Here is a 72,089-nt window from a genome sequence, read left to right as displayed (position 1 = left end):
TAAATACTATATGGCATGATTATAAATATGGTAAGGCTTATTATACGAACTGTAAAAATCGTAAGAATCCATGTTATTTTTATTTAATTAAAAACATTTTATCAACAACTGAGGACATTCATAGACTTTGGCGTTCTATGGATGAATAAATGTATAAATTAATCAATGAGTAGCTGATGTTTTCAGAATTATGTAACTGCCAACTTGATACTAATAAATCCATTCTGACAACAGCTCTTAGGAAGTGTACATATTTCGAATTTCCTTTCGCCTTTCATTTCTTGAATTTTATAAACTTGAATTTCCCGCTGAAGATGTACGCTATTAAGATTCCGAAAAATTTCATTAGTTGTTCAATATCACCTTAGCTGAGCTACAAATCGAACTTGTGTAATTAAAGGGGAGGGGACAAGTAACATCATAAAGATTAAAAAATGTATAAGGCACACAACAATAAGCCTACTACAAATGACAACAATACCAGAACAAAGCCTACCATAGAAGACATCCACTGAATTGATTCATACGTGGTAATATGGGAACTCGAAATTTTTTCTCTAAACTTTAGAAATATACGTCAAAGGACTATAAAGAATAATCTCTATAACCAACTGATTCTCAGTCGTCGAAACTATTTAACAAGTTGTCGCACCAGAGATGTATGTTCATTCTGGGCACGGCCGTGTTCTGTGGCATTATAAAAATTTAACTTTGCTTTATCGTCGCGGATAATGTGTCACTTTTGGTTCTTATAAAAAAGAACGTTTTGTTATTTAGGCCCACGCAGTAGTAAACATATCGGTTTTGTGAATTCAATGTGTTTGATCGGAGGTTTGTCCGAGTGAATTAAATTTTGACACTGAATTTCTGCAGCCGTCATATTTCGTTGGTCTTTTGTAGAAAATCTTCTTTGCCGTTTCGAACTAAGTGCAATAAGTTTGATTTACGTTCAAATTTACACAAAGATGGATGAAATGAAAATTTATAGTATCTAAAAATTTGTCTGCAAGGACTTCCAACTGTGGAAACATCAGTAGGTACGGTAATTATTTTTCATGCTGAAAGTGTTATTGATATCGTGGAGGGGAAACCGATGCGAAATGAAGCTTATGAGAGTCAAACAGCGTGGGACGACTTAAAAATGAAGGCGACGTTCATTCTATCTACTGCGATGGAATTTGACCAAGTTCAATGTTTCATGGCGTGCACATATCTAACTGAAAAATGGGCCAGACTAAAGACTACTCGCGTCCGGCCATCCTGATTTAGGTTTTCCGTGATTTCCCTAAATCGCTCCAGGCAAATGCCGGGATGGTTCCTTTGAAAGGGCACGGCCGACTTCCTTCCCCATCCTTCCCTAATCCGATGAGACTGATGACCACGCAGTCTGGTCTCCTTCCCCAAAACAACCCCCAACCCAACCAAAGACTACTCATGATCAGCGATCAGCAGTTAATAAAATAAAATGAAGCAGAAACTTTTTTTATTACAGAATGTCGCCAACAGACACTCTCGCACAACACATAAGCCAAGTTGAATATTAGGTATAAGTGTTAGCTGATATTAGTGAATCAGTTAAGGCGGCTACGCATGTAACAGCATGCCTGACAAGCATAAATGCACAAGCATGCTTGGGCAAGTATGCTTCAGTATGTGTTGGATAAATTTGTGCAAGAAGCTTCATGCTTGATCGAATGCCGATTATGCTTGCTTGTGCAAGATTAAGTGCGTGTATAAAGAAATGGGAGGCTTGTGCAAGCATTCGTCAGTGATTTGATTTGATTTGATTTTTATTTGGTCGTGATGTACTGAGGTTGAATGGTAATTTAGGACAAGTCAAAGAATCCAGTATTACATGGAGAATGATAGAGGAAAAACAGCAATACTGTGAGACAGTGTGCATAGTGTATATGCCACGAATTGTAAGATGGAAATGATATTTTCGTTTTTTAGCCATTTTTCACTCCATATACCACATTCCCTCTTTTGTCTTTTTCCCATCAATAGCAAAAACGCTGACCAAACCAGTGCATTGCCGTCTGAGCTAGAAATTTTGTGGTAACCAACCCGACGCTTGTACAAGCCTTCGTGATCTGTCTGGAGGTGCTAGCGATTTGAGCATGCTTGCACAAACACTCTTGCCTATGCAAGCTTCTCGAACATCCAGGTATGTGTGGGGCCGCTTTCACAGAAATTGATAAAATGGCTAAAATTTTGGATAGTCAGCCAGGAAAATTTGGAAATTTTTGGTATGCTTCAGACTGATGTGCTGAAGGTTTGTTATCACTTCTTCCTGAGGTACTAAAGTTCTATTTTGCGCTCACCCGGCGTAGAATTCTCCCAGCGTAGGTGAGCGGATGTGACGGCAGGTCAGCACAGGTGAACAGCAGCTGCTGCCGGCGGCGTCGGATGTAGGCTGGTTTCCACATCTGCGTCGCCGCAACGCGTGTGAGAGCTGTATACTCCCGACACCATATCTTCTTAGTCGCATAGTTCTACGCGTAGCTCTTCTTAGTCTAATACGTCGAGATCTTCTCTCCGATTTTTCACGTTGTGGCTTTCTTACCTCTTATCCCTTATTTGCATTTACAAACTTCCTCCCGCGGATACTCTGGTATAATCCACTTTCTCTTTATGGTTATGCTCGGTTGCTACAGCAACCCTTGACAGCTTTTTCTCTCGTTTTCGTCTCAAAATTCCTGTATTCTTGGGTCCTTTCACACTGATCGCCTCGTTCCAACGGTTTTGTGACGGCTTTTTTAATAGACCTTCTCTTCTAAAACTGTGCTCTTTCGGCAACACCGTCGGGATATTTGGACTCCATGCGCAATAACAAATTCGCACTTTCAATGTAAACATTAGAGTTCGCGTAAGTAACTCGTATTGTCTCACATTAGAAACAGATTTATGCCTATTTAGAAAAGAGTTGGCTTTAAAGCCATGTCTCTACTACAAACATGTCGTAAAATATGTCTTACCTCCAGCAAGTCCAAAATAAAAGTTTTTTCACAATTCAGAATCTCAATTGTTCTTTTGTAACTAACAATAGTCGCAGTTACAAACAGCACAGAATAACACAGAAGTTCTTTGGTTCTTCCGTGTGATTTCACTACTACTTCCATGGTTCGCCCGACAAGTACTTGTCGGTGCCGCCGTGTCGACCTTACGTTCACGACTGATTCCACACCAGCACACACAGACAGGTGATGCGCAGTAGACAGGGCTCCTTTCTCCCACTCACATCTAAAATATCGTGTGTTCGAGACGGTGGGAGGCCAAGTGGTTCAAGAATTTAGCGGAAATTCTCGAAAAACTACGATTGCTGATCACCATGCAGTGCAAATTCAGCTGGAGGCTAATGAGATGCCCTTTGTCACTAAAAAGAAACTATATGTAACCAAAAGAATTATGTATAATGACAACATCACTAGACTGAACGACATGGTGGCACATATACCACGGTTTGAGAATTACAGCTGTTCATATGATAGCTTTGCTGCTGACTTCTGCTACTGTTTTGATGCCACATGCCCAGTTGTACCCACAAAGTTAAACAAACTAATAATATAAACAAAAGTATCTGGATAAATAATGATATCATAGAAACAAGGAAAAAACTAAAATTATTGTATAGAGCAATGTGTTGAGTAATAGACAAAATCTGAAGCTGAAGGAGGCCTTCCAAATTTGTTAAGAATATTATAAAGATTTACTAATACAGACGAGGAGCAACTATATTGCAAAAAAAGCCCCTGGCTTCACACAATGTTTCTATTGGCATCTGGGGAGTGATAAACAATTTCAGAACAGGCAGAGACAAATCCTGTATGGATTTTATTATTGACCACAGTGCGACAGTTGTAAAAGATCAATTTGAAATTGCTGGTATGTTAAATGAATATTTTTCTTCATAAGGGGAAGCTATTAGTGACAAATATGATAACCTGCGGTAAAATTTTAAAGACAATCCCTCTGAGCATAGCATATATCTAGCCCCCACAAATAACCAAGCCATAATTAAAATCATTAGCTCTTTAAAATCTTCCAGATCCACAGTGTATGATCGCCTCAGTATTAATATATTAAAACAGAGTAGGAAAGATGTCTGTGTGCCTCTGTCTGCAGCAGTAAATATCATAATCGAATAAGGCACCTTCTCAGACAGACTAAAAATAGCCCAGGTAACAGCAAGCTTCAAAAATGGTGATAAACTCAAAATTCAAAACTACAGACCAATCTCAAGACATCCTGTCTTTTCCAAAATATTTGAAAAGTCATACATAACAGAATTATAAACTTTCTCCAGACTTACAACCTAATGTTTGAAAATCGAAAGGGATTCTTGAAATGAAAATCAACTCGCACAGCAGTTGCTCAGTTACTTGAAGAGATAATAAGTGGCACCCAGAACAAGCAACATGTTGCAGCTATATACCTCGACCTTGAGAAAACTTTTGACTGTGTGAATGCCACTATCCTTTTTGGATATACTATGGAAATCTTACATAAGTAACCGAAAACAGTTTGCACTGCTTTAAACTACTAGGGTTGTCTTCATCATAATGAAATTATTAAGAATTCTATACATAATGCATAGAAATTTAAGTATCACAATAAAACAATCTTAACTAAGATGAAAACTGTCAATATTCACAAAGGTTACTTAAATAAAATTACATTACAAAAAGCAATGGACGGATTTTAGAGCAACTATGCTCAAGTCAAAATTGAAATAATACATTCCAGCCTTGTCACGTATGCCTACCTAGGAATAACATCTGACTGACTGGCCCAGAGGCTTATATACCCAGATTAGCAGCAGAATAATTACTGAAGAATTTCTTTTCTAGCGAACTGATGAAAACATCGGCTAGGATGTCTGCCAATGGGTTACATGCTGCCAGGTCATCAGGCTGACGGTATAGTTTGCCACTGAAAACAGAATAACTGTATTTTACTATTATTCTTAGCAAACGAACTAGGTCAGTGATTTCCTCGTCAGAAATATCTTTTTTAAAAAGTATGTAGGTTTTTAAATGGTGTCAATTGTAATTTGAACAAACAATGTAGTTATCTTGATCACACTGCAGATCTTTGATTTTACTGACTATATTTTGACTACTGACCACCGAAAATTATTTTGAAAAACAAAGGATTTTTTTTATTTTATCATGGAAAAACCTTGCTAACTAATGATATGCACTGTTTCTACTGTTTACAGACGCACATATCAAGGGTGACTTTTGTGTACTTTAAACTGGGAACGCAATTTTGTTGTCTGTGGCTGAAAATTCCAACCATTGCTTTTCGGAATGCAATTTTACGTAAGTAACCTTTGCACGTCATGACAACTGTCATCTTAATTAAGGTTTTTAATTGTCATTCTTAATTTTCTATGTATTATTTTATAGAATTCTGCAATAATTTCACTCTGATGAAGGCACCCGTAGTAGGTGTCAAAACCTAGGTCAATTGTACCAGAGTTATTTGCAACCGGTTGGCTGTAAAGTTCCTTTGTTTAACGGTCTATCATGTACTACGAAATAAAGAGGGGATTTGACGGCGATCCGCCGCGAACGGTAGTGGTCTAGTGCGACAGCCGTCTAGCGGTAGAATGGGTGAAACTACGGAAATTAGCAGACACATTATCCGCGCGCCAGAATAGAGAGTAGTTCTAAACCGCCGTCAATCCGCGCATGCGCAGTAGGCAGCCGTAACTCGCGCATTCGTAGAAGGGAGTATCACAGTGCTTTCTGCTTGTTTGGTTATTATTAGGCAGCTAGTGGCTAATTTCAGATTTTTATGTTGAGGATTTTTCGCGTTGGGGATATTCTGAATTTTTTTCAGTAAGCAGGTTTCTTAAATGCAGAAAAAAATTTTTTTTTGCAGTACACTCCTTTATACCAGCTGTTTGTGAAAGAATTTTTTCTGTTGATAGCTTCGTATTCTAGAAATGAAATGGAGCAAAGAGGCATTAAGTGTCTTAAATCAGGCACACAGCGAGGAAAGGTGTGTGCATGACACACTGTATTATAATAACATAATAGGAAATCGTTTCTGTCTGACTGATATGCATGTAACGTCAAACGGTGATTTTCGATTTGTATCGTAGTGCCTTAGTTTACGAAAGTTCAGGTTTGATTTGATTGCATCTCTTGCTTGATTTCAGCATGCCAGAAAAGAGAAACTGACAGTGAAAGGGAGAAAGTCCTTGCAGTTTAGCCCAGTGCGATGGACGAGGACTGCAAAACTCGGAGTAACACACACACACACACACACACACACACACACACACACACACATATATATATATATATATATATATATATATATATATATATATATATATTCTAAACTTGGAAGAATAATACAAGTTCACCTTTAAGTATTGGTCTTTTAAATTGTTGCAAATCGCAGTGCATGTATCCACAGCAACTTTTGACTTTTGAAATGGTGGGCTGTGCTATTCTTTGGCTAAAAGCCAGACTCTTAAAATATTCCCAATTCACCAGGAAACGTAATGTTACAACCAGCCTGCAACATAACAGGGCATTCACCGCTATTTTATCAGTGATCTAGGATGGTATGATCACAAAGCGTATAAACATATAATTCTTACTTTCGAGAAGATGGGATAGCCTCCCTCATGACAGTGTTACACTTTCTAATTACATCTTCTATCATGGAGAGCAGCTTCTCAAAACAGGCCATGTCCATCTTAACGGAGTTCCGAAATTCTTGCAGATCTTCGGGCCTCAGTTCTTTGATTAACAGTGAATATATTCCCCTGTCTTCGTCCCTTCTATTCAGCCAGGGTCGAACCCAACAACGGCTGACTTTTCGTTTTCATCGCCGTTCTGCTCTAATCAGAATATTTACTATCAATGGCAGGGCAACAGCTCCAAAAAAAGTGGATCCTCCATGTGCAATATGCTGTATAAATGTAAATTTCTATATACATGCACGTGTGTAACGAAGAGTTGTAATATAAAACTGTCGAGTCTGTAATTCAGAACAGTACAGCGAAAAACAAAGGCTTCTGGTGAGTATGTTATGAACCAGCTGTAACGTCATGACGTTCTTTCGACTTTGACATGACATGTAGCGTGTTGTTGTGGGCTTCAGTCCTGAGACTGGTTTGATGCAGCTCTCCATGCTACTCTATCCTGTGCAAGCTTCATCATCTCCCAGTACCTACTGCAACCTACATCCTTCTGAATTTGCTTAGTGTATTCATCTCTTGGTCTCCCTCTACGATTTTTACCCTCCACACTGCTCTCCAATACTAAATAGGTGATCCCTTGATCCCTCAACAAATGTCCTACCAACCGATCCCTTCTTCTAGTGAAGTTGTGCCACAAACTTCTCTTCTCCTCAATACTATTCAATACTTCCTCATTAGTTATGTGATCTACACATCTAATCTTCAGCATTCTTCTGTAGCACCACATTTCGAAAGCTTCTATTCTCTTCTTGTCCAAACTATTTATCGTCCATGTTTCACTTCCATACATGGCAACACTCCATACAAATACTTTCAGAAATGACTTCCTGACACTTAAATCTATACTCGATGTTAAAAAATTTCTCTTCTTCAGAAACGCTTTCCTTGCCATTGCCAGTCTACATTTTGTATTCTCTCTACTTCGACCATCATCAGTTATTTTACTCCCCAAATCGCAAAACTCCTTTACTACTTTAAGTGTCTCATTTCCTAATCTAATTCCCTCAGCATCACCCGTCTTAATTCGACTACATTCCATTATCCTCGTTTTGCTTTTGTTGATGTTCATCTTATACCGTCCTTTCAAGACACTGTCCATTCCACTGAACTGCTCTTTCAAGTCCTTTGCTGTCTCTGACAGAATTACAATGTCATCGGCGAACCTCGAAGTTTTTATTTCTTCTCCATGGATTTTAATACCTACTCCGAATTTTTCTTTTTTTTCCTTTACTGCTTGGTAAATATACAGATTGAACAACATTGGGGAGAGGCTACAACCCTGTCTCACTCCCTTCCCAACCACTGCTTCCCTTTCATGCCTCTCGACTCTTATAACTGCCATCTGCTTTCTGTACAAATTGTATTTTACCCCTGCCACCTTTAGAATTTGAAAGAGAGTATTCCAGTCAACATTGTCAAAAGCTTTCTCTAAGTCTACAAATGCTAGAAACTTAGGATTGCCTTTCCTTAATCTTTCTTCTAAGATAAGTCGTAAGATCAGTATTGCTTCACGTGTTCCAACATTTCTACGGAATTCAAACTGATCTTCCCTGAGGTCGGCTTCTACCAGTTTTTCCATTCGTCTGTAAATAATTCGTGTTAGTATTTTGCAGCTGTTACTTATTAAACTGATAGTTCGGTAATTTTCACATCTGTCAACACCTGCTTTCTGTGGGATTGGAATTATTATATTCTTCTTGAAGTCTGAGGGTATTTCGCCTGTCTTGTACATCTTGCTCACCAGATGGTAGAGTTTTGTCAGGACTGGCTCTCCCAAGGCCATCAGTAGTTCTAATGGAATGTTGTCTACTCCCGGGGCCTTTTTTCGACTCAGGTCTTTCAGTGCTCTGTCAAACTCTTCACGCAGTATCGTATCTCCCATTTCATCTTCATCTACATCCTCTTCCATTTCCATAATATTGTCCTCAAGTACATCGCCCTTGTATAGACTCTCTATATACTCCTTCCACCTTTCTGCTTTCCCCTCTCTGCTTAGAAGTGGGTTTCCATCTGAGCTCTTGATATTCATACAAGTGGCTCTCTTTTCTCCAAAGGTCTCTTTAATTTTCCTGTAGGCAGTATCTATCTTACCCCTAGTGAGATAAGCCTCTACATCCTTACATTTGTCCTCTAACCATCCCTGCTTAGCCATTTTGCACTTCCTGTCGATCTCAATTTTGAGACGTTTGTATTCCTTTTTGCCTGCTTCATTTACTGCATTTTTATATTTTCTCCTTTCATCAATTAAATTCAGTATTTCTTCCATCACCCAAGGATTTCTACCAGCCCTCATCTTTTTACCTATTTGATCCTCTGCTGCCTTCACTACTTCATCCCTCAGAGCTACCCATTTGTCTTCTAGTGTATTTCTTTCCCCCATTCCTGTCAATCGTTCTCTTATGCTCTCCCTGAAACTCTTGTACAACCTCTGGTTCTTTCAGTTGATCCAGGTCCCATCTCCTTAAATTCCCACCTTTTTGCAGTTTCTTCAATTTTAATCTGCAGTTCATAACCAATAGATTGTCGTCAGAATCCACATCTGCCCCTGGAAACGTCTTACAATTTAAAACCTAGTTCCTAAATCTCTGTCTTACCATTATATAATCTATCTGAAACCTGTCAGTATCTCCAGGCTTCTTCCATGTATACAACCTTCTTTCATGATTCTTGAACCAAGTGTTAGCTATGATTAAGTTCTGCTCTGTGCAGAATTATACCAGGCTGCTTCCTCTTTCATTTCTTCCCCCAATCCACATTCACCTACTACGTTTCCTTCTCTCCCTTTTCCTACTGCCGAATTCCAGTCACCCATGACTATTTTCGTCTCCCTTCACAATCTGAATAATTTCTTTTATTTCATCATACATTTCTTCAATTTCTTCATCATCTGCAGAGCTAGTTGGCATATAAACTTGTACTACTGTAGTAGGTGTGGGCTTCGTGTCTGTCTTGGCCACAATAATGCGTTCACTATGCTGTTTGTAGTAGCTTACCCGCATTCCTATTCCTACTCCTGCATTACCCCTATTTGATTTTGTATTTATAACCCTGTATTCACCTGACCAAAAGTCTTGTTCCTCCTGCCACCGAACTTCACTAATTCTCACTATATCTAACTTTAACCTATCCATTTCCCTTTTTAAATTTTCTAACCTACCTGCCCGATTAAGGAATCTGACATTCCACGCTCCGATCCGTAGAACACCAGTTTTCTTTCTCCTGATAATGACATCCTCTTGAGTACTCCCCGACCGGAGATCCGAATGGGGGACAATTTTACGTCCGGAATATTTTACCCAAGAGGACGCCATCATCATTTAACCATACAGTAAAGCTGCATGCCCTCGGGAAAAATTACGGACGTAGTTTCCCCTTGCTTTCAGCCGTTCGCAGTACAAGCACAGCAAGGACGTTTTGGTTAGTGTTACAAGGCCAGATCAGTCAATCATCCAGACTGTTGCCCTTACAACTACTGAAAAGGCTGCTGCCCCTCTTCAGCAACCACACGTTTGTCTGGCCTCTCAACAGATACCCCTCCATTGTGGTTGCACCTACTATCTGTATGTAGCGTGGCTGCTCAGGAATTCCTCTGATCTTCGGTGTTCCAAAACGTGGCAGGACGTTCCGGGAAGCGTCAAACCACCGTTTTTCTACCCTCGGACTATCTTGTTCGCTGACGTTATATTACATGGAGGTAAGAATAGAGGGAGACGCTGTGACGTCACAGCTGTGAAGCTATGTGAAGCCGAGGGTAGCCATCTCAATCCGACCAAAACATTGCTGCTGTAAGCTTGTGTGCATAGGCTTGTCGCTCGCTTTTGGAAGGATTTTGCGCTATTATGGTGACTTGTGTGGTGTTCGGATGTACGAATCGTTCTGATTGTGATGCGAAATAGAAAGGAATAACATTTCATGTGTAAGTTGTCTCGTTAAGTGTGATTTTACAACTTTATTGTGAATGAACGTGTGCTACATCGGCACTTGTACCATAGCGTGTTTTTCTCCTGTATGATTTTAGATTTTCTAAAAATGAAAGTCGAAAAGCTCTGTGGGAGAATGCCGTGAGGAGGAAGAATTGGCGTGCGTCTAAATGGAGCACTATATGTTCTCAGCATTTCCGAGAAGAGGACATAGACCGAACCTCCCTTTCAACAGTAAGGCTCCGAGAAAACGCTTTACTATAAGTTTTCTCTACACACCCAAAACATTTGCATAAGGTATGTTAATTCAAAGAATTAAATTCTTAGTTTTCAAGTTCACCCTCAGACTTCAAGAAGAATATAATAATTCCAATCCCACAGAAAGCAGGAGTTGACAGATGTGAAAATTACCGAACTATCAGTTTAATAAGTAACAGCTGCAAAATACTAACACGAATTATTTACAGACGAATGGAAAAACTGGTAGAAGCTGACCTCAGGGAAGATCAGTTTGAATTCCGTAGAAATGTTGGAACACGTGAAGCAATACTGATCTTACGACTTATCTTAGAAGAAAGATTAAGGAAAGGCAAACCTACGTTTCAGTATAATACATACGTATCGTCGATAATCGAAGTGTTGAGTAACTCACTTTGTCTTCATCATGTACCAAATTAAAAGCTAACACTACATTAACTGGCGTAAAGTATTGGCCTAAACAGGACACTGTGTAGATTTGCCATTCTATGTACCGTATTTCAGTAAATATTGGTGGTAATGAACCATGTTTCCCAGTAGTGTAACGTAACTGAAATGTCCCAGTACGTATTACAAACAAGAGGTATTTATGGGGCTTTGGAGGGAGGGTATAGCTAACTTAGTTTTAGTCTCTATTATTTAGTTTGTGATACACGTTTATTACTGAATTAACAAAATTGTATCGTTTACATTGAAGGCTAGCTATTCGTAATATTACATTAAGAACTATTTTTAATGAGAAGAAACGCGGAATTTCGCCTTTACGAGATTTTATTTTAAACAAAAACTTTGAAACAACCAATCTGATGACGTTACATGCGTATATGGTGCAATTAGCGACTGTAATACACGCAGCGCTATAGCACACTGGCAATGTTTTGGTCAGAGTGTCATGGCAGCGAGCCACGCCCCCATGGCTTCAAAACGTAGTACGGCTGGGATACGTAGTGCCATTTCCCCTTATTCTTACCTCCATGTTATATTCGATCGATCTAACATCTTTGATTTTGTCTGATGATTCAGTACTAACATCTCTGTAACTGGGTGTGTTTGGTCTCCGCCATTTGTCAAGGAAGTGTTTACTTTTGTTTTGTTGCAAAACCATAGCAACTGTTAAGTAAAACTGGCGGTGTAGATGTGTGAAGCGGTTAGTTGTTGGCTAGGTCTGTAGGTGTTGATTGACTGCGTAAGAACTTTTTTTTCGGTTGTGACTATTAAAATGGATTTACGGCTGTTTACGATTTGGGTCGGTTTCTTCTCTGTTGGTAAGTTTAATCTTTGTTTCTAGTTAATGCAACCTCTTATAAGCAATTTGCTGTGGCAGTCAACGAATAAAAATTTCGCGGGTTTAGGACACAATAAAATATTTTCATGCACCTGGAGATTTTTAGTTTTTATAGCTTTCATGCCCATGTATGAGTTTTGTACTCTGAGCCGTTCATATTTTGCATAACTATTTGTATTAGTACACTTTTTGCGACGAAGAATTTAGGTAAATAGTTGCAGACAACACTGTGATTACCAACATATCTAAATTTTTTTCGATAGTCGCGCATGGTAATGAATTTCGAATATTGATTGCTGTGTGATAACAGAATCAGCTGTAATTTACACTATTAACAATTGATATCATGAGTGCTGAACCATTTTCAAATATTTTCCCTTCTCTAACTTGTACGACACTTTGTAAAATTAGATACTAGCATGTGAACAATCGTATGGGAAACGACATGGATATCAAGCTGATGGAAAGGTTATCTAATGTTGGATATCAGATTAAACTTCAAGCAACACATTTTCCAACTTTGAAATCTATGGTAATATCAACGTACAGATAATTTTAAAGCTGGGGCAGTCACAGCTAAGGTACTTATACATAACCGATTGACAATTCATACAGTACAACAGTGTTTCAATAGAGGTATTAAAACTAATTATAATAAAAGCTGAATGAAAAGTCCAGTAGTCTGCTTGAATCGATTAGAGACTCACACTTCCATAAATGCTATGTCACAAGGTACAGGGAGCCACAGAGTGACAGTTGGCATAGCCAAGCAAAGTTCTAAGACCACTTCATTCGATAAAATATGTGTCAATAATGAATGTCTAGTCTGTGAGCTTCTGGACGCTAATCACTGCACACACTACAATAGCACACAGGACATCTCGTGCTTTCATCGTCTGCTGCTATGATTATTATTGTTATGTTTGTGACAATCACTCATATGCATGTCGGCTTTTGGACTCTATATTTTTCTGGATAACGTTTACAAAGGGCGTTGTTTGATGCTTGACATAGGCCTACAGAGCTTATGTTAATTGGTAAAGTGATGACAGTTCATGATTTCAGCAGACTGGACATTCATCAGTTTTGTATCAGACTGACATAGGTGAAAGGAGTAACATATTAATTAACAGAGAGGAAGTTAGTCAAAGAACTTTTATTGCAGATGATATAATTGCAAACTAATGAAAATTTTTGAAGGAAATAATAACTTCATACAGACCATGTTCAATCAGAATCAGACAAAACTCATCATAAATACCTTCACGAGGAAGTGTTAAGAAGTAGTAAAAATTCAGAATAGAAAACAGTTAAAAAACAATAAATTTGAAGGGAAGAAAGGGGTTGAGTAGACATCATATTTCAGCATATGTGTTAGGAAGCACAAAAGTTGATAGCACAAACAAATTGTCCAAAAGTCCAAGATACCAATATAAACATTCTGATAATTCACAAGAGGAACTGAAACATTCTTAATTATGCTTATCGGAAGTAATGCAAGATGAGACATAGAGAACTATTTGAGGCCTGGAGATGGTGCTATGTCAAAGAAATAGCTGTAGCTGAGGAGTTGTGACACATTAAGGAAAATGCAGAATTATTTGTAGAATGTTTATAACAAAAAAACTTCTCGAAAACTGAAACAATGTTGAAAGGGTTTACTTCATAAGAAAGGAGACAGATAATGTGTAAATAATAATAAAAATCCCTATTGGTCTTTTCTCCACACTGCATCAGATACAAAAAACATCAAAAAGTACATGAAGGGGGCCATTTGGTTGTGGGCAGTGAGTCATTTGCAGGCCCTGGCTTGAGTGTTAAATTCAAATGGTGGCAGGTTTGTTTGGGTGGGGAGGGTGAGGTTTCATAAATGACATTGTTTTCTTTTTATTGAGCTGTGTGTTCTTATTGTTTCTTTGTTTTTAAAGTGGTTTGTGAATTGTGTAATTGTATTACTGTTGTTTGGTCTCTTTTTTGTGTTACCTATGTGTCTCAATCCCACATTCATGGGGAAGTTGGCATCTAATACATTTGATTCTTGGTTTTGTTGAACTTACTTTTGTTTTGTAAGTTTTAATCTCTGTGTATTAGTATTAGTGTTTTAAGTTATGCAATATAGGTTAGCTGATGTTGTCAGTACCACATTTTGTTAGTTTTCACGATTGTTTCACCATGTGTATTGTTGTTGCTTCGTGGCTTTTTGTGGTATGGTCTAGGATTTTTGTAGTGGTTTGGGACTTTCTAGATGAGATATATAGCTCAACTGATGTTTTCGATACCAGTTACCATTTGGTTGCTTGTATTGTGCATTTTTTGCTTTTTTGAATTATTGTTTGTTCTTGTTTCTGTCGTGGCATGTATATTTTGCTATTGATATGATTTTGCCATTGTTATCTTAGATAGGCCTATTTGTTCTTGCTCAAAACCCCTCTTTTTCCTTCAGTAGTCCCATTAGCTTCAATATTTATTAATAAGAATTTGTGTGATTCTGTACTTGATGTCTATATGATTGTACCATGGAAACATTTAAGGTTATTGGTCACCATTTTGAAATAATAATTGTGCTGCATCTTGAGAGTTGATATGACATTAGTCAGGGCTGACACGTGATTTTGAATGACATGGTTTATTCACTAGCAGCGTGTGGATATAATCAGTGACTTCTATAAAAGATTAGCATTACTGTGGGGCTACATAGTCACTTAAAACATCCCTCAAATGTAAAACATTTTTGATTCTGATCTTAATTTCCTTTCCTCTTCCTATAACTTGATACATAAGGTCTACTGACAATCCATGTAGGATTCCAATGTAACTCATATTTTTCTTGGTTGAATTTCTTTTTACTCATTCTGTACAGGAAAAGAGAACATTAGGACTAACATCCCATCAACAGTGATGTTATTAGAAATTGTGCATAAACTCTGATTGGGGAAAGACTAGGAAGGAAGTCGGCAATCACCTTTCAAAGAAAACGTGAGCATCCACCTTAAGCAATTTAGGAAAATCACCTAAACATTAAATCTGACTGGATGGGGATTTTTGAGCCAGTGTTATCCCTGGGACATTGTGCTAACTATTCTACATGGGAGGCATTACAGTTATCAGTGTTGTAGCCATCACTCTGTTAGTGTGCAAATCTGTAAATTTGGCTCTCCTAGCCTACACACATTTGTGTACATGTGGGGAAGTTTCTGTGAGTGTTATAACATTTTTGAATAATTGTGGGGAAGTTCGTGGTCTTATTTGAGCAGCTCTTTTCTACATTGTAAACATTTGTTTAAAGGAGGATTTTGCCCCAAAATGCTATTCTATAAGGTTACAAGGGACTGGAAGAAATGGCTCTACCAGCAGAATGAACTCAATTGAAGTCTTGACAAAGATTAAGTATTCTCCAGGACATTCAATTTAATTAATGTTAATTGTTTTGTTTAAACAGTTTATGCTCAGCGGACACCTACAATATCATACATATCACAAGAACAAATCAAAGACATTGGTGGCACTGTGGAACTTGAATGCTCAGTGCAGTATGCGCAGGACTATCCTGTGCTATGGATGAAAGTGGATCGTAATAGGCAAGTTGATCCCTTACCTATATCAACTGGAAGTTCATTGATTATTCGTGACAGCCGATTTGCTTTGAGGTATGATACAGCCAGTTCAACATACACCTTGCAGGTAAGTACACAGAGAATGTGTATCACATACACTATGGAGATTATTACTATTATTTTTGTTAAAAATATTGGCTTCAGATACTAATGCACTGCATAGTATGGATAACTGCTGGTGTTCTTGGCTTCACAATTACTGTATCCTTCAGATAAACTTTAAAAACAAGTACACCAAATACAGAAATGACAATAAAATGTTAATTATAAGGAAAATGTATTGTGACTGTGACCTGCTTAAGGTTTGAGTTGCTTTATCCTTTCTGTAAATTCAGCCAGTACTGATGATGTTAAGGAATGATAGGTTTAAGGAGATAAAATATACACTTTTTAAAACCTGACTGCTGTCCACATTTGTGTTCCATAAAGAAGAAATTTATGGTGTGTGTGTGTGTGTGTGTGTGTGTGTAAGCAATATGTATACCTATGTAATGTGTGCTACTAAACGGTTAACTCGATTCATAGTGCACAGTCCGGTTACAGGTTTCCTATCAGCTTCCAGGAGCAACAAAAAATTGATTTTAAATATTTCATATAAAAAATTAAGGTGCTGTTGTAAACTACTTATTAAAAGGTATAATCTTATGTTGTAGGTCAGCTCAGTAAGACAAGTGTTACACTTATGGGCTTTGTACATAACTTGAGGCTGCGTAACTCAGTGCGCCAGTTACCTAGGCTATATTCATCCAGTATTTGAGAATGAGAGCGCTTAGCAATTTTAAATAAATTTTATACATAATTTCAAACCTTTACAAAACTTTTTTTCTGGCATTGCCCTTCCCAGAAGACTTGAAAGGAAGAAGAGTTTATCACTTGCTACATTTACACTGTTCATGCAGTAAAACATCAGCATCTTGGATGATGATTTAATTTATTACTAAATTTACTTGCAACACATTTTTCAGACATTATCCATGTATACCAGTTATTGCGCATGCAAAATTATATCATTGTATGATGTGCAGGCGGTGTGACAACATAAGCATTGAGATAAGGAAGAAAATCAGCTTTTGCTTGAAACAGAGCACAAGTTGCCCAAACTATATTCGTTGGTGTTTTGACAGTGAGAGCACTTAGTGACTTCCAGCAAACTTAAACATGGTTTCAAACCATTTCTAAACTTTTTCTCAGTTACATGGTCAATGTCAAATATTCAATACATTGACTTATTTGTAAAATATTTAGCTGTTTAAAACAAATTTTCTTTTCACTAGTTTTTCTTAGTGCGTGCCACAAATTGGCACAGTTACAGGAAATAAAAATGAGCAGTTTGTAATTGTGCATGATTTTCAGATAAAGGACATTCAAGAGACTGATGCTGGTTTTTACCAGTGCCAAGTGATCATTGGTTTGAACAACAAAATAACAGCAGAAGTAGATCTTCAAGTCCGCCGTCCACCTGTAATTTCAGACAACTCTACGCGCTCATTAGTTGTAAGTGAGGGACAGGCTGTAAGACTTGAATGTTATGCTGGAGGCTATCCTGCACCCCGTGTTTCTTGGCGTCGTGAGAATAATGCTATCCTTCCTACTGGAGGCTCTATATATAGGTAAGAGAAATTGAAATTTCTGGTATTATTGTTATGTTCTACATATTTTTTGCCAATACTCGTATGTCAATCACGTATTTCAAGAACACATGGGGAAACGTACAGTAGTGAGTACAGAAACTAGATATGATGAGATGTAGATCAAATGTGACGAAACCTGATTTTAAAAGTATCATTGTACAATATGTGCAGTGACACGTATGTACTATAGTTTGGTTGGCACCAACTGTCGTCCTTATATTACACATGCAGGATGTCAGTAAGCTTTTTTATTGCCTCACTTACTGGATAAAAGTAAAACTGTGTCTCATAAAGTTATTTCTTCTTGTAATGTCATGACTCAGAGGTAATAACTGATACATTATAGGCTTGGCCAGAAAGTAATTGAAGATTGCATCGAAGTGTGGAAAAAACTGTTGGCTGCTGACAAAGGGACAGAACTGTGGTGGAACTGCTTCCTTTGAAAGGTGCTAGAAGCAATGAGAGTTTGTGTGGAAGGATGCATAAACTATTTGAGTGATGAACTGACAATACAGTAACACACAATAAAATTTCTGTTCTGTTTGGTGTTTGTGTTTTGATTCAATACTTTTGGGTCTCAACTTTTTGGTCATGGTCCCAGTCACACATTATTGCATCATAATCACACTCAAGTCCATATCCAAAGGCAGAGTCATCAGTGAAATTCAACACTCAGCATTGAAATCACATTTATTATGAACATCAGAGCAGACCTGACCAGGACAGAGAGTGCAGCTATTTATAGAAACATCAAATATTCCAGAGTATACAAGCATAAGATATTTCAAGAACCTTCTAGAAAAGATAAATACTAAGTAACAAATAATTGCTGGTGGTCAGGTTTGAAATGGTGAAACACAGCACGCTGCCAGCAACACCGACAACTACGCCACACTGCACACTACATATCTTGTGGCATTGCTCCTCTCCTGTAGAAACAGTAGTCTGCCTTTTCAGAAGTTCTCATTGGAATTTATTGTAGCACCCTGGATCTAGATCTCCTCAGTGGTCCTCTGTATGGTGACACTGTCATGTGAATGCATTCTGGTCGTGTCGTTACATTCTTTTCACTATGATGATATCTCCCATCGTTGACGTGCGCCTCTGGCTGTAGTAGATCTTCATCCAGAAGACATGAGCAGTGACTCTGCTCTTTTGTCTTCCTGATGAACAGTCATATTCCTTGACTTCATATGTGTGTGTCCAACAAGCAAAGAATGATATGATATGGCCCGAGTTGCACTTTAGAAATTTTTCTGACAGTCCTACTTTCTGCACAGGTGTAAAAATCTGAACCAAGTCTCCTGGGCTATATATCACTGCCCAATATGTGGTGTTTTAGCATTCTTTCTTTCTTATGGGTGCCCAGGATCCATATGCACTCATCTTCACATAGGACCAATCGTCTGGTGTGTATATTCTTGTTCTGGCAAGAGGACCATTTTTGTGCAATGTCCGGCTTGTTGCCTAAAATTTTAAGGTGACAGTTTCAAAGTATTGTCAGGGTGGCTTTTTAAGTGATCAGCCAGCCACATATTCCTGTGAATCTATTTATTTTTCCTCTTGTCGTACTTGTGTTTTAGTTGACAGTTTTAGAACATCTGACCATTCTTAACGTTGCCATGTGTGTTAGCTAGTGTGATTATGGAGGTGATCATAGGTGAGATTGGGAAAGAGTGTGTGATTGCTTTTTATTCTCTTTATCACATTTTCTAAGTTTTAGGCACATTAGTTTCTACTAATGTTCGTAAGTCCAATTGAAATGGGAGTAGTGTACCCATCATTGTTTCTGCCTCACGACCTTGGGGCAAAAAGAACAGTGTGAAACTTATATAGTGCCTTCATTCACTGTGTTATATTTGAATGTCATGATGAGCAGTATTGTATCCTAAACTCTCTGTTCAGCATCAATATACACCGAAGGTATGTCGGCCAGTGTCTTATTGAAGCATTATTATGTGATGCCATTTGTCTATGGATGGTAGGCAGTGATCTCTTGCAAGGAGCTTTACACTCTCTGTGGTCTCTTCAGATGGCACAGCTTTGGTGACAGACTATCGTCCACTGATTCCCATTTGTTGAATTCGGGAACATCCCCAAGAGATTGGTTTGAACTCTCTGAAATAGTGCTGCTGCAAGTTGGATTGGTACCAGAGGCCCCAGAGGTAATTGGAGCACATCGTTCTATCATTGACTTTCCTTATGTAGAGTCTAACAGACCTGACCAGTTATACCTTCTTCTGACTGTGTCTAAAGTCTTCATGCATCCCATGTGACCAGATGTAATAGCGTCATGGAAATACAGGGTGTACATGAAGTCTGGGAACATTTTCAATTATTTATTGCACAAGAACTAAACATTGGACAGATGTCGTACATATCACATTTTGAAGGGAAACTCTGAAAGTTTATTTTACAAACATTCGATATGCGAACCGTGAGTGACCTGGCAGACGTCAATACGGTAATCGAATTCTTACCGTACCCGACCCAGCATGGCATCATCGACTGTGGCAGTCGTTTTCTGTATTCTCTCCTGGAGCTCTGCTACATCATTTGGTGAAACACCAGATCTTTAATGTGTCCCCTCGGAAAAGTCGCGTGGAGTGAGATCTGGTGACCGGGGAGTCCATTTCATGAAACAGCTGTCCCCTTCTGTAGCATGGCTCTGTGTTTAGGTACACATGAACTTCCGATGAAACTGGGGTGTCATTGGAGCCATTTCGAGTTCACGGGCTGCGCGACGCACCGATTTCTTTGTACTCCTTATGAATGTGTCTCGTACTGAGGTGTCCGCTTCTCTTTGCCGGGCACAAGCAACCCATCATAGCAAATTTGTTGTGCCAGTGGTAAATGGCCTTCCTTGTTGGTGGCTTCTTACTGTACTTGGTTCTCAACATCTGTTGGACAGCTGTAGCACACTTGTTTTTGTCAAACTCCAACACACAGAAAGCTTGCTCCGCACCTGAACTCGCCATGTTTGCAACTAGCACTGACTATCGGCAAATTACCTAACTACACTGTGGTGGTCAGGATTTCTCTTCAAAATGACATATATATGGTTTCTGTACAATGTTTGGTTCTTGTGCAATAAATGATTGAAAGTGTTCCCGGACTTTATGTACATCCTGTACTTGAGAGTACAGGATGAGCTGGAATGACAAGAAACCACTAGGCCAAATTTGATTGTAGTTTCTCTTGTACAATGCTTCATTCATTAAATGGAATTTTCCTTTGCTTGGCTCCTCCTGCTTCATGGCTTGTCTGGTTTTCAGTAGTGCTGGATCTTCCTTGCATTCAGCATCAATATCATTCAGTGCAGTGATGACTGAGATTTCATCCACACTGCTGTGCTCTGCCAAAGGATTCTTTGAAACACTGTTGACATCCTTGTATTTGCATCCAGTTTTGTATGTCACTGTGAGGTCATAAACTTGAAGCCTTAGTGCCCATCTTACCAGTCAGCCTAATGGATTTTTCAGCTAGCGTAGAAAATGATGGTCCTTCAGAATGGTGAATGGTTTGCCTAATAAATATAGTCAGAACTTGCCAATAGCCCAAAACATCTGCAAGGCACTCTTTCTTGGTTGTAGAGAGTTAATTTAGGACTTGAAGAGCACTCTAGAGGTCAGGGTACCACAAACCTTACTATGGCAGGGTACAGTGGAGCCATGAATGGATGCCCAGTAGCCATCCAATGTTTTGTTGTCAAAACATCATTGTTAAAACATCAATTTATTGTTCATCAACTACAGCAATTGTGATGATACTTGGAGAAGTCAGTGCATCCACAGCATAAACTGTACATGGACTGTGAGGAGGCATGGCCGTCACCGGCCAGCCTGACACGTTTTGGTGTTGTGCAGCTGGCGGGTGATGATGCCAGTGATTCTCAGAGGACGCCGACTGGAACAAAGGTGACATGGCTCGTGGCAGCAGCATTGTTTGCCCACATGAGCAGAGGTAGGCAGCAAGAAGTTTGCCTGCAAAGGCGATGGTGGCTGAATGACTACACAGCTCCAGGCTTGAATGGTATACCTCCAGAGTAGAATGCTGGCAGCAGGTGAGGTAGGGCCGAGGGTGACCCACTGTTTGGAGGGTACTAAGTCCACAGCATTGGACTCGGCATGAACAACAGGGCCACAGCTAGCAGCAGCAAAGTCCGAAAGTGGATAGTGGTTGATACGTAAAGACTTGCGGACTGTTTTTTTCCTGAAGCACCGGTTTCTGTCACATAACAATAACCAGGACCAAGGCTCAGACGTGAAGCAATCACGTTACCAATGCCTTTTCCACTGCATTGATGATGTCATGACTCTGGTTCCTATGCTATGTGGCAACTGCTCAGGACAGCATTAGCTGTGGAAAGTTTCTCAGTTTTACTGAGCTGTGGCCAGTAAATTGTTTGTACTGCAGCCAGTACTGTGGAAGCGATAGCTACCACATTTTCAGTGTCTTTCTGAATTTGCACTGGAACTGTGTCTATCCTACAACAGCCAGCTTTGGTGTAAAGTTCTGTCTAAATCCTTTATGGATTTGAGCACATTCCGAGAAATACATGTTGCTTTTGGCAAGATGTATTTCTCATTTGCTACTTTGAGCACAGTCACTTTTGTATCACAGAGTATGTGGTATTCTTTACATGATGACAATAGGCATTCAACATTACAGAAAGGGAAGCCCGTGAATCAACTAATGCACAGACATGTTGATTGTTGACAATGACATCAGTGAGATTTCCTTACATCTTGGTTATTGTCATTGATGGATTTGCATATGAGCTGGCCTCACCTCCATAGGTGGTCATCTCAAGTTTTCATGAAGTAGGTGGCTAGACGAGTGGCCAATATGTCTTTTCAGAGACTGGGAACTGCTACAGTGTGGGAGTGAACTTGTCCAGGGTGCGGCAATGGGCTTCATCTCACAGATTGACTATAATCGTGTGCGGTTGGCTGGCGTGAATAGAACTGTTGTGACGGTTGATGTACGAGGGTGTAGTAGTCGCTGAAAACTCACCTTCTTCCTCTGGAGTAGCACACGACACATCTGGGTTGTCCACAGTGAAGACACACTGGTGTGGTGTTCTCTGCCCTCCAAATACCTCTTCTTCTATGGGGCATCATACTTTGTGTGGGAGTTGGTTGTACCTGTGTTAGTTGGGTGCTAGGTTGTTGTTTGACAGCAGTGTCATCCAAGTTGGCATAGTCCATTCTTCCTGGCCTTTCATCTGATGGCAGAGGTTGTTGCTTAAGATCGATGCACCTCTTCAGCATTCTCTGTTACCTTCTGATGTGCTGGGTCAAACGCTGATGAATGCTTGATGTTCAACGGACTTACTGCCGGCTTGGAATCCATTGGTCCACTGAAAATACACACTGCCCCGCCCATGTAGATGATGGCTTTTACATTGCCTAATTGGAGTCACACTGATGTAGGTGTTGATAATTCCCCAACTTCTCCACCAAACTGTGTCATATCATCACCACATTCATGTCCAAATCTGAAAGCGGGGTTGTCAGTGGAATGATGTAAAACCCTTAGCACTGAAATCACATTTATTATGGACAGTGACTGACAGCCAGAACAGAACAAACCTCCTGGACGGAAAGTGCAGCTATTTATAGAAACATCGAATATTCCAGAAAGGTAATATTTAGATAAACATTGAATATTCCAGAATGCTGGTATTTAGACAAACATTTAATATTCCAGAATATACAGACATAAGATATTTCAAGAACCTTCCAGAAATAATGAGTGCTAAACAACTGATAATTGCTGGTGGTTGGGTTTCAACTGGCGACTTGCAGCACCCCAGCCAGCGTGCTAACCACTATGCCACAGTGCATCTCAGCTTACAACTATATTGTTAGTACATTGTAGTTTTGGAACAGTTGCCAAGTTGAGATGTCTAAACCCAAACTGATTTCAAAACCCCTAATTACCTGGGTCACCTCTTTATTACCTTTTCTTTCATCTAGCTTCTCCTAATTTGCTCATGAAGAAAATTGTTGTTTGACGGTCAGGTTCTGGCTTTATCAAGATTTTCTGATGTCTAGTTTTTCACAAAGTACAGACATATTATGTCTTCCAGTGTTAATCTGTTACCCTTGTATCTATACATTTTTCTCAAGATAATCTAATGTTCTCTGGTCTGCATTATAAAATCCCATTCAATTAGTGTGGCGTATGAAATGTTCAAACCAGGAACTTACACGTAAATTTTGTTACATACATGTACTGGTCCTTGCATATATAAATGTGTTTGTACTGAACCCATTTACATACTGCTTTGCTGATAATCCTTATTAATCATAGAGAAGGTGCATTATTTAACATTTAACACTAGCAATCGCATGGTGTATTATGTACCCATTCATGATAAGTGACTATTTGTTGGTACTGCGTTGTTATTTATAGCAATGCAGCGTTAAATCTTCCAGTGATTACACATAACATTTAAGCTTATGCTTAACAATAGTTTCATATTGTTATAAATGCCATTTTGTTACATTGGAATAATTTACTTGCAAAGTAATCGTCTTCGATCTCTGGTGAATGCTTACTGCATTTCTCACAGAGAATGTTTAAAAATGACTTATGCAAACAAAATCATTACAAGAACTACATCATATTGTTGTGGAGCTAACTTGTCTTTCCTTAAATTCCACATCTGGCTTTTTTCTTCATTAACTGCTCTTGTATATGTGTCGCTTGAACTTTGCAATAATGCAGATACATGCTAACTACGTTCTTTAGAAAAACTCGATGTGGATGTTTCTCATTATCTTAAACACCATCTGTGTATTCTTATTAGCTTATATTAGCTACATTCAGTAATGCATAACATATAGCCTCTGTCACTGAATATTTATTGGACTTTTGTGAAACAGTATCAGCCCCGTCCCCTTCCCCGTTGTTTTATTGTAATCGGGTATAATGTGAAGTATATTTGTTCGCTTAATGTGAAGTATATTTGTTCGCTCATCTATCGTTCCTTCATAGTACGTTGTGAAAATTAGTACATCATATTTTTTACGTTCAAGTGCATATGATACCATAGTAATGTCTTTCTGGTATCCAAAAACTGGTAAACTTATTTCTCTAAATGATTTTGTTTCATAGTGGAGAGAGCACCAGCAGATACCTAATACACCAGTTATCTATTGCCACATTTCTATATGTGCCTTTTATCAGCTTGGTTATTCTACACACAATATCAAATGGCTTATTAGAAGCACAAAAGGGTCGTTTGGCAGTTTGCCACACTAATCTTTCAACAAACCAATGTAAAATTGCATCACACAGAGCAAATATTTTGATGCCATATTTAGCTGGTGTGTTGGGAATTTATTGTATGAAGCTGCTGAGCTTTGTGCACCAATTTTGTCACCCATGTGTAAAAAGTAATTATTGGAAAATATGCTACACTTAAACTGTGTTTCACAATGCTCCCATTCTCTGTAACAGAAATAGTGTCATCTCCTATGGCTTCTTTCCCCTGTCTCTCTTTTAACAAAATTCCATATTGATTTTATTTTGTTATTTGATGTGTCAATTTCAGACAAGATGTACATATTCTTGGATTTTTTATAACTTGTAACAGTAGGGCTTGTAATAAGAAAGTATTTATGGCTATTTTGTAAAAGTCATTTTTTTGTTGTGGAGAAACTCTGATACCTGCAGTGATCCAAGGTTTCTTTAATATTTCACCATTATTACATTTAATTATTTTTTTATGCAAATTACTTACAAAAATTGGATTCAAATGGATTAAAAAAATATGTTGTTTTGTAAAATTCACCGTAGTCTAACTTTTTTAAGCTTTCTCTAAAACCTTCAGTAGTTTTGTCATTAATGAGCCACACAGTTTTTTTAGTGTGTTTCTGTACAGTACATGGAGCTAAGTTATATAGTGTGATTAACTGTGTATCATATCTGACAATCTGTTTACAACTGGGTAGATATGTCTCTTCTTAACTTCTTCTTGTTTAGTCAATACATTATCTCTAAGGGTACTGCTATCTTGAACAACTCTAGTAGGAAAATTATGACTGATACCAAATTGTAAGTGGCTAAAAGCACCTCTAGATTTCTCTTCCTGTCCGATTACTTCAAGAAACATACATTAAAATCACCACAAATTTATAATCCCTTTCCTGTCTGATAGAAAGTACAGTAACTCATCAAAATTTTTCATTATAATTTTCAAATTACCCAGTGGAGACCCATATACTGTAACAATCACAAATCTTACCCTTCCCAATAGTACTCACAGGCACATGCTTCTACGTCCTGATCTGTACAGAATTTATTTATTTCCACATTTCTATATTTAGATCCTGCTTCTCCTTTGTCCATGTTGGTTCTACATGAATATGCAACTAAGGTGCATGATGCTGTATGTCACTCAAAAGACTGAACTTTCTCCTCTGTTGGTGTATCTTAGTAATTCAAGCACTGATGTGCAGTTGGAGAGAATAATGATCGGTTCATCCAGCTGACTCTTGGTGTATGGAAGTGCTCATTGTATGACAATAATCTCTGCTGTCATTGTTATTTCTTTAGACAGTATGAATTTCTTATGCTGTGACAACTGCTGTCGATATAAGCATAATCACATCCCTCTTTGTTCTTCAAAGATTACCTCTTTGTCTTTCTACAGTTGGAGGGGTGCTGAATCATTTGTGTGTTTCATAGTCAGACTGCATGTCTAATACAGCTTCTGCTTCTAAAATATTGGATTGCTAACTTGAGACATAGTGATAAAGTTATTTTTATATGTAAGCTAGTTATCGCACGTTCCACAAGAGGAGTAGTATTTTTGTTGAGGCAGTATCTGTATGTGGAACAGAAGCTAATTAAGCAATGAATATCTTGCACTATCTGATCTTCTACATGCTGCAACCATTTTAGCAAAAATTTGCATTTAATTATTTGCAGTGTAGGTGTAAAAGTGGCTCATTTACTTCAGTTAAGACTAGTTCCTAACAGCTTGAAGTCAATAGAAACCAAATTATTTACCCCATGCATATGTTTATGACCTGTGAAAGCATGTTAATGTCTTACTGTAATAGAGTTAACTGAAGGCTTTTATTAATAGAGGTAAATTGCCTAGGTATTAAAAGATAGTTTTTATTCTTCACCACTATATTTCTTAACTACATGAATGATGCCACTTTCTTGTACATTGGTCTAAAATTGTTTTATCACTGTAATCAATTACATCTGTTCTCTGTCTGCAGTCATAAATTAAAAGAAATTTAACATATTTTGTACAATGTTTCAGGTCAACTGTGAAGTTGTCAGTAGTTGCTATTAGCAAATATTTTCAGAAATAATTCCTCTGTACAATTTCTATTACAGAGGGAATGTCTTGAAGATTTCCAGGATTGGGAAAGAAGATAGAGGTACTTATTATTGTGTGGCAGAAAATGGCGTTGGCAAAGGAGCACGGCGCAACATAGCTGTTGAAGTGGAGTTTCCACCTGTGATAACAGTACCAAGACCTCGTCTTGGGCAGGCTTTGCAGTATGACATGGACTTGGAATGCCATGTTGAGGCTTACCCACCCCCTGCCATTACATGGTTGAAAGATGAAACTGTCCTTTCGAACAACCAGCATTACAGGTTCGTACAGTTCACGTCATCTACTGTGTGTGTTTGTTTGTTTGTTTGTTTTACAGTCTGGTGATCTTGTAACAGTAAAACAGCAAACCAAGTTCTCTACGATTGTGTCCAGTGTGCCAGTTCCCTCATGCACAACCAGTGCTGATTTACTGAGTATGGCACTGACTTTACCCTTACTTGTCAATTCAATACCTGTGCAGACTACGGTAGCTGAAGAAAAGAAAATCTCTTAATAAACCTTTAATCAAATAAATACAAAGCCACACAATCTTTACGAGACATATTGGCATTTTGTTCTTGGCAGTCCATCACGTAGTGAATGAGGGAAATGTTAAATGAACTAGATCTGCCCAAGGATCAAGGGGAAATCAGCCAGTACTGTGTGATGAGGAATACAAGCAATCAGAAGTACAGTGAAATTGACAGTGAGAGATTAGCAACAGGCATTGGAAAAACCGATAAATTTTAAGTTACAGACTGCAGCAGTGATCAGAGAGTACTGAAGCGTATACGTTGCAAAATTGAACAAAGTTGGTGGAAAACACATGAAGCAACATAAATAATATAAAAAGATAATAAATAATGTAAAAAGCTTCAGCTGTTACTGAGATTGTGAGAAAAAAAGAGGTCACAATAAGGTTACATAGTTTGAGGGAGAGAAGTATGCAATGAAGAAAATAGACCTTAATAGTCATGGCAGCTGCATTTAAAGGAGCTAATGTCAATAATCCATCACATTTGCTTTATATAATTAATTTACGTGAATTTTGGCGACAACATATGCATTTATTCTCACAAAAATATAAATCCTTAATAATTCCATAATTCACATGAATTTTGATGTGGTTGTTGTAGAAAAAGCTTATAACTGCAATACTCACTGTACAGGAGATAACTGCTGCCAGTGATGTATCATATTGCTGTTTGTAAGAACAATCATTCATACTAGTTATTATGATAGCAAACAGATGCTGGCTCTTATTGAATGACACACGTTTGACTAAAATCATTATAGGTTAGGCCAGATCGTTGTGAAACACACACAGACGCTTAAAATGCCGACATTTCAAGCGACTTTACAGTGGACCTCTTCAGAGAATTGATAAAGGCCTTTGTAAACCTATGGACATATTTATTGTTGAAGATTATACTGCAGAAATTACTCCACAAGTCATGAACATGTAGCAAACTCTTGTGATGTATGAAGTTGATGACAAATCATGTAACAGACATATTCTGAAACTGTTGAAAGCGTGTCAGGTTCCTGGGAATCAGAGTTGCTTAGAGGGAAGTATTATTTATATTAGGAATGAGCATCTGGGCAGTCAGCCAGGAAAAAGTTGTGTGTCACAACTAGTACCTAAAAACATTAGTATTGTAAGACTCACCAATGTAATTAATAATGGCTTGATATCTCAGATGATGGAGGATGTTACAGTTAAGCGCTCCATACTCTTTACAGTTTTGCTGCAAATGGAAGACTGTCCATATGCTCTTAGCACCAAGTAATTGTTCATGGTCAGGTTATTATGTACCTATCATCAGAATCCTTGAATTATGCGACAAGGAATTGCAGACTGATTTCTTGTTTTGAACTTTATGTCAACATGTGATGTAGTAGGCTGATGAGGGAATGAAATTGAAAAGTACTTTCTTTTCGTGTTCTAGTGATATTTCCTAGCAGCCATATTCTAGTTTGGCAAGAAACAAAATATGAGCACCTATGGCTGGCACTGTCAGATAGCTGAAGTTCAACATCCAGATAGTATAGAGATCACTGATTATGCTAAATTTCAGGTGTTTACCTCAACTCCTTACCCCGACTGGTTTGATGTGATGTGCTATGAATTCCTTTCTTATGCCAACCTCTTCATCTCAGAATAGCCTAGTGTCCTCAATTATTTGTCCCCCCCCCAGGTACCGATTTTCTGTTACTATAGAGTTCTTTTAACTGGGAACACTCTTTGCCTAGGCTACTCTGCTTTTATGTTCTTTTTGCTTTGTCTGTCGTTATTTTGATATCCAAGGTAATGGAATTCATTCCATAGTTTGTGCTCAATAGACTGTTTTTTCCAGCAATTCTTCTCAGTTTCATTAAGCTTAGCAACATCAGGGATTCGTATTATCAATATCGCTTCACCCTGTATCTTAATCCGACTCGAGCACTTTCTTGACCTTTGTCTTATTTTTTTCCCTCTTGGTTCTAGTACATATAGTTTATTACCCATCTTTTACAAATGCTTATGTCCATTTTATGAGGATTTCAATCATCCAATTTTACATTGTTGAACACATTTGATAGTTCAACATATCGTGTGAATATGGTGTTATTTTTCTCAAGTCTTGCTTTCATTACCAAGGGCAATATCAGAAATGCCTCTGTGGTGCCTTTACCTTTCCTAAAGCCAATTGGTTTCCCACCTAACGGATTCTGTTTTCTTTTCCATTCCTCTCTTTATTATTTTTTGTCAGCTACTGGGATGCATGAGCTGTTATTCTCATTGCATGATAGTTCTCAACACTTAGCTGCTCTTGGTATCTTTGGAATTATGTTGAAGATATTTTCCTGAAGTCTGATGGTTTGTTTCCAAACTCATAGATTGTAAAAACCAACCTGAATAGTCACTTGGTTGCCACATCCCCCAGTGATTTTATAAATGCCAAAGGATTGTCATCTGTGCCTTTCACCTTACATGGCCACAGGTCTTCCAGAGTTCTCTTAAATTGTGACTCTAGTAGTATATCCTCCCCTATCATTGATACTGACTCCCATTTCCTCTTCTGTCACATCTTCAGCTCCCTCGTAGGGGCTGTCAATGTACTCTCTCCATCTACCCGCACTCCCCTCTGCGGTACATATGTTAAAGGTAGAAGAGCTGCTGGAGTGTCCTTTTTTACCTATTTGGTTGTCATTTATGCATGCCTTAGCTATCAAATGATTCTCCTTTGTAATGGCCACTTCTAAGATGTCTAGAAATATGGTGCTCATCATAGTCCAGTTTTAGTTATATATAGTTCTACAACTCGAGTCCCTCTTTCCTTTTGCCCTATTCAACTCCACCCTCATATACACTGAGATGTCACTGTAGTTGAGACAGTAGACTTACTTTTGGAAGGAGTGGATTTCAGATACCCACCCAAGCATCCAGGTATGTATTTTCTGTGTTTTCACAAATGCTTTAAGGTTAATACAGGGATGGTTTCTTTGAAAAGGACATGGCCTATTTCCTTTTTACATTCTTGTCCAAGGAGCTAGAGTGGGATGCACTCAGCCTTGTGAGGCCAACTTAGGAGCTACTTAAGCAAGCAGTAGCCACTTTGAGGGTTGGAGAACTGATAATTGGTGGGAGAGCAGTGCTCTGATAAAATATGTTCCAGTACCACATCCAAATAATACACATATCTTTGTCCATTAGAAGCTTGAGGTTTATTTCTGATGCCTTTGTCATCAATAAGCTGTTAACTGGAATCTTCCTTTATGCAGCCCTGGCTTTTGCATGCAGCTCCATCCTCCCCTCCCCTGTCAAACATTTAAATTCTTACATGTGTACTATGTGCAGTATATTTTCATGTGCTACAGCATTGACAGCAAACTAAGAAACCAACAGATCATGAGGTCATGTGGTTATCCCTTGATATTGCTTTATTTGTGTGAACCTCTTCTGTTTCCCTTTTTTACAGCATCTCACATTTTGCAACAGCTGATGAATTTACTGACACAACACTTCGTGTGATAACAATTGAGAAACGGCAGTATGGCAAGTACCAATGCAAGGCAGCCAACAAACTGGGTGAAGCTCGGGAAGAAGTGGAGTTGTTTGGTGAGTCTTCTATGACCTTCAGTAGTAATATTAGTTAAACAGTACGTGCATGTGTTCTTGTTGGAATCTGCCAGAAACCTTGTGTAGTACAAGAAAGTTTTTGCGGTATCACATACATTTTAAATGCATGTTTCAGTATAGGCTGCTTGTTGCTTATTTATGGGCTAAACTTTATTTTTGTTGATGATGGCAGAAGCTGTTATTACTTTAAAAAACGTTACAAATTGTATTTCACATCTTTGCGAAGCATTTTGTTGGTATGCAGCAAGACTATGCATATGTGGTGCATGTATTACTGTGAAACAGAGACATGCTATCTTGCTGTTTACTTAAGACCAAGACCTTACAAAATGTGGTCTTCAGTACTATTGATTGCCTGCAGAGATTACATTCCATCTACAGTTTTGAGGGAGGCATAAAGTTATGAATATATGATAGACTGAAGTGTAAGTTAGTATCAGAGTTCATAATTCCTGTCATTGACCCCCTTATTAATTAGACATTGAAAATGACAGTCATTCTTTCTTTGTGACTTTCATGACTTTTGTTTTTTACTGGACACTGTCAGATTACTCCTAATTTGTGAAGAATGGATAGATAATACAGGGCTATTACAAATGATTGAAGCGATTTCATAAATTCACTGTAGCTCCATTCATTGACATATGGTCACGACACACTACAGATACGTAGAAAAACTCATAAAGTTTTGTTCGGCTGAAGCCACACTTCAGGTTTCTGCCGCCAGAGCGCTCGAGAGCGCAGTGAGACAAAATGGCGACAGGAGCCGAGAAAGCGTATGTCATGCTTGAAATGCACTCACATCAGTCAGTCATAACAGTGCAACGACACTTCAGGACGAAATTCAACAAAGATCCACCAACTGCTAACTCCATTCAGTGATGGTATGCGCAGTTTAAAGCTTCTGGATGCCTCCGTAAGGGGAAATCAACGGGTCGGCCTGCAGTGAACGAAGAAACGGTTGAACGCGTGCGGGCAAGTTTCACGCGTAGCCCGCGGAAGTCGATGAATAAAGCAAGCAGGGAGCTAAACGTACCACAGCCGACGGTTTGAAAAATCTTACGGAAAAGGCTAAAGCAGAAGCCTTACCGTTTACAATTGCTACAAGCCCTGCCACCCGATGACAAAGTCAAACGCTTTGAATTTTCGGCGCGGTTGCAACAGCTCATGGGAGAGGATGCGTTCAGTGTGAAACTTGTTTTTAGTGATGAAGCAACATTTTTTCTTAATGGTGAAGTGAACAGACACAATGTGCAAATCTGGGCGGTAGAGAATCCTCACGCATTCGTGCAGCAAATTCGCAGTTCACCAAAAGTTAACGTGTTTTGTGCAATCTCACGGTTTAGAGTTTACAGCCCCTTTTTCTTCTGCGAAAAAACTTTACAGGACACGTGTATCTGGACATGCTGGAAAATTGGCTCATGCCACAACTGGAGACCGACAGCGCCGACTTCATCTTTCAACAGGATGGTGCTCCACCGCACTTCCATCATGATGTTCGGCATTTCTTAAACAGGAGATTGGAAAACCTATGGATCGGTCGTGGTGGATTTCTTTCTGTGCGATTATGTGAAAGATTCAGTGTTTAAACCTCCTCTACCAAGAAACGTGCCAGAACTGCGAGCTCGCATCAACGATGCTTTCGAACTCATTGATGGGGACATGCTGCGCCGAGTGTGGGAGGAACTTGATTATCGGCTTGATGTCTGCCGAATCACTAAAGGGGCACATATCGAACATGTGTGAATGCCTAAAAAAAACTTTTTGAGTTTTTGTATGTGTGTGCAAAGCATTGTGAAAATATCTCAAATAATAAAGTTATTGTAGAGCTGTGAAATCGCTTCAATCATTTGTAATAACCCTGTATGCATATTTGTGGGTGTAGGGGTTTCGCAAGATATCTAGAACAGATATTTTACAATGTTGCAGCGAAACCAGTACTTCCTACATTATTGATGTGTAGTGGATCTGTTGGTAATGTGCAACACAGTATGCTGGATCTTTCCTTGTTTTTGGATAAATAACATATTGTATGTCACGTATCACTATACAGAAAGTGACTGTGGGAGTGTTTTATGAGAAAGATTTAAGCAAGCTGAACAAAGTTAAAATGAGTGTAAGGAGAGCAATGCAAGAAGTGTTGAATGGATTTGATGGCATGAAATTGACAGATGCAGAAGTAATTTCAAGTGTATCTTAGAGGTGGTCCCATAGGGCCGTTACCGTTTGCAATAGGTAAAAATGATCTAGTAGATAATGCTAGAAGCTCCGTGATGTGCTTTTTGTGAACAATGCTGTTGCCTCCAGGAAGGTTACACCACCAGAAGACTGTAGTAGGCCGCAGGAAGACCTGCAGTGGATTGACAATTGGTGCATTGACTGCCAGTTGACATTGAACATTAATAAATGTAACATATTGCATATAGATAGATGAAGAGAACTGTTACTGCTGGATTACACTGTTGGTGATAAATCACTGGAAACAGTAATAAATGTAAAATATGTAGGAGTAACCATCTATAGTGATATACAGTGGACAGAATGAGAATCATTGGAAGTGCTTTTAAAGAAATGCAATTTATCCATAATCACAGTAGGAAAATTCTGATAGACTATAAATACTTCTGGAATAAAAAGACCACTTACTGAAAGGTGCACACAAAAACCAAAAGAACTTACTAGCTTTCGTAATGAGACCTTCTTGAGCTAGAGCACGCTCGAGCAAGTGCATGCCCGCCCCCACCCACCTCCTCCATGCACACTCACGACCATGTGCGTCTGTGCCCCTACATGGTACTGGCTGCCAGGATTGCAGCTTGGCAGGTGGGCTTCAGTGGAGGGTTTATTTCCGGGGGGGGGGGGGGGGGTTGTGTGGCATAGATGGAGAGGCAGAAGAGGGTTTGGGGAGGGGTATCTAGTGGCTTGGAGGCAGTTGGTTTGTTGTTTAGAAATATGAGGGTTGGCAGGTCCACGGACTATGCATGTGCTGCACAGTTGTTGGAGCTGGTGGGGAGTGGCACACCATGAAGGTAATGTGGAGTTGTGAATTGGGAGTATGTGATACGGCAGAAGAAGGGGTAACTGCTATGTGATAATTCATCCACGAACGGTGTAGCTTGCAAAACACTGATGACAGGTTTTTTGAGTATTGCTCACCAGTCTGAGACCCTCACCAGCATTTTCTGACGAGATGAAGTTCTGATTAATTTTGTTGATTATCTGTGTGTGGCAAATTTCTTTGTGAATTTAGCATTTACTGTCATTAACTAATTCATGGTGAGCTGATTATTGAAATAAAATATGTCAAACAACCTGATGTTAGATTGAACGATGTAAGATTCTTCTGCGGTTAATACACAGTCACAGTTGAGAAATATAGAATTTTATTGTTGAAGTGATGCATGACATATCATAATAGCTTAGTTTCATCAGCTGTATATATGTTGTTGTGTGTACATGTGCAAAAAGATATATATGTTTAGTAGTAGTTACTGATATTGACATTATTTAATAAAAATTAAGTGTAAGGCCAGGCCTGGTTCCAAGATTTGTGCTCCTGGTGTGCTCACTTACATGAAAAGTGCATCATTGTGTGTCCAGCACTCTTGTACTTGTCCCACCCTCTGGAAATGTATTTTAAATAATACGATGAAGGTTGCTGGGGAAACAGGAAAGCAGCAAAAGATGCGTCTACAGCACGATGGTATTATTTGTATGAGGTGAATGTTGCAGTTCATTTTATGACTAGGATAATATTAATTGAATTAGTTTTCTGTTTTTTATCTTTCTGCTAATGCAGCTAATTCATCTCGTAATTGAAGGAATATACATTTGGTAACGGTAATACAATGAACAGGACATTGAAATATATTTAACATTTTGACAGGGCATTCAAGGCTATTTCTCTTATGTTACCATTTTATTAAAGTCGAGTACATTGTGGAATTTGACAAACAGACCCTTGAGTTAGGTGTTATAATGCCAGTCTATCAGCTGAAACTGGTGTTAATTGGTTACATCAGCGGCCAAAAACGAGTGTGATTTCACATATAGGGTAGAGTCAGTCTTAAGCTGAGTAAAGTTTTTAACCGCTTTGAAAACTTGTTTTCCATAGTTCTAATTTTTAATTGAAAGCATAAATATTCTTTGTTACATCTGTGATAAGAAGGCCCTGTTACGTTGATAGGTGGATGGAATTCTAATAACTGGTGGTTTTGGCAGTAAAACCGAAGTGAGCAATCCACTGAGGACTGCAGACACACTTGACCTCTTTTTCTGTTCATCTCTAGGAATGTTGCAATTTTGTCAGAAGAGACACTGATGAACCAACATTATCACCACTGCTCACCATGAGACTGAATGCCACCTGGTGGCATTACAGGCATGTGATGCAGGAAGGACATCATATAATCACAGCAAAAATGATTAGGGTATCATTCTAGTGATGATATGGGCCACAAACATGGAAATCCACTGATATAAACATCTTTGACAAGGGGCACACTGTTATGATTTGGCACCTTGGATAGAGCACCTCAGAAATAGTGAAAATAGTTGGCTGTTTGTGTGTTGCTGTTGTGAGCATTTTTGGAAAGTATTTGAAGGATGGTGAAACCATTAATATGAAACAAGATGCCTGTACCTCTTTATAGAATGAGGGCATCAGAGGCTTGTCTGCTCTGTGATGCAGGTTAGGGGCGATCTGTGGTAGATCTGATAGCAGAATACAACGTCAGTGCAGGCAGAAGAATTTCGAAGCATGCCGTCCAGTGAAAGTTGTTGAACATGAGTGTGTAACAGGCAACCTCTTTGTCTTTCATTTTTGATCCAACACCACAATCAGTCATGATTGCAATGGGCATGAGATCATAAAGATTGGTTTGTGCATCAAGAGGGTCATTTTAGCCTGATCAGACGAATCACATTTGTTGTGACACAAGGTCGACGGTCGTGTTGAGACACACCATCATCTAGGTAAACAGTTGCTTGAACATGCACTGTGCTAACCAAGCAGGCCAGTAGGGGGCTGTATTCTGTTAAGTGTCACATTCACCTGTGCTCCAAAGGGCATTTAGTTGTAATCAGAGGTACATTGACAGCTGTGGACTACATTAACATTGACCTCTAGCAGCCCTTCATACTTGATAATTTCCTCATTGGCTATGGCATCATCCAGTAGGATAACTGTGTGTGCCAGAGAGCCAGAACATTGCATGTCAATGTCTGATATGAACCCAGTGGAACACATTTGGAGTGTTATTGGGCACTAGCTCTGCAACCACAAGCCACAGGCCTGAAATTTATTGCGACTATGTTACTTGTGTGCATATACATATTGTTCCACATACATCCAGAAACTTAACAAGGACTTGTCAAAACTATGCTATGCAGTGTCTGTTGCATTGTGTTCCACAGGTGGACCAACATGGTATTAAACAGGTAGTCAATTTGTTTCAGCTCATCAGTGTAAGAGCATCATGTGATCTTTGTGGCTGGTGTCGTATTGTGTTCAAGCAGTGATCTTTTAAAAACATAATCACTTGACTTTCAAATAATTTGATAAGTGGAACAGCTCTTATTGTACAATGAACAGTGTGACTTCTCCACTTCTGGATAGTTGCGTAAATGAACAACATAGTATATGTATTGTAGAATGTAAATCTTGTTTAAGAACTCATTTCAGCAAACTTGTGTGCATGTGGCTAGGCAGGGAAATCTATTTGGCAGGCTGACATTGTGGTTGTATTGCTCTAGCAGTGTCTGTCTGCAAAATTCCTTTTTTCCCACACTCTACTGTCCCCCACCCTCTACACTAGATTGGAGTGTTAGCAGAGTTCATTTGTCCATGGAGCACTGTTTGGGCAGGTGTGATTCAAGAGTTTTGCATCTCCCATGTTGAGGGAAAGCCAAATTATTATTGTGTTCTATACAAAATATTATTTAAAATTGTTTTTTGGTGTTCATTTGTGGTGAAGTAGTACTTGTTTTGTTTATTATATTGCCTTCAGTGATTAGAATGCTTGCACTGCATCTGACAAATAGTTTTTGAATATTAAACTGCTTTTCTTGTGTTTCTTGAGAGAACGACATCTATAGATACAGCAGTATTTTATGCTATTTATGTCTTGCGGAATGTGCAGTTTGCTTGTTATGTTTACCAAAAACTGGCACATGCTGCCATGTTTTGTTTGCAGAAACCATTATCCCTGTTTGTCCCCCTGCCTGTGGTCAAGCATATGGAGGAGATGCAGCAGAAATATCAACTAGCATGGCTCTCATTCTCATCTCAACTATTATAGTTGCATTGCATCGGTAGGTTTTATTGATGTGTTTATTTTTTACATTCAGTAGTAAGGAAGCATACTTCTTATGCTGTAGCATGTTTATGTATTGATCGAGTGCGTAAGTATTGAGTACTTAATAATACCTATTACAATATACCAGATTTCCTGAATGGATTCTATCTGTAAATCGTAGTTGTTATTTTATCTACACCAAAACAGAACAACATTCATTAATGTCATTTATACAGTTAATTTAATGCATTAGGATAGCAGACAGTAATTGCAAGGAATCATATTTTTCCAATATAATCTGATCATACAAAATAGGTTTTATAATGGAACACAGTTTTCAGAGAATTCTGTTGCAATAGAAAAATGTAATGTTGCATCATCATGCTTTTTAAAAACAAACAATCTGTCCTATGTGGGCAGTACATAAGTGATTGTAGGCATTATGAAAAAGTCTCGATATATTTCCTCAAAACTATGTTTTTATGTGTTATTGTAGTTGTCTAATATTTGATGTGATAAGTGTAATGTATGGAGAGAAATGTAGCTCTATCACCTCTGCCACTAATGAAATAGCTTTGTGTGTTATAAAGCAAAATTGTAAAAACTTATTTTGCATTAGTTTTATGTAAAGCTTTCAAGTATTTTGAAAGTGATAGTGAATTATCATAACTACTGTGGCAGTTAAAATGCTTGTGAACTGTTACTAATGATGCATTTATTCTTGTTTGCAGAAACCTCAACACCAAACATTAATTTTCGTTTTGTTGTGTGGCCAAATGAAGGCAGCTATATTCTTTTGGATCTTATACTGTTAGTCTTTCTGTGGATGGCAGTGCTTTGCAGATTATCTGACATATAAATATAAGTTGTGGGCATTGATCACACAGAGGCCAAAGGAGTTTCTGCTCATAACATTCCACATGAAATGAATAACATATAAAAACAAGACTTTAGAGGAACTATTTATTTTCGTATGGTAGATATGTTCTATAAGTGTCTCCATTATAAAATAAGATTCTAAATTTGTTTTGGGACATGTCACAATTACTGTATTTCTTTAATGTTTTGTTTGGTATCTGTACCAAGCAGACAATTGACTTTTTTCTGAAATTATGTTGATTGTGTCATTTTGAAAGTATTATGGAATATTGTGTGACTTGATTGCTTTACTTAGGCACAACATGTGTAGTGGTACAAAAATGTTTCTTTGATGTGCTATGTGGTAGAATTGTGAGAGTGAGATTTTCTTTGAGAACATTACATTCCTTTTGAAATGCAGCTGCTGCTGCAGCTTTTAATTTTTTTATATCTAATGGGCAGCTAAGTTTTTACTTAATAGCATTACTCATGGCATGTAAAGTTTTTGCATTATTGCCTTTTGTGATGATTCATTACTGTGTATGAGATTCGTAACTTTTGTACTAATGTAAATATTAGCTAATCATACTCTTCCTTATAAAATTTTTGTTTACAAGAGTCCAGTCCATTGTGCAGGCTGCAGTAAAGATTGTAAACATATATTTTAGTCAAATGTAACCCTTTGAATTCTGTAGAAAGGTGGTTCTAAAGCTTATAACTTCATAAAAAGTTAAATCATCAAACAGGTGGAATAGAAAGCTGTGGGTATTGCATAACACAGTAAATGGTATTACCCATTTTTGTAAGTTTAATTTAATTAAGTCTTTCTTAAGATCTGGGCAGTAATAAGACTGATATGGAAGCTGTTTTGAAAACAAAGTAATAAACTCAAAATATTAAAACCAACCATGTTTTTAATCTTTGGCATTTGCAGATATATGTTTGTGTGTTGGAGATATGTCTTTGCTACAGTTAAATATGTTGTATTCTAAACTTTCTCGTACTTTTAGTTTCTCAAATCACAACTTTTTGGTATACCAATTTTACTATATTACCCAGTATTTCTTGCTATCACATACACACAGTTTAAGCCTTTAATACTAGCTGCTGTTTTGTCATTTAGATTGAATAGCTAATAAACAGATCGTAAAATATTCATAATCATGTACCCACTGATATTCATCCGATTAGCATTTGCACGTTTGTTGTGTGGTTGACCTGCACCATGATATGCTTACATATTTCTTGTGTGGGTATTTTCATTTTGTAATGGTTCTTTGTAGTACGTCTGCAATATTTATGTAGTAACAACAGTATATGCGTGTTTCCCTTGTATTTATATTTAATTTGTTTGTGTACATATCATTTTTGTAACTTGCTTACAAGTTGGTTGTGGCTATTGTAAACTTTGGCTTTCATTCATAAATTGATTTAATTTTGGTCATAAATTCCATATTGTACAGTTATTACAAGTACCTGCAGCCAAAAATCATTAGGTATTGTATAATTTCAGAGGCAGACGATTGTAAAAGCAAACATTCCAATATGTAAAAGTAACACTGGAATAAATTTTATATGCGTTTTCAGTTTTTCTGTATTAAAACATTAGATAGCTCAAAATATTAAAGTAGGATTTTTAAAAGTAAAGATGTGTCTTATTAGATTCCAAATGAGACACTTTTGATTATATTCAGAGAACAACCTTCCTTACTCTTCATTTGTCTAGCAGAACTACACCATAAGAACATTCACACCACGCACATAAAAGTGGTACAGTTGCTATGTTTCACTTCAAAATCAGTAATAAATCAGCCTAGTGCTTGTGAATGTGAGCAGGTTCTCAGATTGTGAGGACATTTGGTAACTTACTATGACAAAATGTATTTTTTAACATGAAACAGTATGGTAAAGTTTTGAGATACAGCATCAATTTCTGTGGACTACAGATAACACTAATTACATAATGTTGCTGGAAAAGAAATTCTCAAAAAATAAATGTTTCACAAAAAGCAGCAACACTTATATTTTATGCCCACAAGAACAACATATAGTAACCAACACATAAACTGCTTACATTACAAGATGTGTGTTTTGGAGCTTTACCTACCGTTTCTACACGTGAGCTGTTAACTCTGATGATATCTGTAGAATGCATTGACTTTACAATTATTTGAATTGCAGAGATGTTTCAGCAATATGTATTCATAGTATGGTATTGTATGTGTAAGGGTTACAGTTATTGTCAAAATTTTAGGTTTTCCAATAAAAATAGTTTTAAAGCAGGTACATTTGGCTGCATATGAACTTTATTTCTGTTCTCTAGACGTCAGCCAGAACAAATCTCTAGATTTTGTACTTAACCAAGAGCATTGGCCGCAAAACTGTCAAATATACATGTAAAGAATCTTTTACATTTTTGTAAACTTTCAAAAAAATTCAAACTGTTGTACTGATGTGCGCTGTCTGCTACAGAGGTTTTTATTTTATTATTTGCTGCATATTGACCTGTGTTTCATGTGTTAATTTTTGCATCAGAGACAAAGGAGATAAAATATGCAATATGTTTATGTGGATCATAACATTTTCCGGATAAGACTGTGGATGTCACAAGGAGGAAAATTATTGCTGTTAAGTTTGCTTGATAATTGTAGTTTGCTACAAAATGTTTTATGGGATAACTGTGAAGAGGAGAGTAAATACGCAGTCGTAAATACAGACTCTTCTAACCCCTCCCCTCTATCTTTTATAGATACATGAAAATAAGAGAAAATGATTAAAATGTAAATTAGTACATGAAAAAACGAGATATTTTCCTCCTCCTCCTCCTCCTCCTTCTTCTTCTTCTTCTTCTTCTTCTCAGGTGATCTCTTGAAGCCATATAGAAAAGCACTGCAGCTTGTTTATCAAAATTAAATGTTGTTTGTAGCTAGGATTTTCTTCTTTCAAAATATAAGAAAATATGCATTTGTAATGAAGTACAATATGTATTACATAAGTATTAACATGCAAATTGAAAATTTGCCTTGTTGCTCATTGAGTACTGTGATTGCCAAAAAATAATATTGGCAGCTGATTGCCATCTTTTTTTTACAGTTGTTACTGCCTCAAAGGCATATGATATCCAGTTTATATTTTCATAATGCCAATAACTAGATCTGTCATTATTTTTGTACTTTTATACAGAAATTTCAACAGGCTTTGTTATATTGATCGAAAGAATTTCCTTGAAATGAAATGTAGTTTTTTTGTTGAAATGTGAAATAAAGAGCACAATTTTGTCATTAAAAAGACGTAGCATTTAATATTTCTCATTATTATTCAGCTACCCACAATTAATTTCATCATTGTTATTTACAAAACAGTTTCCTTGTTGCAATTGTACAGTCAGTCTCTGTAAAGCTTTCATGCTTTAGGATCCTGTGGAGGCAAATTTTTACTAATGTAGTAACAACGGATTGAAAAACTGCCAGGTATATAAAAGTATGTTGCTTCTCAATTGACAATTATTAACAACATCGTCGGGAAATTTTAAAAAATTGAACACTGTAGGCAGTCAGTTATAATTTTCAATCAGAACTCACAACTGTGAATATACAGGGTGGTCATGAAAAGTCTGAAAAGCTTTTAAGGTGTAGCAGGGTAGGAACTGCTTGAGATATAATTGCTTAGAAAAAAATTCTATACATTACGCTGTTTCAGAGTTAATTAGCATTGAAGTTAGCCAGTCAGGCTGTTGCATGCCCATATTCAAGCAGCCCACCAGAGATGGTGTTGCCAAACATGTTTTACTTTTGGTTTTGTAAGACCTAGAAAGCAGTACAAAAATTGGGCATTGGATGGAGGTAAAGACTGAGCCCGAGAAGACTCGTGTATTACCATTTACGTAATGAGAACAACTGACACTAACTTAACTGGTGGGTCACTTGAATTTGTGCCTGTGACGACCTGATTTGCTAGCTTCAATGTTAATTAACTTGGAAATGGTTTAAAAATCACATTTTTTGTTAACAGTTGTTTTCTGGCAAAACCTACCTTGCAACTCTGTTACAAGCTTTTCAGACTGTTTGCAACTGCCCTGCATAAATAAATGGAACGTACACATATATCTTAACTCTTGCTCTTACCCTCATAACAAGTACCCCCCCCCCCCCCCCCCCCCCCCCCCCCCACCACCACCACCACCACCAGCGGACTCACCACTCTTTGGTAAGCTCGTGTTAGGCTACCACGAGGCCCTAGCCTTAGCAGCACCTTTTCCCTTTCCGTACTGCTTGTCTATCCTCTCACAAATATTTTTCTCCTCCCTTGGGGACTGCATCTGGGATATTTTTGGGAATGTGTTCTGAAGTTCCAGTAGCCTGGCATCAGAACAGTCCTCCTGCTGTTTTTTTTTCTCTCCTTCACTTCGGCGTTTAGTGAGGTTCCTCTTTGTTTCTTCTTCCTCTGTATGCACCCCTGAAGGCCAGCCCACACTTCTTGACAAATAACATCTGACTGGGTAACATGTAATTCCCAGACATGGGTCGACAGGAGGGATTCGCATGTACCTCTGGTATAGGCCAGGCCCAAGGAGGGGTGGCTGCTTGGGCTGTGACCTTCTCGAATTGCCAGTTGTTCCCTCTGTCAGAAGTTCGGGAAGTGTAACCTGTGATATCAACAGTCATCTAAGATGGGTTAGCTCCCACCCTGAGGAGGCTCACCAGTTGCAAGCAGAATGCCATCTGAGACGCTGGCAGTTGTGGGATTTTCTCCCCAAGAGCCAGTCAGCAGTGCAGAATCATCTGCTAAACAAAACAGAATGAGGCTAAAGATTCCAAGAATATCCCAGATGCACCTCAAATCCTTGTGGTATCACGTACTGAGGATGGTCAGTCCTTCGCTATGGTTAATTCGTTTATTACCCAGAAAATTGTTGATGCAATATCAGGCACTGTAAAATCCTGCTCGTTTATGTAATAGCACTTTGATTTTGGAGACCAGTTGTAATTTTCAAGCCCAACAACTGCTTGCAGCTTTGCTCCTCCATGGCCATCCTGTACATGTCAAAGCCCATCAAACTGTGAATTCTTCATGTGGTGTTATTTACACCAGGCTGCTCAATGGTCTGATCGAGGGAGAAATCCAAACTTACTTCTCTGATCAGGGTGTCACTGCAGTCCATCGGGTAATGAGAAAAGTGGATTCAATGTTAGTGCCTACATGCACACACACTTTTCCTCACATTTGATAGAGCAGTGCTTCTATCAAAGATCAAAGCAGGCTATGATGTCATCACGGTGCAACCGTATATTCCAAACCTGATGTGCTGTTACCTGAGTCAACATTACAACTACACTCGAATCTTCTGTCAAAACATGGCCAAATGTGTTACTTGTGGTAGGCATGCTCAAGAGGGCAATTGCCTGCCTCCTCCTTCCCACTGTGTAAATTGCAGTGATGACTATGTGGTCTCATCCTGACAATGTCCTGTGAATCTTGATGAATGGGCCTTCCAGGAGATCTGGCTGAAGGAAAGAGTGCCTTACTGTATCGCAAGTTGTTGGCTAGTCGAACACCCTGCTTTTTACCATCTAGCACTTATTGTACCATTCTTGCTACACATTGCTTCACGGAGGACATGGCCACGCAGACTTGCGATCCCAAATTCAATACTGCAGTTGTCTAATTGCCCAGTGTCACAGTAGCATCCCCCATCTCTTTCACCACCTGTGAAACAAGCCATCAAATCTTCACCTCCAGTGGCGAAATCACCTACTACACAACCGGCAGGCCAGAAAAGACAAATACTCTTGCAAAGACATTTATGTCTCTCCAGCCAACAAACGTCTGAGTCTTCATCTCCCGACCACAAAGGCTAAGAAGTCAAACAAAGAAACTGGTCTTCTCCTTTGCTGACTCAGAGATTCTTTCCCACAGTGTTGCCACATGATACCCTCACATGGCTCACCTCTGTATCACCAGTGCTCACTGCCAACCGTTTTTCTGTCCTGGAATCAACAGGCCGAACTAGAGAAACTGCCAACATCTTTGTAGATCTCAGGATCCTTCAGTCTCTGCACCCTGTAGCAGTGAGTCTTTGGAGGCAGGCACTCGACAACCACTGAGGTGACAATCTTTCATTCTTTCCCGCCTTCCCCCTTTCCCTGTCATGACTCGACTTCAGTAGAACATTTGTGGCATTTGATCTAACAAGGAGGAATTATGACTGCTCTTGGAATTGCAGAATTCCCTGGTTTTCTGCCTCCAGGAAACGAGTTTGCGTCCTCATGACCACTTTGATCTCTTGTATTTCTTTCTGGTCCGCTTTGACCTTCCCCCCCGAGGATCTCGTTCCACCTCACTGAATACCTAGCTGCAAGCTGTTGCAGTTCACACTTAACTTCCTCACTTCATCTTTTTTTCTTTGCAATGTTTGTTAACATCTGTCTGTCATTTGGGGTCACCAGTGCAGACTTCCTTCAGCTTATTGGTCAACTCCCTCACCCTTTTTTGCTGTTTGGTGATTTTAATGCATACCATCCCCTTTGGGGCTCTTCCACAACCTGTACAAGAGGTGGTCTCTTGGATGTCCTTCTCAGTTAACTCAACCTCATCTGCCTTGACACTGGAGCACCCATATTCCTTACAGATTCCATGCTCGCCTATACCCAGTTGTACCTCTCGTTCTGTACTGCCCAGCTTGCCTGTCATCTCAAGTGATCCTTTCTCTCGACGCGTACTCAAAGCAACCATTTGCTGTGTGCTATCCAATTGCGCACTTCTACCCCACCTAAGTGTAAACCCAATTGTCAGCCTTATAAGGCCGACCGGAGGCTTTACTCCTCCCTGCTGACCTATGAGCAGCGTTTCCACAGTTATGACGACCATGTAGAGTACCTTACAAAAATTATTCTTACCGCCACAGAATATTCCATACCACACATTTCATCTTTGCGGTGTGATATCCCGGTGCCATGGTGGTCTGAGACGCGCTGTGATGGAATTCGCACACGGAGATGTGGTCTCTGCACTTGCAACCGTCACCCTGTGAGCTTTTAACAGCTCCACCATCCCTTCCGTCATGTGGGCCAACATCCAACGGCTCTCTGGAATCAAAGTCGCCTGACCATAGCAGATGATGTCAGTGTGGATCCCATTGTTATTTACAACACCTTTAGGCTGCTATTTTGTGGAGATTTTGAGCTTCATTCACTATCAACCTGCTTTCCTCTGCCAAAAATGAGTGGAGGAGACTCGAGTGATAACCTTCTTGTTTCAGAATTGTGAATGCTACAATGCACCTTTACTATGAGGGAACAAGAGCGTGCTCTGATTTCATTCTGATCTTCCACCCCAGGGTCAGACAATGTTCACATTCAGATGTTGCAGCACTTTTCTCTTGCGGGCAAGCACTTTCTTCTTCATACGTACAATCACATCTGGACAGATAGTAGGTTTCCCAGACAGTGGCATGAAGCCACTATCATATCTATACCTAAGCCCAATAAGGAAAACACATTCCTTCCAGCTACTGCTCCATTTCTCTCACCAGCTGTGTTTACAAGGTGATGGAATGTATGATTCATGCCTGGCTGATATGGTGGCTCGAGTCTCGCAATTTATTAACCACTGCTAAATTTGAATTTCGCTCATACCACTCTGCAGTTGACCATCTCGTCACTTTGTCAGCCCGTGTTGTGAACGGTTTTCTGCAGAAATACCATACTGTGACCGTGTTTTTTGATTTGGAGAAAGCTTATGATGCCTGCTGGAGGACTGGTATCCTCTGTACACTCTACACCTGGGGCTTCCAAGTCTGCCTGCCCTGTTTCCTTTAGAAATTTTTAAAAGGTTGAGTTTTCAAGGTATGTGTGGGTTCTGGTGTCTCGGACACCTTTAGCCGGGAAAACTGAGTGCCTCTTGGCTCCATCCACCCTATTATGTCCTATCTCCTGCTGGACATCTCTGGCTCCCTTTTTGTTGACAATTTTGCAATCCGTTGCAGTTCTCCATGGACTTGTCTCCTTGAGCAGTGTCTTCAGTGATGTCTTGATCATCTTTACTTGTGGAGCTTCGATACTGGCTTTCACTTTTCCACTGACAAAACCATTTGTATGAATTTATGGTGAGGCAATCGGTTTCTTCCACTGTCTTTACATCTTTGGCTTGTTGCTCTTCCATTCACTGAAACTATGATATTCGTGGGGCTCACGTTTGATATCAAACTTCATTCGTCCTCCCACTTGATGTATCTGGCCGCACGCTTACTGAGGCCCTCAATGGCCTACGCAGGTCTCCTAAGGCCTGTGGAGTGGATCGGACACTCTCCTCCATTTGTACCGATCACTTGTCCATTTGAAACTAGACTGTCGGTATTTCATTTATGCATCTGCATGTCCGTCCATCTTATGCCATCTGAATACAATCCACCATCATAAAATCTGTTTTACACTAGCCCAGTTAAGAGTCTATGTGGAAGCTGCTGAACTACTGCTGTCATACCAGCATGATGTTCATCTCGGCAGATACGCATGCCTTTTGTCTGCCATGTCTGGTCACCCATCCTATGCCTCCTCCTTCGATGACTCATTTGACTGCCCGTGTGGGGTGTGTTCCTCTTCTCTGTTACCTCCTGGAGTTCGCTTTCGACTAATGCTCTGGCAGGGTAACTTCACACTACTTGCCACTTTCTCATTGGGTGTGGTCCCTTCACCACCTTGGCTTTGTGCGGTGGCCCGTGTTCACCTCTGACTCCGTTTGCTTCTGTAGGAAACTACTTCAGATTTGATCTATCGCTGTAAGTTTCTCGACCTTCACACGGAACTAAGTGATAGTACTTTTGTGTAACTGATGACTCTTGGACTGACTGGTGTCAGGTGTGCCTTCGCCATTGGCACCGACAATTTTTGGTACACACAGCTAAGCCCTTCACCCTGTATCAAGCCACACAGTACATCCGGCGACACAGGCTTTTCAATTGTGTCATCTGCTCCGATTCTCTCAGTGCCCTTCAGAGACTCTGTGTGCTGTACACAGTCCATCCCTTAGTGCAGCGGGTCCAAGAAAGCTTCCATTTCCCCACTCTTGATGTGACCACTGTGATGTTTAAGGGGGTTTCGGGTCACATTGGTCTGATGCTGCTGCCGAGGCTGCAGTCCTTGTACCTCGGCCCGCTAGTTCTTCCACTCCTGGTGACTTCCGTGTTGCTGCCTGTCAGCAGGTGGAGTACTTTGGTCTTCCCTTCACCAGAATAAGCCCCAGGGAATTAAACCTCTCCCAGCAGCTTGGCTGACCTCCTCTTGGCCCTCTCTCTGCGAGGAGCTCATTTTAGCTAGGCTGCCTATTGGGCACTTTTGTTTTAGCCATTGCCATTTGTTAATTGGTGATCCCTCATCACTTTGTGCTCATTGTCATCAACCTCTGGTGGTTTGCCATTTCCTCATCAAATGCCCTTTTTCAGCCACTTGCATTCTAATGTATGTTTGCCATCTGAGTTATTGGCTGTTGTAGCGAACAATGTGCGGGCTATTGACCACATTTTACTTTTTATCAGTTGTAGCAAGATGGTGAAGGACATTTAATTTTTAGTTTGGGACCTCCGTTGTGTCTATGACGTATTTTGTGGATTTTCTCTGAGAGGAAGTCCTTGTTCTTAGCTCTCTTTCCGTCCATCGATTGAGCTTAACATACAGTCGCTTTTAAGTCCTTTTTTCTCTTTGTGTTCTAGTGTCCAACATGGGCGCATATAACCTTAGTTGTTTTTGCACTCTAAAATGAAACAAAAACAAACAAGTGCCACATCAATACTGCAGAAATGTACAAGAGGTAGTTGCTTCTAGAATCGGCAAATTCTTAGTCATGAAACAAAGGCAGTTAGTTAAAGTGAAATAATACGCATATGTACAGTGACAATACGTTGTTCTTCTGTGTAGAACACTGATCTGATAATGACAGTTCAAACTGGTTGTACATAAACATAAATGTGACTTTTTGAAAATAAAAATTATTTCACAAATATAAAGAATGTTACATATATTCTTAGTAATTTCTAGCTTTGCGTTTTCAATACATTTTATAAGACTAGGATACCATACAAATTTAAGAGTAGTTTCAGTTTTTGAGATTGGGAAATTGACATTAACCTAAGTCAACTCAACTCCAGGTGCTGAAATCATCATCAAACAAAGGAAAATGTGTCCCTATCCCATACATCCTCCCACTACCACCTACTAAAGACTTGTCACAGACATCTTCTACCCCATCAAAAGCATGGTCACATGCGAAAGCAGATATATGAACTACCATCTTAGCTACAACCGTTGTGCCACGTGCTATGTGGGCATGACAACTGAAAAGCTGTCTTTCCACATAATGGCCAACATCAAACTGTGCTCATGATAGCCTCACCACTTAGTTGCTGAGCACACTGGCCAAATGCTTGACTTCAGCAAGAGCTTCCCAGGATGTGCCGTCTGAATTACTCCAACAAACACCAGCTTTCTACAACACATCCTTTGTTATATAATCCCCTGGCCCAAACCTCCACTTTACTTCCCCCTCCTCCAAACAAAGACTTGATGCTGCATCTAGAGTTGAGAAGATCTAAGAATATCTCTGACAGCATGCTGTGCTGTTGTTAACTTTCAATTATGAAATGTGATCTATAGAGCTCTGACAACAATGGGGCATTGCCGTAGAGACATTTATAAAATTGTGTTATTTTATTGGTTGAGGTAATCCTGCAAAGCTGTCACGTCCAGCCCACTCACTGCAACCATCAGGGATCAATTTACACTGACTCAACTATAGCACTCTGCTATCCTGCCCCTCACTCCCCCACACCCCTACACAACCCCATAAGAAGCACTAGCATCTTCTCTCATCTCTTCCTGCTATCCCTGCTCTTCCTCAGCACTCGTTACTTCTGTACACTACCCATCTCAACAAGGATTGCTACTCACCTCAGATGCAGTCGCAGTTGGGCCTTAGTGCCCAGGAACAAACAACAGTAGCCGTGTGTGTGGGGGGGGGGGGGAGAGGGGGGGGGAGGGAGATTTTGTCTCCTCCCTCCCCGCACCCATCCTGTCTGCCACACAGTGCATCGTCTGTGTGGTGATTAGCAATCCAATCCAATCTTTTGATATTGAAACTATTATTGCGTGAGAAATTACTGTACACCAAAGAACACAGGTACTGACTGGCGTATGTTTCACCCAACGATCAATTTAATAAGTCATGGTTGCAAATACTAACACACTTTATGAACAGGAGGGTGAAGTGCCTGCACAAGCTGGTCTGGGAGAAAATAATTTTGGGTTCTGGAGAAATGTAGTAACATGCAGCGCAGTACTGATCCTGCGACTTATTTTAAAGGATTGGTTGAAGAAAGACAAATATGCATTAGTAGATTTAGAAATATTTTCTGAATATGTTGACTGGAATACACTTAGCGAAATTCTGAAATTATCACAGAGATCAGGAATCATAGGAAATGAAAGGGAAGAAAGGAGACAGGGTTGCAGCATATACCCCATGTTATTCAATCTGTAAGTAGTGCAGACAAAAAAGGAAGCCAAGGAGAAATTTTGAAAAGGGCTTAGGTCATTTGAATGGGATCAATAGCACCTTGAAAAGAGATTATAACATGAGCATCAATGAGGGCCATAAGCAGAATTAATGTGATTTTGAGGAATTGAGATTTGGAAACAAAACATTGAAAATAGTAGATGCTTTTTGCTGTTTGAATGGCAAAATATTCAATAATGGCCAAAGTTAACAGGATATAAAATGCTGCCTGGCCATAACAAGAAATGAGTTTCCAAAAGAGGGAGATTTGCTAACACTGAATAGAAATTTTGAATTTCTGCTCTAGAAGCGTTTGTGTGGAGTGTATCCTTATACTGAAGGGAACTGCTGATGATAAACAGCTCAGACAAGATGAGAATACAAGCTTTTGGAATATGGTGTTACAGAAGAATACTGAAGATCAGATGGGTGGATTGGGTAAGTAATGAAGAGGTACTGCATCAAATTGAGGAGGAAAGAGCTTTATGGTACAACAGTTGTTACTTCTCTAAAAGAAGTGGTAAGTTGATAAAACATATTCTGAGTAATTGAGAAATTGCTAATTTGGCAGTGGAGGGGAGGGTGAGGGATAAAAATTGTAGAATGAGCAAGGCATTACTAACATAAGCAGTAGTTGTGCATTGATTAAAGAAACTTGCACTGGATAGACTGGTGTTGGGAGCTGCTGACCGCAAGAAAAAGAGAACATGACATCTCAGACAATCATCATCCAGCCAAATCATGTGAAGAATATGACAGTGTCTTTAGTGGCCACTTCTCACACTAATCAGTGCTGTTTAGTGGAACGAGGTGAATACCTCTTATATATTTTGCTGTCAAGCATCTGCTCTTAGAGAGTAAAGAGCACTCAGTTTGGTAGTAAAACAGTAATAATCACATCACTACCAACACCATTACATACCTACTGCTCAAAGGAGTTCTTTAGAGGTAGTGGGCCTTTCTCCCAACATTTTCTGAAGAATTGATAGGCTACAGAAGTGGTTTTCTGTTGTTGATTTACTACCAAGTTGATGGCTTTTGTGAATTGCAGTCAGGTTGGTCTGTTGTTGATGTTCGCAACAAACAAATATGATGTGTGAATTTAGAGTTTCCAAGAATGTACTGCTGATGTAAAGCTCTCTTTGTTTTTCATCTAGATATCAGTGTGGAAATACCATGACATTTTGATGAATTTTAAGATCCACTATCTTCAGGTGAGAGTACGACACTTGTCTAAATTTCCAGCTATTTTAAGGCTGTATACGCAATGTGTGCCAGGCTGCACTATGCTGAAGTGGCTCAAGGCACTGCCAAGGTTGTTCACACTGTGTGGTGCCACAACATGTAGTAGTTACTAGAAGGGGAAGATCCAATTTTCTGTAAAAAGTCTTGAACAGGTACAACACTGTGCCACGTCCATTTCTGGACTTATTTTTTATTTGAGTTTTATCCGTATTTTTAAGTTGTGGATGTGTCTGCATTGAATGCATAGGAAGTGTGAATAATAAAACTGCCAGTCACAATTTTTTCAGGTATTATTGAATCACATGATCCATTTCAGACCCTGTTGGTCCATTGTCAGGGGCAAGTCATTTCAGTACATTATTTAGTCCTGTCCTTGAATGAGGTGATACAAAATATTTATACTTGTTGTGAGAAGGTTAGAGGTTAGGGTTGTAATTTGCTTATTAAATGATGGAAAGTGTGATGAACCAGCTGATGATGGAATTCATGTGATCTTGGAAATGAGTTTTGGAACCTGTTTTCCCTACATATTAGGTAGGACAACTGGGACATGACATCCAAAATTCAACCATAGTGGAATACATATAATATCTGTTTCTGCACTGTGAACTAGAAGTGTCCTAATTTATTATTAGTTGATAATGCAATTGTTATATTGTTTTTTAATAAATTAGCAGTTTTTTGTAAAATGGGACCTAGGTATGGGATGCTGGAAAATATTTTCCCTTCTTCCTTAGTGTGGCAATTTTTTGCCATATTTTTGTGTATTTTTGTGTGTAATTATTGTTTCAGTTGTGTATCCATTGTTTATGCCAACACTTATCATTGTGCCCAATTCTTTCTTAGGGTTGTTTTCTTCTAAATTAAGTGAATGTGCTCTGTGTTTCATTGTCCTAAATGCTACCTGTTTGTGTTTAGGAGGATGGCATGATAATTTGTCTGTTGTTATGTATGTGTATGTGCGTGTGCTGAACTTATGTTTGTGTTGGATGTTGGTGACTGGAAGAGCCAGGAAATTTAAGCTTTTTTGTCCCTATGCTCTCTGTGGAATTAATATTTTTCTGGGAAGAGCTGAATAATGTAAGTAGCTATTCAGTCACCTCTTTTGTGCCATCATGTAGCAGCAATGTATCTTGAGCATACCTCCATTAATATACTATTTTTCATTTATACCTAATATTTTCTTTTAAAAAATTACTTTCCAAATTATTGACAAACATATCTGCCAGGAAACTTGATATACCACTGCCCATGGCAAGCCTGTTTCTGATAGATGATATTTCCCATGTTATGTGGCAATGTCCTTGTATCAGATATTTCAGAAATTGACAACATTTCATGTTTTACTAGGTTTTTAGAAATTATCTCTATTGTTTCTGGAGTTGGTACATTTGTAATTAGGTTAGTTTCTTCAAAAGAATCAAACCTAGCACCTGTAGGAATTTATTGTTATTGTTATTATTATTATCTCTATTCATCCTAAGATCATCTCACAGTATAAGAACTGTCAGTACAATTGAATACAATACAAATCAATAGTTCAAAAGTACAACACATAGAATAAATAACATCCCCTATTAGGATAGGACAGATGGTCTATGGGGACAGGACAGGTGGTCAGCCATGGTCTTTGTTAAGAAACCATCCCAACCTTTACCTTAGTGCTTTAGGAAAACCACAGAAAACCCTAATCAGGATGACTGGAGAGAGCAACTTCATCCTCCAGAATATGAAGTCAGTCAGTGTCTTTAACAGTTGCACTGCCTCATTCAGTTGGTTCCTATTTGTACAATGATCCTAAATTTACATGCAACTTGTTTTAGGTAAAGCATAATGTAAAACAGTTTTGTTTTTTTTATCACTGCACATATTAAGGACACTTGCTGAAGACACTTGGACTGTGAAGGTGGTACTGTGCCCCTCGCACCAACTCTAATCTCTTGAAAAATCAGGTCGAATGCTTGCAAATATTCAACTATGCTTCTCAGTCCACCTGAAAAACTGAGTCAGTAGCCCCCATGATGAGTGAGATGTCAAATTCAATAAAAAGGACAAGACATGGCTATTGTGCATTTTACTTCCTTGTAAAAGAAGTAAACTGTGATCATGTTGTGAAATGTGATAAGGTGTTGTAGTTATCCCCTTTCATTGCTACCCACTACTCTGAGGCCTCTTAAGTAATCTTTAATTGTGTTATGTGCATTACTTATGAAGAATATTTCAGCTGCATTTATAAATAGGTGTATTTTAGTAATCTTTGTCAGGTTTCCTTTTGGCAATTCCCTGATAGAAAATTATGTAAGCAGCTCTTTACAATAAGCCACATCACAACTTCTAGCTATTATCCTTATGGCATTTTTCTGCAATTTAAAAACAGTGTCAATGTTTTGTGCCTTTGATTCCCAGAAAAGAATCTCATAGCCAAGAAATAAGTGCACATAGGCATAGTATGTCACCACAAGATATTGGCTATTACAAACTGATGTTTAAACCCTGGAGCACTACATGCTGATGACATTCTTTTAGCCTGTATCTTTGTGTGTCCATTCCATGTTAGCTGACAATCGATTTTCATCTCTAAAAGCTCTGTGTTTCTTATACAATCTATAGATTTATCATCTATGCTTAGTGTGAGAGTTGCTTCCCCTCTTTATAGTGAAGTGTATACCGTTCGTATTTTTATGTTCAGTGTTAATTTATTACACATTGCCCAGTTGTAAACATCTTTGAGCATTTCATTTGCTTTCTCTAACAGGGCTTCTGGTGTTATATCAATGACTATGATGTTGCAGTCATCTTCAAAGAGAACTTTTCCTCCATGTATTATACTGTCTTAAAAGTCATAGATATGTATTAAGAACAGAACTGGACCTAATAAACTACCCTGAGGAACACCTACATTTATATGTATCCACATCTACATCTATAATCTACAAACCACCTTGAGGTGCATGACAGAGGGTATGCCCCACTGTACCAGTTATTTGTGTTTCTTCCTGTTCCATTCTCATATGGAGCATGGGAAGAATGATTGTTGGAATAGCTCTGCACTTACAGTAATTATTGTAATCTTATACTCATGATCCCTGTGTGAGTGGTACTGATATGTAGGGGATTGTAATATATTCCTAGAATCATCATTTAAAGCCAGTTCTTGGTACTTTGTTAATAGACTTTCTTGTGATAGTTTACATCTATCTTCAAGAGTCTTCGAGTTCAGTTCCTTCAGAATATTTGTGACACTCTCCCATGGATGAAACAAATCTGTGACCATTCATACTGCCCTTCTTCATATGCATTCAATGTCCCCTGTTAGTTCTATTTGGTAAGGCTCTCACACACTTCAGCAATATTCTAGAACTGGTCATGTTAGTGATTTGTAAGCACTCTCTTTTGTAGACTGACTGCACTTCCCCAGTATTCTATCAATAAACTGAAGTCTAGGACATGCTTTACCCATGACTGAGCCTATGTGATCATTCCATATCATACCCCTAACAGTGTCTCACCCAGATTTTTTTTTTTTTTTTTTTTTTGTCCGAGTTGGATGATTCCATCAGTGACTCACTAATATAGGATACTATATTTTTTCATTTTGTGAAGTGCACAGTTTTACATAACTGAACATTTAAAACAAGCTGCCAATATTCAAGCCGCTTTGAATTCTTATTAAGTTCTGGCTTAATATTTATGCAGCTTTTTTTTCAGATAGCACTTCATTGTAGATAACTGCATCATATGCAAAAAGTCTGAGGTTACTATTAATATTTTCTGCAAGGTCATTAACAAATACAAAATCAAATAGGGGTAATGCAGGAGTAGGTTTAATAATGAATAAAAAAATAGGAGTGCGGGTAAGCTACTACAAACAGCATAGTGAACGTATTATAGTGGCCAAGATAGACACGAAGCCCATGCCTACTACAATAGTACAAGTTTACATACCAACTAGCTCTGCAGATGATGAAGAAATTGAATAAATGTATGATAAGATAAAAGAAATTATTCAGGTAGTGAAGGGAGACGAAAATTTAATAGTCATGGGTGACTGGGATTCGACAGTAGGAAAAGGGAGAGAAGGAAACATAGTAGGTGAATATGGATTGGGGCTACGAAATGAAAGAGGAAGCCGTCTGGTAGAATTTTGAACAGAGCATAACTTAATCATAGCTAACACTTGGTTCAAGAATCATAAAAGAAGGTTGTATACATGGAAGAATCCTGGAGATACTAAAAGGTATCAGATAAATTATATAATGGTAAGACAGAGATTTAGGAACCAGGTTTTAAATTGTAAGACATTTCCAGGGGCAGATGTGGACTCTGACCACAATCTATTGGTTATGAAATGTAGATTAAAACTGAAGAAACTGCAAAAAGGTGGGAATTTAAGGAGATGGGACCTGGATCAACTGAAAGAACCAGAGGTTGTACAAAGTTTCAGGGGCAGCATAAGGGAACAATTGACAGGAAAGGGGGAAAGAAATACAGTAGAAGACAAATGGGTAGCTCTGAGGGATGAAGTAGTGAAGGCAGCCGAGGATCAAGTAGGTAAAAAGACGAGGGCTAGTAGAAATCCTTGGGTAACAGAAGAAATAGTGAATTTAATTGATGTAAGGAGAAAATATAAAAATGCAGTAAATGAAGCAGGCAAAAAGGAATACAAACGTCTCAAAAATGAGGTCGACAGGAAGTGCAAAATGGCTAAGCAGGCATGGCTAGAGGACAAATGTAAGGATGTGGAGGCTTATCTCACTAGGGGTAAGATAGATACACCCTACAGGAAAATTAAAGAGACCTTTGGAGAAAAGAGAGCCACTTGTACGAATATTAAGAGCTCAGATGGAAACCCAGTTCTAAGCAGAGAGGGGGAAGCAGAATGGTGGAAGGAGTATATAGAGGGTCTATACAAGGCTGATGTACTTGAGGACAATATTATGGAAATGGAAGAGGATGTAGATGAAGATGAAATGGGAGATATGATACTGCGTGAAGAGTTTGACAGAGCACTGAAAGACCTGAGTCGAAACAAGGCCCCCGGAGTGGACAATATTCCATTGGAACTAATGACGGCCGTGGGAGAGCCAGTCCTGACAAAACTCTACCATCTGTTGAGCAAGATGTATGAAACAGGCGAAATACCCTCAGACTTCAAGAAGAATATAGTAATTCCAATCCCAAAGAAAGCAGGTGTTGACAGATGTGAAAATTACCGAACTATCAGCTTAATAAGTCACAGCTGCAAAATACTAACACGAATTATTTACAGACAAATGGAAAAACTGGTAGAAGCCGACCTCAGGGAAGATCAGTTTGGATTCCGTAGAAATGTTGGAACACGTGAAGCAATACTGACCTTACGACTTATCTTAGAAGAAAGATTAAGGAAAGGCAAGCCTACGTTTCTAGCATTTGTAGACTTAGAGAAAGTTTTTGACAATGTTGACTGGAATACTCTCTTTCAAATTCTAAAGGTGGCAGGGGTAAAATACAGGGAGTGAAAGGCAATTTAAAATTTGTACAGAAAGCAGATGGCAGTTATAAGAGTCGAGGGGCATGAAAGGGAAGCAGTGGTTGGGAAGGGAGTGAGACAGGGTTGTAGCCTCTCCCCGATGTTGTTCAATCTGTATATTGAGCAAGCAGTAAAGGAAACAAAAGAAAAATTTGGAGTAGGTATTAAAATCCAGGGAGAAGAAATAAAAACTTTGAGGTTCGCCAATGACATTGCAATTCTGTCAGAGACAGCAAGGGACTTGGAAGAGCAGTTGAGCGGGATGGACAGTGTCTTGAAAGGAGGATATAAGATGAAAATCAACGAAAGCAAAACGAAGATAATGGAATGTAGTTGAATTAAATTGGGTGATGCTGAGGGTATTAGATTAGGAAATGAGATGCTTAAAGTAGTAAAGGAGTTTTGCTATTTGGGGAGCAAAATAACTTCGACCAAAGTAGAGAGGATATAAAATGTAGACTGGCTATGGCAAGGAAAGCGTTTCTGAAGAAGAGAAATTTGTTAACATCGAGTATAGATTTAAGTGTCAGGAAGTCGTTTCTGAAAGTGTTTGTATGGAGTGTAGCCATGTATGGAAGTGAAACATGGACAATAAGTAGTTTGGACAAGAAGAGAATAGAAGCTTTCGAAATGTGGTGCTACAGAAGAATGTTGAAGATTAGGTGGGTAGATCACGTAACCAATGAGGAGGTATTGAATAGGATTGGAGAGAAGAGAAATTTGTGGCACAACTTGACTAGAAGAAGGGATCGGTTGGTAGGACATGTCCTGAGGCATCAAGGGATCACAAATTTAGCATTGGAGGGCAGTGTGGAGGGTAAAAATCGTAGAGGGAGACCAAGAGATGAATACACAAAGCAAATTCAGAAGGATGTAGTTTGCAGTAGGTACTGGGAGATGAAGGATCTTGCACAGGATAGATTAGCATGGAGAGCTGCATCAAACCAGTCTCAGGACTGAAGACCACAACAACAACAACAGGTCATTAACATACAAAATCAACAGCAAGGGTCTCAACACACTTCCATGGGGCACTACTGAAGGTACTTCTACATCAGATGATGCTCCTCCATCCAAGATGACATTCTGTGTCCTCCTTACCAAAAAATCCTCAATCAAGTCACAGATTTCCCTTGATACCCCATATGATCATACTTTTGGCAATAAGTGTAGGTGTGGTACTGAGTGAAATGCTTTTTGTAAATCAAGAAATACTGCATCTACTTAACTGCTTTGATCCAAAGCTTTCACCATGTCATTTGAGAAAAGTGTGAGCTGAGTTTCACATGATTGAGATTTTTGGAATCCATGCTGGTTAGCATTGAGGAGGTTGTTCTGTTTTTTTGAGCTACCTCATTATGTTTGAGCTCAGGATATGCTCTAAGATTCTACAACAAATCAGCATCAAGGATCTTGGATGCTAGTTCCATGGATCACTTCTACTACCCTTCTTGTAGATAGGTGTGGCCTGTGGTTTTTTTTTATGAGAATAGGTCATGGCTTTTTTAGGTTATAGTTAGAAGAGGGGCTAACTTGGCCGCAAATTCAGTGTAGAATCTGACAGGAATTCCGTCAGGTCCTGGAGCTTTGTTCAATTTTAACTATGTCAGCTGTTTCTTAACACCACTGACACTAATACTTCTTTCATTCAACTTTTCAGTGGTATGAGAATTAAACTCAGGGCAATTCTCCTGGGATTTCCTTTGTAATGGAATGCTTGAAAATGGAGTAAAGCATTTCGCTTCTGCTTTGCTACCCTCATTTTCAATTCCTGTCACATTTGCTAGGGTCTAGTCACTAACTTTGATGCCACTAACATCCTAGAATTTCATTGAATTTTGTGAAATATCATTTGACATTATTCTACTACGGTAGCTATTAAAGGCATCATGCATTGCTCTCGACTGTCAAACGCATTTCATTCAGTATTTCTCTATCTATAACCCTACTCTTTGTTTTACACCTATTATGTAGTAATCTCTGTTGCTTTAGAAGTTTCTTTAAAGTGACTACATATGATGGAGGTTCCCTCCAATTATGAACTGTTCTGCTGGGTACATGTCTGTCCAGTGCTCCTGCCCTGTGCTGAAAGTTTCATGTTCCTCACTGAGATATGACACTACTGAATTTTAATCTAGTTTACTGAACATATGTACCTTTCTGCTTGTTTCAGTTGGACTCTGTACTTTGGTAATCATTGTTGCCACAGCAGTGCCATGGTCACTGATACCAATTTTGATGTGGACATCCTCAAAGAGATCAGGTCTTTTTGTTGTCATTAGATCCAATATATTTCTATCATGAGTGGGGTTCTGAACTATCTGTTCTAGAAAGTTATCAGAGAAGGCATTCGGTAATGTTCCACAGGATGACTTTTCATGTACACCACTAAAAAGAACTGTAATTTTCTCAGTTAATTGTTGCATTATTAAAGTCTCAACTGATGATTACAGCATGAGTGGGAACTATGTACAAGAGAACTGAGTTTTTCTCTAAAGTTTCTGGTTACATCAGGAGAAGAGTCTGATGGCTGATAGAAGGATCCAATTATCATTTTATGCCCATCCCTGATACTGATTCTTGCCCAAACAATGTCACATGCAGCTTCAGTTTCTATCTTGGTGAATTTAAGTTTCTTGTCTGCTGTGACAAATACACCACCTATTTCCCATTTGCCCATCCTTTTTATACATACTTAAATTTTTCCCAAAGATTTCACTGCTACCAATGTTAGATTTCAACCAGCTTTCTGTATCTAGTGTTATGTGAGCTTTACTGTTTTTTGTGAGTGCTTCAAACTCTGACACTTTGTTGCAAATGCTTAGACAGTTTACCATTAGGATTTTAATACTCTCACCTGCGAGAGGCATTTCTTTCGATCTTACACTGACACTTCCAGGTTTTCTACAGCTGTCGTTATTGGAATTGGATGGAGAATCACGTAATCTAAAAAACCCCACATACATTCAGCTACCTGAGTAGCAGCCTCTGATGTGTAGTGTACACATGACCCATTTAGAGGGACCCTATAGTTCTCATCCCTATGGCACAAGACCAGGAAGTCGCAGCCTAGCTTGTCACAGAACCTTTGAAGCCTCTGGTTCAGTCCTTCCACTTGACTTGGAACCAGAGGGCCACAATCAGTTCTGGGGACAATGGTGCAAATTGTGAGCTTTGTTGAAACTCAATGCGAAACATTGGTCTTCTCAACCTTCTCTGCCAGTCTCTGGAATGACCCAAGCCTAACATCAGAGCCCAGATGGCAGGCATCATTTGTTCCAATGTACACCACAATTTGCTGTTGATTACACCCTGTTCTCCCAATGGCTGCTGAAATAGCCCCTTCAACATGTTGAATGAGGTCTCCAGGTATACAAAATGAGTGCACCTGGTGTCCTTTTGTGCCATTTCCCTAAGGGGCACCATCATTTGCCATATGTTTGAACTGCCAATGATTAATAAACCCCTATCCTTTTTCATTTGTATCCTCTCGGCACCAGACAAAACAGGTTTCCCAAAAAGAGGTGAAGTGGGTCCCAGTGGCTCAGTTTCAGCCTCTGTGAAAGCACCTCAAACTTGTTGGTTAAGTGGATTGGTACAACACCCTGTGTCCTCTCTGGTCTCTGTCCACATTGACAGGATGCCTAGATCTACCATTGACATGCTACTCACAGTCAAGCGGATGAGTAATTACAGATCTTGTATCTTCTGCAGAGGAGACAGTATCCAAAGGAGATGATAGTACTTGAGAACCTCTGGTACCTGTATCACAGGTACACAACTTGTGTTATATGAATAAAAAAATTACGTACACATATATGAATGGAAAAAAATTTAAAGGCTAATATAATTGCATTATTAGAAATGTTCTGCTTGTATGAATTTAGGCTATTTGGACTTCCTCTCTTACATTTCAATTGTAGATGCAGGCAGCCAACTTCAAGGATCCCAGTGCATGACAAAAAATGAAAAAAAAAACTTCCTTACTTGACTCCACTTCACGTCAATAAAAATACTTAACACTGTTGTTAAGTATTTTCTTATTCATACACACATATAATACATAACACTTGTAATGCTTCATATTTTAAGCAATACGTCTTGTCCATCCTTCTACATCTGAGAGAGTGGAAACAAAATCATGTACAAAGAAAAAATGAATGATGTTTTTATTTTCTTTATTTGTATGCACCTAACCACGCATTCATAATTAACATCTTTTCTGACACTTATGGTTGATTGCTGTTTCATTTCTTTTTTAGTAAAATTTAACCTTACTATATCCCGGGGGTCTTGCACCATGTACCTACACAATTGCCCCCACACTGTACATTGACATGTTATGGAGACATACAGTGTTTTTGCATGTACATATTTAAATTTAAATTTGCCGATAGAGGTTGATGCCCATTTTATGTCGGCTTCTCTTTCATTTAATGGAATGGATATGCCAGCTTATCCTATGTACATTAAAGTTCTACAAGAAACTGAAAGATTGTATACATAATATGATAGTTCGATAGACACACAAACAAACACAAACATACACACAAAATTCAAGCTTTCGCAACAAACAGTTGCTTCATCAGGAAAGAGGGAAGGAGAGGGAAAGACGAAAGAATGTGGGTTTTAAGGGAGAGGGTAAGGAGTCATTCCAATCCCGGGAGAGGAAAGACTTACCTTAGTGGGGAAAAAAGGACAGGTATACACTCGCGCACACACACACATTCATCCGCACATACACAGACACAAGCAGACAAAATGTACAAAATGTCTGCTTGTGTTTGTGTATGCGCGGATGGATATGTGTGTGTGTGCAAGTGTATACCTGTCCTTTCTTCCCCCTAAGGTAAGTCCTTCCGCTCCCGGGATTGGAATGACTCCTTACCCTCTCCCTTAAAACCCACATCCTTTCGTCTTTCCCTCTCCTTCCCTCTTTCCTGATGAAGCAACTGTTTGTTGCGAAAGCTTGAATTTTGTGTGTATGTTTGTGTTTGTTTGTGTGTCTATCGACCTGCCAGCGCTTTTGTTTGGTAAGTCTCATCATCTTTGTTTTTAGATATATTTTTCCCACATGGAATGTTTCCCTCTATTATATTCATAATATGATAGTTCATTACATATTTGAATTTGGCATGCTGACAATAATGTTCAGTTTGCTTCGGCCTCGCTGCTGGGTTTTGCGCTTGCACACTAGCAGATTTGGTGGCTAAGTGCTAGTCGCTAACAGTCAACATGCTAGTTGCTACTGTCGCACGTGTGTGTGCTCATTTTCTTAGTGTTGATTTCACATTGAGTGTCACACTTTTACCTGAGTATCACATATTAAAGAATTGCTGTGGTCTTGTCTTCATTCTGGGTACAGTGAGTGTGTGTTTATTGTTCAAAATCCAACGCTGTGGTAGAAGATCTCCATTTTTACAGCCTGTGTGTCTTATTACCTGTCATACTCACATTTGAAATGGAGAGAACCCTGGCCAACAGCATCCGTCAATGAGGTGAGTACTGGCCTGAACAACTATAGTTCACTTATTAATGTATTGTGTGAGTTAATGAGCATTTCGCTCTCATTTAAGTATGTGGCTGAAAGAGACAGCTGTCCATGAATTGTGAAATGAATCCTGTCATCCTGGAGTGTGTGGCACAAAGAACATAGATTTGCCATGAGATAGGGATATTCACGGGCATCTATTGTGCTGAATGAGGCCAGGCTGATCAGGCCTAAGTGCTGTAGTGTATGAGTGAAACAGATGTGAACGTACGTCATAGGGAAACCCCATAGGAGCTTTTTGTGCCCAGGGAGACATAGCGGTGTTAAATATGGTGGACTTAAGATCAGTCATAAAGGGAAACATTTATGAAAACTTTAATTCTGTAGTAATTCAGGGAATGAAGCCACAGTTATTTTAATCTACCACCTTTCTTAAATTTTCATGGTGATTCCAATAAAACTTGAATATTGATCATATCTATAATAGTTTAAGGTTTACTGTTAAAGTGAAATTAACAAGTTTTGTAACAAAGATCCAAATGCTAAAATATGAACACTGGTCAATCTTAACAATCAACATTTCATATAAAAGTGCATCATTAAAATGACAAATGTTGTAAATATCAACTCCGTAACTTTATCTGTTTAAAAGATATAGTAAATTTAAATTATCAGTATTTTCAGTTAAGCAACAGATCATCACTCTTCAGGCTTTCCCGGCGATCTAATGACATCTTGGGTTGTCGGGTGTTCTGCCGGATATCAGCGTCGTACTTGCACGATATTTCGGTCACGTAGCTAAAGACCTTCATCAGGTGCGACCTGAGACTGCTCCTCGAGTCGACCTGGTCCAGTATTTATGCCTGTGGCCTTCCCCGTCCACCAACGGCTGCAGGCGCTTCCTCTGTGGTCCGCGCCCATTCCCTGTGACATGCTGGAGCGTTGCTGCTCCGTTTTCTGTCCGCTGCGGTTCTAGGTGTTCCCTCTGCGGTCCGCGCCCACCAAACCCGCTCCTGGGGGTTTCATCTACGGTCTGGGGTACCAGGCGTTCCCCCTGCGGTCCGCGCCCGCTCACCACGACCTGTTGGAGCGTTGCCGCTCCGTTTTTCGTCTGCTGCGGCTCTGGATGTTCCCTCTGCGGTCCGCGCCCACCAGTCCCACTTCTGGGTGTTCCATCTTCGGTCTGGTGCTCCTGGCAGTCCGTCAGGGGCTCGTTTACCATCTCCATGTCTCTGGTTCTTCTGTTTGTGTAGTGTTGCAGCTGGCCCCGTTGCTCCTTTAACAATTCCAGAGCCGGATCCCAGGCTCTGCTTAGCTGGTACCCTGTGTCACGATTCATAAGATCGTCAGCCATTTTAATCTCAATCGATTCTCTTATAACACTGTCCCAAAATCTGGGTGTTTGCGCTAGAATCTTGGTATCCTCATACTTCATGGCATGATCTAGTTCTAGACAGTGTTCAGCAATGGCTGACTTAGTCACCTGTCTTAATCTAGTGTGCCTCTGATGTTCTTTGCACCTGATCTCCACAGTTCTTGTCGTCTGGCCAATGTAGGACATGCCACATTGACAAGGTATGTTGTAAATCCCTGGTTTTCGTAACCCCAGGTCGTCTTTGACACTCCCCAGCAGTCCCCCGATCTTGTTGGATGGTCAGAAAACACACTTGATATTGTGTTTACGCAGGATCCTACTGATTCTGGCAGAAATAGAGCCAGCATAGGGCAGATATGCCACCTTCCTTGCTTCATCTTGGTCTTCTTCAGGAACCTGTGGCATAGTGGCTGGTCGGAGTGCCCTCTCAATTTGTCTGTCCATGTATCCATTCTTGGAGAAAACTGTTTTGAGACGTTCTATCTCTATGGGTAGATTCTCTTGGTCTGATAGGGCACGTGCTCTGTGGACTAAAGTCTTCAGAACCCCATTCTTCTGTGCAGGGTGGTGACAACTGCTGGCCTGCAGATATAAATCAGTGTGTGTAGGTTTTCGGTACACACTGTGGCCAATTGATCCATCTGCTTTCCTCTGGACTAGTACATCCAGAAATGACAGCTGGCCATTCTTCTCCAGTTCCATGGTGAACTTGATATTAGGGTGGCATGAGTTAAGATGTTCAAGAAACTCATTGAGCCTGTCCATCCCATGTGGCCAGATCACGAAGGTGTCATCCACATACCTAAAGAAGCATGTGGGTTTAAATGTGGCTGTCTCCAATGCCCTCTCCTCAAAACTCTCCATAAACATGTTGGCAACCACAGGGGACAGTGGGCTGCCCATAGCTACACCTTCAGTTTGCTCGTAATATTGGTTTCTGTACAGGAAATACGTGGATGTCAGTGTATGACTGAACAGGTCCAACAGAGCACCATCAAATTTCTCTGCAATCAGTTCTAGTGAGTCCTTCAGTGGGACCCTGGTGAACAGCGATACCACATCAAAACTAACCATGATGTCTGAATCTGTGATGTGCAGTTGCTTGAGGCGTTGCAGGAAATCTTCTGAGTTGTGAATGTGGTGAATACATTTCCCCACATATGGAGCCAGGAGACCTTTCAAGTACTTGGCTGTTGTGTACGTAGGTGCCCCAATATTACTGACAATAGGACATAGGGGCACACCCTCCTTGTGTATTTTGGGCAGACCATACAGTCTAGGTGGCACTGGCGCTTTTTCCCGTAGTTGTCTGATGATCTTATCGGGCATCCCTGTTTCCTTCAAGAGAGCACTAGTCTTCTTGGCCACCTTGTCCGTGGGGTCACACTCCAGAATTCTGTATGCAGGGTCCTCCAGAAGTTGGCGTACTTTCTCATCATAATCCACTCGCTGCAAGATGACAGTGGAGTTCCCTTTGTCTGCTGGCAGTACCACAATGCTGTTGTCTTCCCGTAGTTTCTTGAGTGCAAGCCTCTCCTCGGTTGTGATGTTCGAATTCGGCGGCCTGGCCTTGGTGAGGCCCCTGCAGGTCTCTCGGTGGACTTCCTCTGCCACATTAGGTGGAAGTGTGGCTGCAACTTGCTCTACTGCACTGACGAAACCTGAAGTGGGTACGTTTCTAGGGGTCGTAGATCATCAGACAACTACGGGAAAAAGCGCCAGTGCCACCTAGACTGTATGGTCTGCCCAAAATACACAAGGAGGGTGTGCCCCTACGTCCTATTGTCAGTAATATTGGGGCACCTACGTACACAACAGCCAAGTACTTGAAAGGTCTCCTGGCTCCATATTTGGGGAAATGTATTCACCACATCCGCAACTCAGAAGATTTCCTGCAACGCCTCAAGCAACTGCACATCACAGATTCGGACATCATGGTTAGTTTTGATGTGGTATCGCTGTTCACCAGGGTCCCACTGAAGGACTCACTAGAACTGATTGCAGAGAAATTTGATGGTGCTCTGTTGGACCTGTTCAGTCATACACTGACATCCACGTATTTCCTGTACAGAAACCAATATTACGAGCAAACTGAAGGTGTAGCTATGGGCAGCCCACTGTCCCCTGTGGTTGCCAACATGTTTATGGAGAGTTTTGAGGAGAGGGCATTGGAGACAGCCACATTTAAACCCACATGCTTCTTTAGGTATGTGGATGACACCTTCGTGATCTGGCCACATGGGATGGACAGGCTCAATGAGTTTCTTGAACATCTTAACTCATGCCACCCTAATATCAAGTTCACCATGGAACTGGAGAAGAATGGCCAGCTGTCATTTCTGGATGTACTAGTCCAGAGGAAAGCAGATGGATCAATTGGCCACAGTGTGTACCGAAAACCTACACACACTGATTTATATCTGCAGGCCAGCAGTTGTCACCACCCTGCACAGAAGAATGGGGTTCTGAAGACTTTAGTCCACAGAGCACGTGCCCTATCAGACCAAGAGAATCTACCCATAGAGATAGAACGTCTCAAAACAGTTTTCTCCAAGAATGGATACATGGACAGACAAATTGAGAGGGCACTCCGACCAGCCACTATGCCACAGGTTCCTGAAGAAGACCAAGATGAAGCAAGGAAGGTGGCATATCTGCCCTATGCTGGCTCTATTTCTGCCAGAATCAGTAGGATCCTGCGTAAACACAATATCAAGTGTGTTTTCTGTCCATCCAACAAGATCGGGGGACTGCTGGGGAGTGTCAAAGACGACCTGGAGTTACGAAAACCAGGGATTTACAATATACCTTGTCAATGTGGCATGTCCTACATTGGCCAGACGACAAGAACTGTGGAGATCAGGTGCAAAGAACATCAGAGGCACACTAGATTAAGACAGGTGACTAAGTCAGCCATTGCTGAACACTGTCTAGAACTAGATCATGCCATGAAGTATGAGGATACCAAGATTCTAGCGCAAACACCCAGATTTTGGGACAGTGTTATAAGAGAATCGATTGAGATTAAAATGGCTGACGATCTTATGAATCGTGACACAGGGTACCAGCTAAGCAGAGCCTGGGATCCGGCTCTGGAATTGTTAAAGGAGCAACGGGGCCAGCTGCAACACTACACAAACAGAAGAACCAGAGACATGGAGATGGTAAACGAGCCCCTGACGGACTGCCAGGAGCACCAGACCGAAGATGGAACACCCAGAAGTGGGACTGGTGGGCGCGGACCGCAGAGGGAACATCCAGAGCCGCAGCAGACGAAAAACGGAGCGGCAACGCTCCAACAGGTCGTGGTGAGCGGGCGCGGACCGCAGGGGGAACGCCTGGTACCCCAGACTGTAGATGAAACCCCCAGGAGCGGGTTTGGTGGGCGCGGACCGCAGAGGTAACACCTAGAACCGCAGCGGACGGAAAACGGAGCAGCAACGCTCCAGCAGGTCACAGGGAATGGGCGCGGACCACAGAGGAAGCGCCTGCAGCCGTTGGTGGAGGGGGAAGGCCATAGGCATAAATACTGGACCAGGTCGACTCGAGGAGCAGTCTCAGGTCGCACCTGATGAAGGTCTCGAGCTACGTGACCGAAATATCGTGCAAGTACGACGCTGATATCCGGCAGAACACCCGACAACCCAAGATGTCAACAGATCATCATTTTCTCCTCACAAAATACATTGAACAATGACAGAATGACACGTTATTGAATCATTAGGCAATAGAATATTTGTTGTAAAGTTTAGTGCATAATAGTTACTTTTGTTTTTTATTTATCTGTCAGAAAGCACATTGGTGGAATGCTACTGGCCCTGAAATTCAAAGTTTGGAAGGAAATTGCATGGGTTCTATGTAAAAAAAATGTAATGTTTATTATATAATGAATATGATTGTTACTTTATTTAAAACGTGAAAGTGGTCAAGCTTTGGTTATTTAAATATGTTAAAATGTAAAATAATGTAGAATAAACTGTAGCAATCACATGGACGATTTCAGGGAAGGGAACCGCACTACTCAGTTGAGCGATGAGGTTCGGCATGCAGGAGATGCGGCCAAAGATGGGCAGAGGTACAGTGCTGGTGCAGACATGAAAGCAGACAGTTCAGCTGGAGGCACCAAAGTGGACAGTTCTGGTCTAGACACCAAAGGGTACAGTTCGGATTGAGATGTGAAAGTGGACAGTCGGTCTTTAGGTAGCTACGAAGTGAAATGACTCAGAAAATTTCGTGTTGTGTCATATTGTGGGACTTAGTCTCTGAGCAATGAGCAGCCATGTGCCTCGTGTGAACTTTTTGCTTGGATAACAAGGTGGAGTATTGGACTTGTATTTCATGATGAAATTGTGAATGATCAAACTGTGTCAAATGGATATGCACTCGAATGTAACAGTAACTCTAAATACAACCACTTCTGCTGTTAGTTTGCTTTCTGAATACACATGATTCTAACCAAATCCCAACTGTGTGGCCTACATCATTTATGGAACATTAACTTAGCTCCTGATATTATTATTACTGTTATTATATGTTATATTAACTTTGTGTATTTCATACAATTTTGCAAACTTGCCCTTAATTTATGGGTCATTAACTTAGCTCCTGATATTATTATTACTGTTATTATATGTTATAGTAAGTTTGAATGTTTCATACAATTTTGAAAACTTGCCATCAGCAAGACAATTTAACCACAGGCTCACAAGTGTCTAATTTAGGGTGTGTAATGCGACACATGTGGTTCAACCCCTAGACGAGTTTGGGCCAAGACGTTTTGATGAAGAGGAACCACATGTGAGCCCGAACATCTTTAGGATGTTAGCTCGCAATCAGGCATTGTGAGCCATGATACTCAGAAATTATTTTGTTGCACACGTATGTTAATGTCACCACACTTGACCATCTATTTGTTGAAAGACACATATAGCTGAAAAAAACATTGTATAAATTGCTTGTCTTTGAAGTTCATTCCTCCACATGGAGTTTGGTTTCCAATGAAAAATCATACAAGTATTGAGTTACAACAATATACAAAACATGATAGCTTGTACCTATGGCTGACATTCCATCCATCGCTTATATTATGAACATGAATTTCTTACATTTTTGAACGTCATAAATTCTTCATTAACTGGGTTCTGTTACTTCAGTTTGTTTGTTAGTTTCAACTTATCTTCATTCACATCACATATAAAAATTAATTACATAACACATTTTTAGGGTACAATACAAGCATATGATATATTTATACTTCATTTTGTAGATAGGCTTTTATCACTTATGGGAGTTCATTTCTTCCTTAGGTACAGGAGGGAGAAAAACATTTGAAATATGACTAAAACATTACACATTGCTGGCCTAACTACATTTGGTGCTGCCTCCTTTGTTTGGGAAGGAAGAAAGGTAATACTCATCTACTGGTTCAAGGATTTATGAGGAAATGTTACTCATATAATCATGGACTAGTTGTGAAGGAACTTTTATTTCATGGAAATAATGTGTACTGACTAATCACTCCCCTAGTATCATGTTGTTTCTTCATGTGCTAGTACTATTTACTTCAATTCGCATGTAGCTTAGTGTGAAATATAAAGAAGTTTTAACCATCATAGACTTATCTTTCTCAAACACCTGGAAATGTCATTATTTAAGCTTTCATGTGACACGATAAAAATTAATTGGTTTTTGTAAAAGCACATGCTTAAATGTTTATGTGTACTCTGCAGTGAATAGGTACTGATAAATGTCACAGAGATATACTGCGATAATGCATATTTTATTTTTCATTTGCCTTATGACCTTCATATAAATATTCTTATAACTAAATTGTTTACTCGAGGTGCATCCCATTTTTTTATTTGTTATCTGCTACATTCAAAGTACTTCTCTTCTTCTGTGCCATAATGATGCACTGGTCACTGAAAGAAAAAAATTTAAAACTAATTGCATTAATTAGCTCGGTGACCACTGATACATTTGGCCATTACATCTGTTGCAGATATTTCCATACTTTATTTAAATTCATAGACATTCATTTATTTTGTTACCCATTTTGATCATTTAACCTGCAAAGAAAATTATTTGACATTTCTTATGATATAGGTTCCTTAGTTCTTAGTCAGTAAATGTAATTGCTTAATATTTCCATTTACTTTGTATTTAAGTTAGGTACTTGTACATATTGCATTCCTATTTGGTTGCACTTTCTGCCAGTCTGTCATACATGCGCACAGGTCAAAGCCTCCTCTCCTACTACTGGCATCAGTACGTATTGTTGAGCGTTGACAGCTGAGTCATAAGCTAATTTTGTTTATGCTTTTGCTTAACATGAATTAGTGTATTACTTCTCATTGCTGTTGATTTTATGTTAACATATACAAATTGAAAGAATTACTTATGCCTATACGCATTACTTTATCTTAAAATACAATCCAGAAGGAAAAATGATACTTAAAGTTATGTACAATTATATTGTCATTGAAAGAAAAAAAGTGCTATCCAACTTCATCATTCTATAAAACTTTTATATCCTTGTGATGGTGGAGACCCTTGTCTCTCCATTTTCTCATGGGCTAATGTGTATGTCCCGGAGTATGGTATTTCGGAAATTATATATGGTCCTGAATAGAGTAATTGCCTCTTCTTATTCAGTTGTCAAATTTTATAGATTTAGGTGTGTCAGTAAGAGGACTCGTTGCCCTTCAAAAAACTGTGTAACATGTTTCAATTCCTTATTATAAATTTTCTTTCTATACTTGACCCTGTTTACTAGTGTAACCATGACTTGTTTGATTTTGTCTTGTAGTGTCATTTCTGAAGTGGGTACCTTTGGTATGGGTGACTTCCACTCATTTGTTTGTTTTGTCTGGAACACCAATTCATTAGGTGTGAAACCTGTTGAAGAATGTGGAAGTCGTGCATTACATATTCTATCCATCGGGTGCGTTTGTGAGGTGTGTATGTCCTAATAAACCAGTCAAATTCCTTAAAGACTCATTCTAATTGGCTTGCTTCTCGGTGAAAAAAGCTTACTAATACATTTTTATGCCCTGTGAGGTCATAAATTATTTCCACTTTTGCCCAACGAAATATGAAGCATTATCAGTTAGTAGTACCTTTGGTTTACCTAATCTTCTCAAATAGTCTCCCTCAATTATTTTAATCTTTAATGGCGTACATTTTAATATGTTTCAAGAAAATATCATGTAGTGCTACTACATATCTTACAACTCCTTTACTTCTTGGATATGGACCAGCTATGGCCAGGGATACTATGTCTAGAGGTTTTTTTTGTGAGTATTAGGTGTAGCTCAGTATATTTTGACACATTGGACTGTTTTGATTTTTGACATATTGCACACTTTGTTAATACCTGTAGGACTTGCCTTCTCAAATTTGGAAAATAACAAAGTGTTGCAATTTTTTCAGTACATTTACCTACTTTATAATGTCCCCATACTTCATATATGTGTCTCATAAATTCATCAATATAATCTTCAAGAATACACTCACACCATTGATCAGACTTTTAATGTTTCCTATGAAACAAAATGCCACCTTCATCTTGCTTAAGGTTTTGCATGACTTTACTCCATCTGTGATCTTGCTGTTGTATGATTTTCATTTGCTTACAAAACTTATGGTAATCAGACTGTTGTGTTGTATCTTGCATTAATAGTGTTTTGATTTCTGCATCTTGCTCTGTTAATTCAGCAAATTCCTCTAAACCTTGTGGTAACCTAGTCAAGGCATCTCCAATAACATTCTGACTTTCTTTCATATAAATGATCTCAAAATTGAATTCATGTAAATAGAGACACCATCTAGCTAATCTACAGTGCAATAGTTTACACGTTAAAAGAATGACAGTGACTGATGGTCACAGTGAACCTTGGTATTCTTACCCCACAAAAAATATTCAAAGTTTTTAAATGCCCATATTACAGCTAAACTTCCCAATTCTGACACAGATTAACATCTTTCTGTTTCTGATAATGTGTGACTAGGAAAACTGATGACCTTGAGTACTTCTTTACCTTCTTCTTCTCGCATCTGGAACAAACATGTCTCCAGGCCCTGAGATGAGACATCTGTGCATAGACAAAAATTCTTGGACATGTCAGTGTGGCTAAGAATGTTTGCACTGACTAATGCCTGCTTAATGTTATTAAAGTCCTGCCAACACTTGTCATTCCACAACAAAAGCCTATTTTTATTGTAACAAGTTGAGTAATGCATCGCTGTTCATCAGTTGCTGTGGTAAGAATTTATGGAAAAAGGATGCTAGTCCTACAAAAGCTTTAAGTTGTTTTTTTCTTTGAAGCTGGACAATTGCATATGGCAGCAAGTTTCTTTGGATCAGGCAATATACCTTGTTCTGACACAACATGTCCTAAAAATTTCACTTGCTCCTTACCAAAATTAGACTTTTTTACATTTTGCACTCTACAACTGTCACTGGTGCCTGCTGTAGGACCCGTGAGAATTTGTGGATAAATACTGACAGACTGTGGTTTGTTCACTGTAGCCTGTGTCTTATTTACATGTATATTTCAAGATCCGGTAATATTTTCTTCAAAAAGATTGCAGGTCCTATTTTCTGCAGCTTGTAGGTTAATGTTTACCTTGTCTACTGTTTCATTTTCTTTTCTCTGAATAGCCTTTTTTACTACATCTGTGTATAACTTACAATCTGTTACTAACTTATCTGCAATGGTACTACCCTTATCTAATGTACCTACTTCAGCTTGACTAATTATATCACTTAGATTTTCATTGATCTTCTCTCTCTTCTTCTTAGTACATGCTGAGTCAACTTCTAATGTTGCTACCCTTAAAGCAAGTTCTTCTCCAGCTAGAAG

The 72,089-nt window shown here is 39.3% G+C and overlaps 1 protein-coding gene across 1 annotated transcript; it reads left to right on the top strand.

Annotated features, from left to right (window-relative positions):
• Positions 1 to 11,942: 11,942 nt before the first annotated feature.
• LOC124544762 (lachesin) lies at positions 11,943 to 41,348 on the top strand. The gene is made up of 7 exons (XM_047123437.1): positions 11,943 to 12,167; positions 15,627 to 15,868; positions 17,155 to 17,411; positions 26,799 to 27,062; positions 30,744 to 30,883; positions 37,099 to 37,216; positions 37,932 to 41,348. The coding sequence occupies exons 1-7, from the start codon at positions 12,122 to 12,124 to the stop codon at positions 37,951 to 37,953; spliced, it is 1,089 nt and encodes a 362-aa protein (XP_046979393.1). The 5' UTR covers positions 11,943 to 12,121; the 3' UTR covers positions 37,954 to 41,348.
• Positions 41,349 to 72,089: the final 30,741 nt, after the last annotated feature.

This window comes from Schistocerca americana, chromosome 8 (assembly GCF_021461395.2).
Source record: "Schistocerca americana isolate TAMUIC-IGC-003095 chromosome 8, iqSchAmer2.1, whole genome shotgun sequence".
In the NCBI taxonomy this organism is placed as follows: domain Eukaryota; kingdom Metazoa; phylum Arthropoda; class Insecta; order Orthoptera; family Acrididae; genus Schistocerca; species Schistocerca americana.
Note: the sequence above shows the minus strand (reverse complement) of the source record. Positions and strands in the feature narration are given on the sequence as shown.

Bases quoted from the DNA above. Each gene is read 5' to 3' on its own strand.
- LOC124544762 (XM_047123437.1), top strand. From the start codon at position 12,122: ATGGATTTACGGCTGTTTACGATTTGGGTCGGTTTCTTCTCTGTTG. The intron at 12,168-15,626 runs GTAAGTTTAATC...TTGTTTAAACAG, and splicing joins GGTCGGTTTCTTCTCTGTTG to TTTATGCTCAGCGGACACCT. The intron at 27,063-30,743 runs GTTCGTACAGTT...CCTTTTTTACAG, and splicing joins TCGAACAACCAGCATTACAG to CATCTCACATTTTGCAACAG.